The sequence below is a fragment of the Apium graveolens genome, chromosome 8 (genome assembly GCF_009905375.1).
Source record: "Apium graveolens cultivar Ventura chromosome 8, ASM990537v1, whole genome shotgun sequence".
In the NCBI taxonomy this organism is placed as follows: Eukaryota; Viridiplantae; Streptophyta; class Magnoliopsida; order Apiales; family Apiaceae; genus Apium; species Apium graveolens.
Genome location: NC_133654.1, coordinates 78,817,687 through 78,889,775, shown reverse-complemented (window position 1 = coordinate 78,889,775; position 72,089 = coordinate 78,817,687). Strand labels below are relative to the sequence as shown.

General features: G+C 37.3%; 1 protein-coding gene across 1 annotated transcript; it reads right to left on the bottom strand.

Moving 5' to 3' along the window:
- Nucleotides 1-50,369: 50,369 nt before the first annotated feature.
- Nucleotides 50,370-57,037, bottom strand: LOC141679708 (uncharacterized). The gene is made up of 2 exons (XM_074486132.1): nucleotides 56,329-57,037; nucleotides 50,370-50,548 (listed from the first exon to the last, which is right to left on the bottom strand). The coding sequence occupies exons 1-2, from the start codon at nucleotides 57,035-57,037 to the stop codon at nucleotides 50,370-50,372; spliced, it is 888 nt and encodes a 295-aa protein (XP_074342233.1).
- Between the last annotated feature and the right edge of the window lie 15,052 nt (nucleotides 57,038-72,089).

The following is a 72,089-nucleotide window of genomic DNA, read 5'->3' as shown; positions in this document are numbered from 1 at the left end:
GAAACACCACATGCTTTATGAGAGTGATTAACAGCAGGCAATTTATGCATGGTAGACATGGCATTTTTGTTATCCAACTCATGTGTGTCTGAGTTAGTCTCAGTTGCTTTCACAACTTTGACTGGAACTTTCGACACACTTGACTTGGAAACAACCTTCTCATTAGCAAGATCTTCAGCACGTATTTCTTCTTGAATAACAGAAGAGGTCGCATCAAATGGTTCAGCAATTGATGCTTTATAGAGGGGTTCATCAACACCCTTAAGCACATGTGGTACTTCCCTCCCTTTAGCACAGACATGAGGAGGAGAGTTTATGCCTAATTCTCCAATAGCAACATTGTAATCATAACCTATTCCAGATGTTTGATTAACAGCTTGCTTACTGTAGAACTCTTTAGCCTTCGAACAAGAATTGAAGTAGGCTCTAACCTTAGTCTCAAGACCGGTGATCTTGTCTTTGAGAATAGTTTCGAGTTTTCTATAACAGTCAACTCTATTCTCTAGAAAAGATACCTGTTCTTTTAATTTGTCTTGATTAATATGCACAAGTCTTAATTCATTGACCTCTTTCTCAAGGTCTGTGATCTTTAAACTTAACAGTTCATTATCACGACGTGCACAATCTAAGTTACCTCTTAGATGATAAACCATTTCAGCATCAGAAAGTTTTACCTCTATTCTTGACGATGAAGCTTTTCCATCAATAGCCATAAGAGCAAGATTTCCTTCATCTTCATCTTCACTGTCAGTATCATCCCAGCTTCTTCCCTTTGCCAGATAAGCCCTTTCAGAGTTCTTTCTTACTTGCTTTGGCTTCCTACATTCTGTGGCAAAGTGTCCCAACTCATTGCAGTTATAGCATCTAATGGTGCTTCGATCAACCATCCCTGTTTTGTACCCACCACTGCTGGTGTTAGAGGATGAAGATCCACCTTTCTGGAATTTGTTGTAGTTGGACTTGTACTTAAGCTTGGGATTCCTCCTGAATCTGACATGGGAGAATCTCTTGACAATTTGGGCCATTGATTCATCTTCCAATTGCTCCAGCTCTTCCAAGGAATAAAAATCATCACTTGATTGATTTGTAGTAGGAGGATCATATTCTGCTACTAACTCATTTTCCTCACCCTTGGAAAACTGTACCATTCTTTCTAACTGTTGAGATTGTTGTTGTTGTTGACCTTCAGCTACAAGTGCAGTAGATGTGCTGACCATTCTATCCTTCCCGTAGACTTCCTTCTGTTGAATCTGCTCCAACTCATAGGTTTTTAACACTCCATAGAGCCTGTCCAAAGAAATCTCACTCAGATCTCTAGCTTCTCTAATGGCAGTGATTCTATGTTCAAGATGAGCTGGCAGTGTTAAAAGGAACTTTTTGTTGACCTCCCTGATTGAATAATACTTTCCATTGATGTTCAGGTTGTTGATCAACGCATTGTACCTCTCAAACACTTCAGTAATTCCTTCTCCTGGATTTGATTTGAAATGTTCATATTCAGAGGTTAGGATTTCCAACTTGTTCTCCCTAACTTCCTCTGTGCCTTCATTAATCACCTCAATAGTTTCCCACATGTGTTTCGAATTTTTACAGTTCATCACATGTCTGTTCATCAAGGGATCAAGGGAATCAATTAATATTAATTGAAGGCTGGCATCCAAGGAGGCTTCTTCCTTCTCAGCAGGAGTAAAATCTTCAGGCTCTTTTGGATAGGTTCTAGCTTCAGTAGTCACCACACCATCTATTATTACCTCCGGTTCAATAACCATCGGAGTTTTTATACCCTTCTTTAACAAGTTTGAATATTTGGGATTTGCAACTTGTAAAAATAATAGCATCTTCTTCTTCCACATGATATAATTCTCTTTATCAAATTGTGGAATTTTAACGGTTCCAACTTTATGTGAAGTCATTATGAATTTTTGAATAAATAAAAATTCAAGGAGTTGAAAAATCACAAAAGTCTAGGATCTTGATTTGTTCATAAATCAGAAGGCTCTGATACCAATTGTTGGGTCACAATGTGTTTGTAGAAGGGGGGGTTGAATACAAACAGCACCGAATAATCGAATTAAATGCGGAATAAAAAATGTGAAACAAAATTCAAGTTAAATAAAAATATTATTAAACTTGAAAGGTGTTACAACAACTGTATCGATTACAAGGTATTAATCTCAAATCAATTATCACAAATCTAGAATAAATTCGACATGAACTTTTTCTATTTTTGCAATAATTAGAATCAAATGCTAAACGCGATTTGAGATTAAGTTCTAGGGATTTTGATCCGCTAGATTGTTACACAAGAACAAGATAAATAATTCAAGTTGATTGGATTTAACTTTGCAATCTAGAAATTTGATCTTGAAGTTTGCAGAGAAAATGAAATATTGTTCTGCTTCTTTTTCTTTTGTTCTTGGGTGTTGACTTCTGTTTGATGTGTATTGGATTGATTATTGAACTGCTGCTTGTCTGCTTCTTTTTAATCAACAGAATAGAATTGAATTGGCAAGACAATCCTGAGCTCAGCAAGACAATCGGTAGGACAATGGATTGAACTAGCAAGACAATCTGAATGAACTAGCATGATAATCAGAATGAACTAGCAAGACAATCTTCCTCCTAGTGTAACTTTCGGTGAGACTATTGAAAATGGCCTAGCATGACAATCGGTATGACAATCCTGATTGTCATGCTAGTTCATTTTCAATTGTCTTGCTGATTTAATGCAGATTTTAATCCAATTTAAATTCTGAAAATTCCTAAAATTAATTCAGAATTAATTAATCAACTAATTCAATTAATAAATAAATTATTCTTCGCAGATATAATTTATTTTCTTAATTAAATTAGATGACTTAATTAATTAATAGAGAATTAATTCTAGTCTTCAACAGCACCCATCCTTCTGCAGATCTTCTGAAAATCACTGAAAATTATGAATCAATTCCACCACTTCAATGTTGACACTCGATGTACTGTCTGGTTCATGAGTGACTAACTTCCGTGACGTTTCTTCATGTCTTGACTTTGACACTTTGATTTTCTTCAGATTAAATCCTTGTAATTAATGATACTCTGACGAGATCTCTGTCACTTGATTAAATCCACGATCTTGATTTATATCACTGAGGCATGATCAAATTCTTGAACTTCTTCCAGTGAATTAACTCCTCAAGTCTGTAGATGAACCTTGTTTCTGAATCCTTTGACAGATATTACTTTGCGAGATCTCTCTGACGGTCGATCCACTATTTACTTATTACATTCTTATTTGAGTTGAGTTGAATCCTCGAATATACAAATAGGTCTATGACATATGACTTACACAATGCTAAGAAAGTATCATCGGGTTGCCAGACACATAGTGGAGTACGAGCATGTGGATATGCAACCAGATCTGACTTACGTGGAGAAACCAGTAAAGATTATGGATAAGAAGGAGCAGGTGCTTCGGAACAAAGTGATCAAGCTAGTTAGAGTGCTATGGCAGAATTATAATGTAGAAGAATCAACTTGGGAACTAGAGAGCGCAATGCTAGAAAAGTACCCCCATTTGTTTTCTATTTGATTCCGGGACGGAATCCTTTTAAGGAGGGGAGACTGTAATAACCCCAAAATTTTGAACTTTTTTTGTAACCCTTATGAATAGTGTTTTTGCTGATATTGCTGAATAAGAAAACTTTTCATGTCACACTATGTAGGGGTTCTTTTATTATTATTCTGAGATCGTATTAGTACTCTATATGATAAATAAGTGTATGTAAAGATCGTCAGAATCCAAATTCGAACACTTTGATTTTTCCCGAAAATCCACCAGATACCGAAAGAATTGAGTATAAGATAACAGGATAAAAATGATTTAAATTCAAGGATTATAAGAGAGGATCATAAAAGGAATATAATGTATTGAGAAAGGTTAAGGAAACCCAAGTAATAAGATCCCGGGTATGATCCCTCAAACAATAAACGAAAACGAAAGTTAAGCGAACCGTATAACAGATCAGCGGTCATTAGCCAAGTAATTAGAAGCTAATCAAACAGGTTAGTGAGGATGATGTCATCAAACCAATAAGAAGAGGACAAGTGTGGGAGGATGACATAACAAGGTGACATAAGCATGACAAAAAGGAAGGGTGTTGTTGGTTGATTCTTGGCCATGCAAAAGTTACCATGGTTAAAAGTAATAAATCAAAACAAAACAACATCAACCAAGCCAACCAACAATTCATTTCACCAAAACACAAAGTTGACTTCTCTTTTCTTCAAAGAAAGCTCTCGGCCTCTTTTCCATTTTAAGAAGAAAAAAACCCAAATCTAAGATCCAAGCCTTGTTAATTAGTGAGGTAATTATCTAATACTCCTTATGCATAGATATAGCTATCCTATAAGTTTGAGCTTCTAATTCATTCACAATCTCTTCCTAAAAATCATGGAAGAAGAGGGTGAATAGTGTTTTTCAAGAACTTAAATTTTTGTTCTTGAGTTTTTGTTTAGATTAAGCTTGGATAAGGACTTTTAAGGGTGATTCCAAGCTAATTATTTGATTCTCCACTCTCCAAGGAAGGTATAACCCCTCCAAACCCTAACTTTACTTTGAGCATTAGGTTTAGTTATGTTGTTATGGTTCATGAGAAGCATGATTCTTGTAGACTTAGAGTGTGGTTGGTTTTGTAATGAGTTGGAGTTGTAATTCTTGGATTATTGATTAATGAACTTAAGTATAGTTTTAATTCATGTTTAAGAATAATATAAATTGGAGAACTTGAGGTGTTGGGGCTTTTGTAGTATGGTATGGATGGATTTTGGTTGTATGAATGAATTGTGGTTGATTGGTGGTTGGTTTGGAGTAGAATAAAAATTGGTAATCGCGTAAACATAGCCGTCGTAATGTCCAATTTACTTTAGACTGTTTTTGCTCTTAACATCAGGACCCGAGAACTCCCTGTTAGATTTTGACCATTGCCATGATTAGATAGTTCATTTTACGAGCTTCGTTTTGATATGTGGTTCGTTTGAATCCGATGTACGGTTTAGGAGAAACGACCGTTATAAGTAACGGCGTTTCGCGAACGAACCATTACCCCTTGCCTTACTTTGAAACATAGGTTAAAGATTTTAAAGGACTAATTGGAGTATGAATCATTTATGTAATGTGTATTAGGCAGTTGGTAAAACACTCGTGAAAGAATCGCCTTAAAACCCTTAATGGTTAATTTATTAAAAATAGTGGAGCCGAGGGTACTCGAGCGACTTAAGGGAATCGTTGAGCGCAAAACGAGTGTTAGAGTCTAATTGGTTAAAGTATAGATTCATAAGCGACTTTGGTTTAATTTCAACTTATATGTTATTTATAGGTTACCAGACTCGTCCCAAGCCATTTGTCACCCCCAGTTGCTCAGGCAAGTTTTCTACCCATTATACTGTTGTTGTGATGTATACATATGTATATGCATTATCTTATGATAGATGCATGATGGTTAATTAACAAATTCTTGCGATATATTGGAGCATGCGATATGGTATATATGCATGCCTATTTCGTAATCTTGATACATTTATCTGTTGATTCAGTTGCATAATACCTATGCTAGAGATAAGCAGTATTTGCGTATACCCTTAGTATAGGGGACCCCAAGGTGAACATTTTTCTAAACCGGGAGTCGATGTTCCTGAGTATAATATATATATTTATTTATATATATATATAGATATAGTTTTCAAAACTATTAATCAAATAAGGTTTATTCGATAACTTTATTCTATTCAATGAATATTATTTTGAATATTCATTCGAGGACTTATGACTCCGCTTATTTATTTAATGAATATTATCTTGAATATTCATTCGAGGACTTATGACTCCGCTTATTTTATTTAATGAATATTATTTTGAATATTCATTCGAGGACTTATGACTCCGCTTCTTTTATTAAATAATATTCTTTATTTTATTAAAGAATAATGTTTCGATAATCAAACTTATTTTCGATTATTCAAATAAAGATCGTACTTTCGTATAAGTATATCTTTGGTTATTTATTATTCATTTCAAGTATGAGTTTTAAAACTTTTACTTCAATTATTTTTATAAGGATTATCCTTATGGGAATATTATTTAAATAATAATATTCAGATATTTTCTAATATATCGGGACTGATTTATTTTATTAAATCAGCATTACTCCAAATATTCTTAAAAATATTTTCGAGTCTTCAAAATAATTTTTAAAAGTTAGAGCGGATCCCAAAACTCATTTTTTTATTTAAGATCTTCCTTTCAAGGGGATTTAAATACTCGCTCAAAACCTGAGGGATTCGGCTCTGTGGTGTATTTTATATTCGCAACGTGGTTGCTGTTTTGAGATAACAATTTGATTGCTTGCCCAATGTTCGGGAAGTAAGTCCATCTGATTGAGTCGGCATAAGCGACAGGCTGGGGTACGGTCTATGAAGGTGTAAGAGGCTTGGTGACAGTCCATCCACACGTGAGTGGCCGGGTAACGGTCTAGCGCGAGGTCCGAATGCGGCCAGGGTGATGACCGGCGAGGAATTCATCCATCTTGAAAGGAATATGTCCTAAGTCCAATCATGTATTAGGATTTAGGAATAACTTTTTATATAATCTGTTTTTGATTTCATTGATTTTAATAAAAGACTTGTTTTGTTTTTATTACGGGCTCTATCTATTTAAGTGTTTAAATAAGATATACCATAGTTTAGAGTAAAGTTTTTTATGGATTATGATGAGATCATAATAGTGAGACCTAAAAAGATGATAACTCTAAACTTAAATAGTTCCTGGTCATAGGATTACTAATTGGTAATTAATAATCCGCAAAGATCGGTACATACTATGCTTGCTTCATTATGAAGGATGTCTGTTCTCATAGACATTTGTGTGGTGACACTATAGCTAGTATGTAGGTGCTTATTATAGAATAAGTTCACTGAACATGACTCGCGCAGCTGAATAACTGATGGAGTTCACTCACGTGTCAGCAGTTGTTCACATAGTGATAGTTGTACAAGTATCCTTAGACTTGAGGTCATCATAGTCATCTTGTGTACACTGAACTATGCTTTGGTTTAGTTCTTAGTCTCCAGGGACAATTATTAGGGCTCTTCTGGGTATAGGAATTTGTACACGAAGATAGTGTATGATCAATAAAGGATCTACCCCTTCCAGTGAAGGAAGCGAATGTTCAAGGCTGATCCACTTATGCTAGTTCAGAAATCTCTGGCCAGAGTAAATGAAATTAGAAAGGAGTTTCTAATTTGCATAGAACTACGCATAGTAAATGGTAAGCAAAGTGATTGAACTAGATAGGCTTGACACGAGATCCATGCCTTGTATTTAATCGGGACATTGTAGGGTAGAAGGAGTTTATTGTACGGTAACTATTCACTGAATAGGTTCTTGGTATTCTAAGCAGTGAATTCATATTATCCGGATAGTCGCGATATGCTGAGAAGTATCCCTCACGATGTAGAATAAATGTGATTAATTAATTAATCATATTTAATAAATTAGAGAATTTATATAAATAATGATAAAATAGTTTTATTATTATTTATTTCTACTACCGGCTTAATATTGAACTTACAGGGTCACACCATAAAAAGAGAATGATTTAATGGTGGAGGAATTAATTAATAATGGCTAATAATTATTTATTTATGAAATAAATAATTAATTGGCAAATTTAATAATTGATTAAATGAGATTTAATTGATTATAAATTAATTAAGAAAAGTTCTTAATATTATTAATTAAGGATTTAATTTTTGGAAATTAAATCAAGAGAGAGAATTATTTCTAAAGTGTTTAGAAAAAGGATTAATAATTAAAAGGTGTTTTAATTATTAATGAGAATAATAAATGGGATAATAATAATATTATTTATGGAAAAATTTCAGCTGAAAATTTTGCCTATAAATACACTATTATAGACCCTATTTTATTCTAACCCACATCGAAACCCGAAAACCCAAAAAGTTTGGAAAACCCAATTCTCTCCACCTCCTTCCTCCTCCTTAACATCGTTTTCTTGGTGGATACCAGTGGAGTGTTTCACAGTTGAGGAGCAACTGCTAAGGATCTCTGATCGTTGTCTCCGAATTATTTTAAAAGGTTAGATTCGATCCCTCGAATTTTTATTCACGATTTATATGCTTTTATTTGGATTTTATATGTGTAAAAGTGTTTTTCCATGTCCCCGCTGCGTTTAAAAATCCAACAATGGTATCAGAGCGTAGGTTGTATGCATATAGATCTGTGGTAAAAATTTCAGAATTTTATGTGCTTGTATGAATTAATTATGATTTTTACAAGTTATATTATGGATTAATTTTGTCTGATGAGAAATCGTTTCTCATAATAATTTTGATTGTTGATCTGGGTTCTACAAGTGTTGTAGATCGTCTGGGTATTTTTTTCATAATTTTATGATGTATAGATTTTTTATTATGAATTTTTAAAGTTATTTCAATTAAATTCGTAATTAAATAATCATATATATATATAAATTGCATGTATGTATATATATTTGTACTGTCTGTGTTGTATTCTGTCTTCTGCTGCACGGATAGAATAGCTACAGGTACAGGTCAGTTGTCAGGCACGGCAACCGAGAAAAGAATCTGTCAGGCGGCTGTAAAAAAAAAATAGGGGTATAACGCATTCCAGGAATGCGTTACACATCTGTGACGCATTCACGGAATGCGTTACACCCTTTAATGGCTTAAAAGGGGTGTAACGCATCACCGGAATGCGTTACAGTTCCTGTAACGCGTTCCTGTAATGCGTTACAGCCCCTCTGTTGATTTTAAAATTGATTTTCTGGGAGTTTCGTAACTCCGTTTTGGGCGTGCAATATACCGTTGGATTCGTTTTTCCGAGACGGATCTAATGGAGTGATCAATTTTAGTTTATATAAAAGTTTTGAACTGTTTATATTTCCATGAAGTGTTTTAAAGCTGTTTTTGACTGTTTTTAATTGCTTTTAAATGCTTCATGTGATACATAGAGATGTATAATTCTTAGACTAATATGCTAGATGATATAACATGCCTACCTTGATGTTTATTCATGTTGATATATGTGATATATGCTTAGTTTATCATGCGATGATAGATTTTGGTGAACTTAAATGAACATAAGGCGTTTGTTAGACAACCTAGTATAGTGAAATTGTTTCATAACCTTAAGAATAATATTATGAATACAATCATGAGATTCTTGTGTTTATGAAACACGTAATTGAATATGAATTTTTGATATGAGAGAAAGGATGATTCTGTCAACAACAGATTTCTATCTGTAAGAAAGGGTTATTAAGTGACGCCTCTTGACAATGCTCCACCCGATCTGGGAATCATCTGATTATTGATTATTGATTTGAAATATTTAATTTAAAAGGAAGAATTTCTTTATAATATGATTATGATTGTAACATAATATAATCCCTCTAAAATTAAATAATATCAAGTAGTAATTGGCCAATGATACAACGGCCTTGTGTCGGTCATAGCCTTCCAACATGATAGAAAGTAGTTCTTATTTTTGAATCGTTGTCATTTCGTGCCACAGCCGAGGGCTTTGATTTCGAAATAAGAAATACTTGTCTATTACATAGAGATGTGTACATTGAATAAGAATCTAAAGGTCGTTACGTGCCACAGCCGTGGGCCTTTGGGGACTGATTCAATTGTACAGAATGTTGGGTTAGACTTGACTTAGAATATTGAGTTTGTCGTGCCACAGTGTTAGGAATATGTGTATTAGTTTGATGATAAGTTAAGCAAAACACTTAAGTAGAAATCTAGTGTTTGTAGCCTCAACGGATAAGACCATCTTGGCTATCCGTTGAAGGAGTAGCTTTACTTAGCAATAAGTTTAGTATTGTAGCACATTTCACTCTCTGGTATCAAGCTGTAATTCTTAGATGTTGTTAGGAAATAATCAGTCATGTTGACTACTAATGGATGTACAAATAGGAGGGCTAATTGTAAATATTTCATGCCTTGTAATTTTGTATAAGTGAAGAAGTGTCAACGGATATTGAAGACCTTCAACGGATAAGAAACAATGCTTCAACGGATAATATCCATCAATGGATAAGTGCTTCAACGGATAAAGACTTCAACTGATAATGCATCAACGGATAAAGCTTCAACGGATAAAGCCTCAACGGATAAGGCATCAACGGATGAAAGCTTCAACGGATGCTTAGTTCATTAGCAGTTGATAGTGACAATTCACAAGCTGACAGAGGCACATGGATTGACAGAGACATACAGGAATGTGGAAGCCTCTAGGAGGAATCAAGAAAATGCAGCATTTCCATTCTGATGCAAACAAGGAAGTATTCAAAGATTTACAGATTACTCTAGATTGCATTGGATAGAGAAATGAAGAAGAAACATGTGAAGAATCTTTTCAATTATATTTTACAGTTTGTCTTCACTTGTAAACTTGGTGATATATATAAACCAAGTAGCAGCTAGTAATTAGATATGAATTTTCCTTGAGCTGTTTAGAAATATCAAAAGAGAAAATCATCTAGTTTGTACTAGGAAGCAGCTGTGATTTAATTCTTTGAATCACAGATTTTTCTGAAATAACACATCTCTGGTGGAACAACAAATCCACCAGAAAAGTTTTTTTTAAGTTCTTTGTGTTCATTACATTTGTGTTTGAATATATATATCTGTCTGCATCAGCTTCAAGCAATTCACACACATTTGATCACTCAAACACTTAGCCTTAAAAACTGCTAAAAACTTGAAAAAGTTTTGAGATTTACATTCAACCCCCCTTCTGTAAATCTCATTGTTAGTCCACTGGGAATAACAATTGGTATCAGAGCAAGCTCTTAACATACAAAGAGTTTAAAGATCTATTCTGCTAACATCATGAGTGCACAGAAGAATCCTCCTGCTAACATCATGAATAGGAAGGATATTGGTGTAAAGATCCCAGTCCTGGAAAAAGATAATTATCATCACTAGAAAATGAAGATGCATTTACATCTTCTTTCTCAAGATAAAAGCTACATCAACTGTATTGAAAATGGTCCTCACATCCCTCACAAAGTAGCCACAGCTGCTACTGCAACAGTTGCTGTTGGACAGTCCATTCCCAAGCCAAAAGCAGAATGGACTATTGAAGACAAGGAAGAAATCCGCAAGGATAAGAGAGCCATGAACATTTTGTTTAATGGCTTAGATCAAGATATGTTTGACAATGTCATCAATAGCCAAACGGCAAAGGAAGTTTGGGATACTGTACAAATCATCTGTGAAGGTACTGAGCAGGTCAGAGAAAATAAGATACAACTTCTTATTCAACAGTATGAATATTTTCACTTTGAAGAAGGTGAATCACTAAATGATACCTTCAACAGGTTTCAGAAACTGTTGAATGGATTGAAGCTGTATGGTAGAGTGTACCAAGTCAAGGATTCTAACTTAAAATTTCTTAGGTCTCTGCCAAAGGAGTGGAAGCCCATGACTGTCTCTTTGAGAAATTCTCAAGATTATAAGAATTTCACACTTGAAAGATTATATGGAATTCTGAAGACTTATGAACTTGAAATGGAGCAGGATGAGCTGTTGGAAAAGGGAAAGAGAAAAGGAGGAACAGTTGCTCTTGTAGCTGACAGTGAGAAGATGGAAGCCAGGAATGAGGAGAAGACAATGCCAAGTCTCAAAATTGGTACAAGCAAATCAGAATCAAGCAAGGGTAAAGAGCAAGTTGCTGAGGATGAAGACAATTCCAGTCAGGATGAATCTGATGATATTGAAGAACATTTGGCCTTTCTGTCCAGGAGGTTTGCAAAAATGAAGTTAAAAAAAAACACAAAGTTCACTAAGCCAAACAAAAACATGGTGGACAAATCAAAGTTCAAATGTTACAACTGTGGCATTAGTGGACACTTTGCAAGTGAGTGTAGGAAGCCAAATTCTGAGAAAAAGAAATTTGAGCAAGTTGATTACAAAAAGAAGTATTTTGATTTGCTCAAACAAAAGGAAAGAGCTTTTCTCACTCAAGATGATTGGGCAGCAGATGGGGTAAATGAAGATGATGATGTGGAATATATCAACCTAGCCCTGATGGCTAATTCTAATGAAAATGAAACTAGTTCATCAAGCAACCAGGTAATTACTACTGATCTCTCTCAGCTTTCTAAACATGAATGCAATGAAGCCATAAATGATATGACCAATGAATTATATCATTTGTGTGTTTCCCTTAAATCACTAGCAAAAGAAAATACTAGGATCAAGGAGAATAATGTGTTTTTAAGTGATAGGAATGTTGTGTTAGAGGATCAGGTAATTGAGCTTGAAAAGATGAAACTTAAATGCTTGACTGTTGAGAGTGAACTAGCAGAAGCTGTTAAGAAAGTAGAAATTCTTTCTACACAGTTAGAAAGTGAGCAAGAGGTAATCAAGGCCTGGAAAATATCTAGGGATGTTAGTGTTCAGATTGCAAAGGTTCAGGGAATTGAATCATTCTGTGAGGATGCCTGGAAGAAAAACAAAAAGGAGTTAGAATTAATTGATGGATTGTCAACGGATGTGGAATCAACGAATGATGAAAGTTATCCGTTGAAGGAAGAAAAGGAGCATCCGTTGAAGGCTCATCAATTAAAACAGGCAAGTTCTTTTAAAACTAAAAGTCTTAATAAAAAGAATGATTCAACTCTCAAGAACTTTATCAAAGAAGGAGCTAGTACATCCAGAGATGTCAGTAAAGTGAATGTAGGACACATGACTTTAGATCAGCTAAAAGATAGGCTCAAGTTGGTTGAGGATAAGAAGGAAACTAAAAGAAAATCTAAAAGAAATGGGAAGGTAGGGATTAATAAACATAACAATTACACACCTGATAGGTATGCTCCTACAAAAAGATGTGTGCATTGTAAAAGTGTTAATCACCTATCTGATAATTGCAAATCTGTCAAAAATGCTCCCATGCCTTCAAATCCCTCCATGCCTAAAATGTCTATGTCACCTCTGCATGCTATGCCTGTTATGTCTCACCAGAATCCCCATGCACATTTTGCAAACATTCCATATATTAACAATCCTTATTTTACTACATTTAGTATGCCTCAAATGCCATACAATATGCCTATGTGGAATAACATGTTTGCACAACCTATGCCTTATCAAATTCAAACAAATGTGTTAAATGATTCTGTGGCTAACCCTACACTTCAACCAACCACATCTGAGACCAAAGGTGACCCAAAGTTACCTAAGTCAAAAGATGCAGGAGGAATGAAGTCTAGGAAAAAGACTAACAAGGCTGGACCCAAGGAAACTTGGGTACCAAAATCAACTTGATTGATTTTGTTGTGTGCAGGGACAAAGAAGAAATCTATGGTACTTGGACAGTGGTTGTTCAAGACACATGACAGGAGATTTCACCCTGCTCATAGAGTTTAAGGAAAGAGCCGGCCCTAGCATAACCTTTGGAGATGACAGCAAAGGATTCACTGTGGGATATGGCTTGATTTCAAAAGAAAATGTCATCATTGATGAAGTTGCATTGGTTGATGGTCTCAAACACAATTTATTGAGCATCAGTCAACTATGTGACAGAGGGAATACTGTTTCCTTCAATTCTGAAGCCTGTATTGTCACAAGTAAAAAGGACAATAAAGTGGTTCTAACTGGAGTTAGAAAAGGGAATGTGTACTTAGCTGATTTCAACTCTACAGATGCAGAATCCATAACTTGTCTTCTCAGCAAAGCAAGTCCAGTTGAAAGTTGGCTATGGCACAAGAAGCTGTCCCATTTGAATTTCAAGACAATGAATGATCTAGTCAAAAAGGACTTAGTTAGAGGAATGCCTCTAGTGGAATTCACAAGGGATGGGCTGTGTGATGCTTGTCAGAAAGGAAAGCAAAAGAAAGTATCATTTAGTAAGAAGCTTGAATCTGCAATTGATGAACCACTACAACTTCTACACATGGATCTTTTTGGACCAGTCAATGTATTGTCAATTTCAAGGAAAAGATACTGCCTAGTGATTGTAGATGATTTTTCAAAGTTTTCATGGGTTTATTTTCTTAAATCAAAGGATGAAGCTAGTGAAATCATCATCAATCATATCAAGCAAGTCAACAATCATCCTGATTTCAAAGTAAGGAATATTAGGAGTGACAATGGAACTGAGTTCAAGAATTCAACCATGAAGTTGTTCTGTGAAGAAAGTGGGATCATGCATGAGTTCTCAGCTCCAAGAACTCCACAACAAAATGGTGTGGTGGAAAGGAAGAACAGATCACTAATTGAAGCTGCAAGGACAATGCTTGAAGAGTTAAAACTCCCAACTTATTTTTGGGCTGAGGCTGTCAACTGTGCATGTTACACTCAGAATATTTCTCTAATCAATCAGGCAAAATGCATGACTCCCTATCAATTATTCAAGAGAAGAAAACCAACTTTAAACTTTCTACATGTCTTTGGTTGCAAATGCTACATCTTAAGGAATCAATCTGATCACAAAGGGAAGCTTGATGCAAAGGCTGATGAAGGAATATTTGTTGGTTATTCTGCTGGAAAATCATATAGGGTCTACAATCTAAGAACCAACATTGTCATGGAATCTGTACATGTTGTGTTTGATGATAAAAAGATTGATGGACTAACAGATGAGGGACATCATGAAGGACTCAAATTTGACAACTTTGAGATATACTGTGATGATAGTGAAAGTGAGAATGATGAAGAAGGCATCTCAAGAAGAATTCAGAATCTGCCTTTGGATAATGCACAGAATGCTGCATCCGTTGAAAGTCATAATTCAGCTTCCGTTGAAAGAAGCATTGCGGCATCCGTTGAAAGACAAAGTGCATCATCCGTTGAAGTTCATAATGAAGCATCCGTTGATCGCAGTCTGTCAACGGATAATCAATTCACTTCATCAGTTGATAGAGCTCCCAATTCCTTTCAAAGGATCAGCAACTCAGGGGGAGTTTCAACAAATCAACATTCTATCTCACATCATGACAATACTGAGGCAACCTCATCTAGGGCTAATCTACCACCTCAAAGGAAATGGACCAAGAATCACCCTTTTGAACTGATCATTGGTGATGCTACATCAAAAGTACAAACTAGAAGGGCTACTCAAGATGAATGTCTGTATAGTAGCTTTCTATCACAGGAGGAACCTAAGAGAGTGGAAGAAGCTCTATTGGATCCAGATTGGATTTTAGCAATGCAAGAGGAGCTAAACCAATTTGAGAGGAACAAAGTATGGAAGCTGGTACCCAAGCCAAAGAACAAGAGTTCTATTGACACAAAATGGGTATTCAGAAACAAGATGGATGAAAATGGCATTGTCATAAGGAATAAAGCCAGATTGGTTGCTAAAGGCTATTCTCAACAAGAGGGAATAGATTTTGATGAAACATTTGCTCCAGTTGCCAGACTTGAAGCCATCAGAATCTTTCTAGCCTATGCAGCTAATGCCAATTTCAAAGTCTATCAGATGGATGTCAAGAGTGCATTTCTAAATGGGGAATTGGAGGAAGAAGTTTATGTAAGCCAACCTCCAGGTTTTGAAGATCAAAATTTTCCAGACCATGTGTATTATCTGTTGAAAGCACTCTATGGACTAAAGCAAGCACCTAGAGCCTGGTATGAGACTTTGTCAAAGTTCCTTCTAGATAATCATTTCACAAGAGGTACTGTTGACAAAACTCTCTTCTTTAGAAATGTTAATGGCTCTAAGATACTTGTACAAATTTATGTAGATGATATTATATTTGGATCTACAGATGATAAGCTTTGTAAAAAGTTTGCTAAATTAATGCAAAGTAAATATGAAATGAGCATGATGGGAGAGCTAACTTACTTTCTTGGTTTACAAGTTAAACAAGTTAGTGGTGGAATTTTCATTAGTCAAACTAAATATATTTATGATCTTTTAAAGAAGTTTGACTTAATGGATTGCTCACCTGCAAAAACTCCCATGGCCACTGCCACTAAGCTTGAATTAAACAAGGCTGAAAAGTCTGTGGATATTACAAGTTATAGAGGCATGGTTGGCTCACTTTTATATTTAACTGCTAGTAGACCTGATATAATGTTTTCTACATGTCTCTGTGCTAGATTTCAAGCTGACCCTAAAGAATCTCACTTAGTGGCTATTAAAAGAATTTTCAGATATCTCAAGGGGACTCCAAATCTAGGAATTTGGTACCCTAGAGAGTCTGGTTTTGATCTAATTGGCTACTCAGATGCAGATTATGCAGGTTGCAAAATAGACAGGAAAAGCACAACAGGCACCTGTCAATTTCTAGGGAACAAGCTTGTATCATGGTTCAGCAAGAAGCAGAATTCTGTTTCCACATCAACAGCTGAAGCTGAGTACATTGCTGCTGGTAGTTGCTGTGCACATATACTATGGATGAGGAATCAACTATTTGACTATGGTCTGACTGTTGACAAAATTCCAATATTCTGTGACAACACAAGTGCCATTGCCATTACTGAAAATCCAGTGCAGCACTCAAGAACCAAGCACATTGATATCAAGTACCACTTCATTAGGGAACATGTGATGAAAGGTACAGTGGAACTTCATTTTGTTCCAAGTGAAAAGCAGATTGCAGACATATTTACCAAGCCACTTGATGAATCAACATTCACAAGATTAGTAAGTGAGTTAGGTATGCTTAATTATTCATAATCTATGTCATCTATATAATCTGTCTTGAAGCCTGAAATGAAATTTGCTGCAAGAACAAAGTTGGCTTTAATTAAGACTTATCCTATCAACGGATATTCTCTATCCGTTGAAAGCCAAAATTGTTCTATCAACGGATATTCATTATCCGTTGAAAGACAAATACATTTCTGGTAATTTTATCCTTCAACGGATAAAATGGCGTTGTTCATCAACGGATAACTATTTCCCTTATCCGTTGAAGTGTCACGTCAGTTACTATAAGTGAGTCACAGCCGTTGATTCTTTTACTCAACCGTTGATACAGATATACAGTGTTGTATGTAATTGTATTTAAGGTAGTTTTCAGAATTTCTACAGTTTTCTTTGTTCTTGAACGACTGTAACTTACTTAAAAGTATCATTTAATCATTTTATTTACGTTTTAATTCAAGAAAGTATAAAAGCCCAATTGAACTCTTATTCTCACTTTACGCTTTCTTGCAATTCTTATTCTCTTTCTCTCTAAATTTTCAAGTTTTTCTCTGCAACCTCTACTCACAACAATGGCACCAGTAGTCAAAATTATGTCTCAAACAGGATTTCTTTATGAAAAGAATAATTTCATAGCCTTGGTTGAAAAGAATGAAGCCCATTCTGATTATCACAAGATGATGGACTTCATCAAAAACTGCAAACTAAGCTATGCAATGCTGGAAGCCCCAACCATCTACTGTGAGGTGATTGAGGAGCTTTGGACAACTGCAGAGTTCAACTCCACAGATATGACTATTGCCTTCTCTCTCAAAGGTAAGGACTATTGCATTAATTGTGATGATTTACAATCTTGCTTTAAGTTGCCTGAGAATAATGCCATGACACCACACACTGATAAAGATGTCTCTGCTATGCTAGATTCCATAGGCTATGCTTTTGATTCTGCTAGTTTAGGTAGTATTAGAAGGAAAGGCCTTAGGAAAGAATGGAGTTTTCTTGGAGATGCCTTTATTAAGGTTTTCTCTGGGAAGATTATCAATTTTGATGCTATCACTTCATCTCTTGTTAATATGCTCTACATGCTAGTTTCTGATAGGTACTTTAATTTTAGCAACTGTGTTATGCTAGAATTAGGTTCCAGATTAGGTAACAAAGCTAATAGACCACATAACATCTACTATGCTAGATTCTTTATGTTATTGGCTAACCATGTTGCTGAAGGTTTGGTTATATCCAATGAGAATAATAAACTCAAATGCTGGGCACAAGAGAAAAGGGTCCTTGCAGACCTTTTGAGAATGAACCTCAACAGCCAGGTGCCATTGGTATACTTGCCAATCATGAATGCACCACAGGTAAGTGAGGCAAATACTTCTATAACTCCTACTACTTCCAACCCCACTGTTTCTTTGCCTTCTAGTGTGGCTATGGAACCTGTGTCTTTGTCCAAATAGGCTCCTACCAAAGCCACCAAATCTAAAGTTTCCAAAGTCAAGTCAAAGAAACCTACCTCTGTTGTTTCTCAAAAGACAACAGTTGTAACAACTACCATAAACCCTGAAGGGAGTGAACAGGGTGTGAGTGGTGAGGGGAGGGGTGAACATCAAAAAGCCCCCCAGGATAAGGTGGGAGAGGTGAGTGGTACCCAAACCAGCCAAGCCACAGTCTCTCAAAAGACTGTGGTGGTTCAAAAGGAGTCCAGCACATCCCTAGTTGCATCCTCCCAAAAGGATGTAACTATTGAAAATAGTCCCCAACCAGGGACACAGAACAAAAGAGGGAGGGACACTGAAGCCACACATTCACCATTTAAAGCCTTTTCAAGGAAGAAGAAGGCCAAAACCCTAGTTTCCATACAAGGGACACACACAGCACGGATACATCCACCAGTATCTGTGTCTTCTCAAATTCGGCTTGATGTGATTCCAGCAAATGTGGAATCACAGCCCCATTCTCTCAATATAGAAACACACCATTCATCAAACTCTCCAACACCCTCTCTGGATGTGGATATGATATTCACATCAATTCCTGATTCTCCCTCATTAAAACTCAGGGAGGAGCCCCACTCAAAACCTGATGATCATCATCTTTTAGATGATTTGTTGGATCATCAACCAATTCTTTCAGATGTAGTTAAAGAATCTGTGTTACCTCACTTAAAATCAATCCACACAGATTCAACAATTATGTCACTTTCTATATCTACATCTTTTCCTTCCTCAACGGATATCTCTCATCCGTTGACAAGTGGTTGTTCTTCAACGGATAAGCTTAACAGCAGTTATCCGTTGATACCATCAGTTTCTACTTCAACGGATACTCCCTATCCGTTGATGGTCTCTACACACTTAACAGAAACAATTCCAACTCTAGAGGACATGGCAACTGTACAATCACTTTTAGGTTTGACTTTTGAGTGAGAGGCTGGGTTGCTCCCAGGCAAAAGGAGAGGTTGAGAGTCACCAAATGCATGCTATTTCTTCCAGCATGGCAAAAGTGAGTGAGAGGAGTGCCACCTTAGAAGGTGAAGGTGAGGGTGTGAGGGTGTGTGTGAGCCAGGGGGAGCCCCTGATGCAAGAACAGAGAGAAATTGAGAGAAAGGCAGGTACAGAAGCTATAAGGGTGGATCCAGCCATTGCTAGTGAGTTAATGAAAGTGGATGATGCAGATAAGGAAAGACAATTTCAGCAACATTACAAAGCTGTCATTGATAACATTTCCTTGGATGCTGACACTTTTACTCACCCTGTTTCAGCCTATCAATTATTGGCTGCTGTAATAACCCCAATTTTTGAGAAATTTTGAAACCCTTATGAATAGTGTTTTTGCTGAACGAGAAAACTTTTCATGCCACGCTATGTAGGGGTTCTGTTATTGATCTTATGGGATATTATTAGTACTCTATGAAGTATATAAGTGTATGTAAAGATCGTCAGAATCCAATTCCGAACACTTTGGTTTTTCCCGGAAATCCACAAGATACGGAGAGAATTGAGTATAAGGTAACAGGATAAAAAGGATTTAAATTAAAGGATTATAATAGAGGATCATAAAAAGGAATATAATGTATTGAGAAAGGTTAAGGGAACCTAAGTAATAAGATCCCGGGTATGATCCTTCAAACGATAAACGAGAACGAAAGTTAAGCGAACCGTATAACAGATCAGCGGTCATTAGGCAAACGATTAGGAAGTTAATCAAAGGGATTAGTGGGAATGATGTCATCCAACCAATAGAAAGAGGACAAGGAAGTGAGGATGACATCATGAGGATGACATAAGCATGACATGGGAAGGAAGGAGGTGTGGTGGCTTTGTAACCACACAAATCCAAGGGCAAGAAGGTAATTGACTAAAGCAAGCACAAAAACCAATCAACCAAGCCAAGTAAAATCATTTTCATCAAAAATCAAAAGCAACCAAGGCTTTGTTCTTCATTGCTCACGGCTTTTCACTATTCAAAAGGCAAGAGAAATTCAAAATCCAAGATCCAAGCTTCCTAAATTGGTAAGATAATTCCCTAATCATCTTCATGCTTAGTTAGGACTATATCATGAGTTTAAGCCATTAATTCCTTCTCAATCTTCTTCATTTAATCAAAGAAGAAGACAATGAATAGTGTTTTCAAGTTTTTAACTTGAACTTTTTCTTGTTTTCTTGAAGATCCAAGCATTCTTAAGACTTCTCAAAGCTTCTTAAGGCTTCCTAGCTCCACCCACCACTTCAAGGAAGGTATACCATCTCCAAACCCTAGATTCCTATATATTATAAGATGATTTTGATTAGTGGGTTGATATTGTAGCTTGTTGTTATGATTTAGAGTTTGGGATTTGGAATGGTAGTGAAATGGAATGGTAATTGTTGTGGTTTTGATTTAAAGGAACTTAAGTATGATTAAAGTTAAGTTTAGGCATAAGTATGAATGATTAAATTGAATTGGTTGGGGTTGTTATGATGTGATGAGGATGGATGTTGGTTGTATGTTGGATTTGAGGTTGGTTTGTGGTTGGTGTTGAATGGTTAAAATTGGGAAATCGCGTAAACATAGCCGTCGTAACGTCCGATTTTCTTTGGACTGTTTTTGTGCATAGCATTAGGACTCGAGAACCCCCTGCTAGATTATGACCACTGCCATGTTTAGATAGCTCATGTTACGAGCTTCGTTTTGATATGTAGTTCGTTCGATTCCGATGCACGGTTTAGGAGAAACGACCGTTTCAAGTAACGGCGTTTCGCGAACGAAACTTTTTCCCTCGCCTTACTTTGAAATGTAGGTTAAAGACCAAAAAGGGTTAATTAATGTATGAAACATTTATGGTAAGTGTGTTAGGCAGTTGGTAAGACATTCGCGAAGGAATCGCTTTAAAACTCGTAAAGGTTAAATTATTAAAAATGGTGGAGCCGAGGGTACCCGAGTGACTTAAGCAAATCAGTGAGCGCAAAACAAGCGTTAGAGTCTAAGTTAGTTAAAGTATAGATTTACAAGTGATTTTGGTTTAATTCCAACTTACTTGTTGTTTATAGGTTATCAGACTCGTCCCGAGCCTTTCTCACCCCCAAGTCGCTCAGGCAAGTATTCTATCCGTTATACTGTTGTTGTGATGAATATATGTATTTGCATTATCTTGCGATAGATGCATGTTGGATAATTAGCAAATGATGCGATATATTGTAGCATGTGATATGGTATATATGCATGCCTGTTTCATATTCTTGGAATATATATCTGTTGGTTCAGTTGATAATACCTATGCTAGAGGATAGCGGTAACTTGCATATACCCTTAGTATAGGGACCCAAAGGTGAAAATATTTTCTAAAACCGGGAGTCGAGGATCCCGAGTAATTTTGTATATATGGATATGGATATATATATATATATATATATGGTTATAGTTTCCAAACTATTAATCGAATAAGGTTTATTCGATAACTTTATTTTATTAATGAATATTATCTTGAATATTCATTCGAGGACTTATGACTCCTTTATATTATTTATTGAATATTACTTGGATATTCATTTGAGGATGTATGACTCCTTTATTTTATTTAATGAATATTATTTATAATATTCATTCGAGGTATTATGACTCGGCTTATTATTTAATGAATATTATTTCGAATATTCATTTGAGGGCTTATTACTCAGCTTATTTTATTTATTGAATATTATTTGAATATTCATTTGAGGATCTATGACTCCGAGTATTTGATGAGGTATATTCTTTATTTTATTAAAGAATAAGGTGTCAATAATCAAACTTATTTTTGATTATTCAACTAAAGATAATACTTTCATATAAGTATATCTTTGATTATTTAGTACTCATTTCAAGTATAAGTTTTAATACTTCTACTTCAATTATTTTTATAAAGATTATTCTTTATGGGAATATTATTTAAATATTAATATTCAGTCATTTTCTAAATATTCTGGGGACTGATTTACTTCATTAAATCAGTTTTACTCCAAACACTCTTTAAAGTGTTTTCGAGTCTTTAAAATGATTTTCAAAAGTTAGAGCGGATCCCAAAACTATTTTTATATTTAAGATCTTCCTTTTAAAAAGGGGATTTAAATACTCGCTCAAAACATGGGGGATCCGGCTCGGTGATGTGTTTTATATTCGCAACAAGGTTGCTGTCTTGGTAAAAGAGTTTTTGATTACTTACCCAATATTCGGGAAGTAAAATTCTTGGAACCAGTTAATCCATTAACAGGCATCGCCTGGGAAATATCGGTGAGTTTTCCTTTCCAACTAGATACGACTTCTTGGTGGAGCCGTATCAACAAGTTTCTACTTGGGGAAAGGGGGAAACGAGCTTTACGTTTCAGAGTCATGGATTTCATCTGAACTAGGAGTGGCGTAAGTGGTCGAGTAGCGCCGGCCCAGCCTTATTATATTGGCCCAAATGGCCTGGAAGTTCCGCTAAGGCGGTCCATTCCTTAGGAGTTCAGTGTTCGGTTGACAAGTAAATCCGACAGGTTCTCCTCTACATGTAGAAAATGGTGGGGTTGTACTACTACGACTGATCATCGTAAGTGGTCTTCCTGGCGCGGTAAACTCCCGTAATGAGTTCATCATCCATTTGGATAATTCTGCAACACTACCCGTAGCATTTCGATCGAAAGGCTACTAATAGGTGGTTGCCGAAGCATTGACAGGGTCAAACATTTTTATTGGTGTATCCATTGAATGAAGTATCTCGTAACTTCATCTCTTTTCAAAATATTTCAAAGATCAAATATTTTCAAGTTTTATTTGTGGTCTCATCTATGGGATGACCTCGTGAATTTTATTATACTTTGAACAGTGGTAGTTCAAGTAGCTTTATAAATGATATAAGTATAGTGAAGTATTTGGTAACTTCATCCCTTGTTTTAAAACTTATATCCAGTAAGTAATTACCTTACTCACGATAAAGATTCTAGTAAGTATCCATTTAGATACTTATATTATTGTTATCACTATGTATTATCTTGCGAGCTGTAAGGCTCACTCTTGCTTTATTTCTTCCTCACACAACAACAGTTAGGAAGGATGGCCAGACTCCAGCAGACCCAGCGCAAGCGCGTGGGAAGCGTCCCTCGTCTTCCCGATGATGTCGTAGCTGCTATAGCTGCAGAGGTAGATCTATTGTAGATCAGACCATCTACTTTTGAGAATCAATTATGTATAATTATAACTTGTGGCAGATAATGGCAATTAACTGTAAATTTATCAAGTAATCGTTTTGGGTTGTAATAACTTTTAAATTGTGGATTCAAAGACTTGTACTTATTTGAATTTCATCTCTGAGACTATAACGGGTTGTGGTGTGTGTTAGTGTGGGGTCACAGCATAAGGTTGTTTATTATTAATTAAGTGAAGTGTTATTGTGGAAAGAAAGACCGTAACGACCCGGATCCCCGACCCCGGATCTGGGGGTGTTACAGAAATGGTATCAGAGCTAAGCGTTATAAACCTCAGAGATGATGGGACGTTAAGATAATAAGTTCACTAAGATAATAAGAACTCTTGCCAAGTTCATAGTCGGACTACCTAACGTAGTACTGACAGTTAAAACCCTTATGGGAACCCTTATAAATGTAGCGATAGAAGCGTAGTTCGTTATCGTAGATTGTAGCGGGACTCCGAACCCTGAGGTTGAGGAGCAACAGCGCGATGATGTTTATTACTAATTGGAGATCGGATTGTGGATCCGATAGAGTGTCCTAATGCAGGACCAGATGATGTTGATATTGAGAATGTAGCGGTTGAGGATGTTATCCTAGAAGGGAAAGTTGCTGAGAAGGATCCCATGGAGGATCCTGACAAGAATGAATAAAAGACCACTGATGAATTGATGACCATGGTTAGGTCGACTACCAGAGGTAGGATTGGTCGGTCACTACCAGAGGTTCGTTCAAGTTTGTAAAGATAGTAGCCCCTTTAACGCGGCTTACTCATAAGACTGAGAAGTTCGAATAGGCAGAGAAATGCGAGAACAGCTTTTAAGAACTGAAGCAAAGGTTGGTGACGGCCCCTATGTTGGCGTTGCCGGAGGGAAAAAGGAGATTTTGTGATTTGTAAGTGACACTTCGCATAAGGAATTAGGGTGCTTCTTATATAGCACAGCAAGATAATCGCGTCTGCGTCAAGACAATTAAGGGAATTTAAAATTCGATATCCCCACCCATGAGCTTGGGCTCGTGGCAATAGTTTTACCCTAAAGATTGGAGGCACTACTTGTATGGAGAGAAGTGCGAGAATTACCTAAGCCATAAGTGCTCTAGTACATTCTTACGTAGAAAGAGCTCAACATACGCCAGAGGAGGCGGTTAGAGCTAATCAAGAATTATGATTGGCAGATTCTTTATCATTCGGGGTAAGCCAATATGGTGGCTGATGCCATTAGTAAAAAGGAGAGACTCAAGATGATAATGTCTTTGGGAGAGTTGATAAGAGATTTTGAGAAAATGGAAATAGTAGTGAAGGTAACCGGAGCCGGTACCGAAAAGCTGTTTGAGATTGCAATAGAGACCGAATTATTAAAAGAGCATATTGTGCCAGAAAAAGGTGATGAATGAAGGCAGAGAGCCAACAAATAAATATGAGATTAATACTGAGAAAGAGGATAAGGGAATAATGAGGTATTCCTATAGAATTTGGGTTCCGAAAGTTCAAGAGCTTAAGGATGAGAACTTAGATGAGAGCCATAGTTTGAGGAATAGGATTTAGGGCAAACCCAGAGTGTGATAGTCAGGGAGGTTGCCATCAAGAAAGAAAGAACCCATAACATGATAGAGTGGAAAACAAGGTTTTTAATGTATAAGATAACCCCGATTATGGGAGAAGGTTGAAACATTTCATACTAAGGAAACAGAAAGTCGAGTAAGGAAAGGAGACCCGAGACGGTACTCCTATATGGCAATTTATGGACCTGTCTAGACAGAACTTAGTCAATTATCCCCAACCACCACCCTGAGGGGACAATGCGGCAGGAAATTCTTTCATGACCTTTAAATCGTTAAGCTCTCAGAGTTCCAAGGAACAGGTTGACCTAGTCAAGGCAAGAGCCAGGCTAAAGGAAATATAGGAATCATTTGAGATTCTAAATGATTGACGAATCACAAAAGACTGTTTTTGTCACTTACCCTCCCAAGAGAGAGACCACCCGCTGGTGAAAGGCCAAGGAAGGCACGGAGCAAGAGATTATAATAAACTGATTAAAGTTCAGCCAATTATTTTCGGGAAAGTAATTCCCAAGGTTATGGAATAGTGTAAAAGCTTTAGAGCCAGAACAAAGGCAGACGAGTATGATGAATTATGAATCTAAGTTGTAAAAGTTATCAAGATTCGTTCTGAAGACACGAATCCAGAATGACAGGATGTTTGAAATCAATGCTTATGTTGTGTTGGTTCATGAAATAACGATAAGAGAAAGGAATATAAAGGCAATAGAGTTTGAGGTATGATAAGGGAGTTGGGTATGAGGAAACCCTAAAGACTCGTAGCAATAGACATAGAAAAGTATGTAATCGTCAGGATGAGGGTGATTCACCATGAGTTAAAGTTGATGGTTGAAGGCATACGAGTTTTGTACATTTTATCCCCTTTAAGTTGGGAAGATTCAAGGAAACCTTTAGATAGTTCGAAGGATAAATAATAAGACGCGGATAGACTAAGGAGACAAGAAAGTAAGAAAGTAGGAAAATTGGATGAAGGAAGTGACCTTCAATAATGTGAAATGTAAGACCGGTGGCTCGATACTCAGAAAGGGAGACGTCAGGTATGAGAGGTATCCCAACATTGTGGTGACTGTTGAGATAAACAACAAAAGTAAATAAGGAATTATTAAGAAGAAGTTCACGTTGAACATGACCAATATCTTCCAGAACATCCATGTTATCATTACCAAATCAGGAAAGAAAAGCGGATGACCATTGTTATCTTTTGGAGGCCATATGGATTGACCTCAATTGGAATAAGGATGCTATTATGAAGTTAGGTATAGACTATCGAGGAGGGAATGATGAAGAAGATAATCTATCAAGGATATATGACTTGGTTTATCCATAGATGGATGCATGTACCTTTTCAAAGGTGGAATTAAGGATAGAACATCGGTAACTTAAAATGAATCCTAGGGGAATGCATAAAGGTTGGCATTTCACCCTTAATAGGGATAGTATGAAATTTGACAATATGAATTGGAAAGGATTAAGGTAATAACAACCTTTAAAGAATCAGTGGAGAATTTTTTTTTTCAAAAGTATATAGACAATGATTCTAGTATTAGTATATGGTATTTTGATATGCCCTGTATCTAGGGAATACAGGAGGAACGATTCAAGGATAACCTTAGAGGTTTTACAAGGAGAAAGGTAATATTCAAAATTCTCAAGAATAGAAATGTGGATAAAGGAAATATGACGTAATTATAATGTTGCCAAGTGGGGCACGTGTTAAACCACGAGAAAGTATGGATCGAACCAGTAATGGTCGAAATTATTCAGGGCAATTAGGACTTAAGATAAAAGATGTTCAAATTATGATTGAGAGTCAGTCATGACAGTGATTAACCTCTAAAGACTGAGGCAATAACTTATGGAAAAATGGTGATTTTTTTTTTACTCATCAGATTTTAAGGAAAGCATTTTCACATAAGCTGTGATTAAAATAAGGTAGAAAATTTATTTGGAGATGGTTAAAATGACATTGACTGTAAGGAAAATTTTACTATCAGGGAAGGCCAAAGAGGTGGCCGACACTTTAAAGGTAAGTGGATAATTATAGGCGCGTGTGCCAAAAGAATACAGTGATGATGGTTAAAAATGTGAAGGTTGAATTATGGTTTGGAAGATTGACATTCCTTCTGATGACTGTGCAATACCCAACCGTAATAGTAGTTGGTAAAGGTTTAATTTGTGTAATCGCCATGAACGGGCTATCTATCTTAGAAGGTCCTATCTTGAGATAAGCCAGAACCATGTTTCAAAAAGGACTAGATGAACCTTTGAGTTAAGTCTTCTATTTAAGGCATATGATTAAGAATGGTATTAACCTGCTATCGTTGCTTTGATTGAAACTCTTCTGCAATTTTATCTGCTTCATGTCATGAAAGTACGTCAGAGTTTGGAGTGTTCTTCATGAATTGTGATTGGTGGTTATGTTAACTCCTTAGGAGAATTAGATACGAGATGTATGGACTCCGTATGGTTAGCTATTAAGATTTCATGGAAAGTGAATGATGACAGTGGGTCAGTGGTGGACCATAGTAAGGCAGCAATGATTCTGCGAGTAGTGAGCTGATTATAACCGTGAGAGTTGTATTGGAATGGATGTTGAGATTGAATACCACTAATCGGGTAGTGGTAGTGTATAAGTTATCATTGATAGACTAATTAAGTAGAGTATCTACCTATTGAATATTTATTCTTTCTTATCAATAGAGAGCCGTATTATTATACGAGGAAGGTTGCGATGCGAGCATAGAATCCTAGTAACGGTGATATATAGAATGAGATCCCAGATTCGATTTTCGATGTCGAGGGAGTTTCAAAGGTGATTGTGTATAAGCTCGAGGAAGAGCATGGGTCCATAGAATGATGGACGGGATAGAGAAAATATTTAGGCACGTGAAATGCGATGCTATAATACTTGATGTTGATATAAATACATATATGTTTTGTTCTCCTATGACAAACCTCTATAGTTTAGAGGTAGGTTCCAAGCCAGATATTTTGTGGCTGTATATTTTTTTCATATATACAATTCTCTTCAATTCGTTCTTTTCTCTTCTTTTCATTTCATGTAAGCTGAGAAGAACAACCCTTCCAGAAGGGGAGGTATTGCCGAATGACTATCTATCTTTGTGATAGAAGCCTAGTAGGATACCATCTATTGTTTAGTTGCTTGTCAAGTACTAAAGGCTGGCCACCTTCTGTACTAACTATGCGATATAACAAGTGTTCATGATCATAGTGATCTCTCAACAAATTCCTTTACTTCTATTTGATTGATCAAATTTTGGAAAATAGAAACAACTGAAAAAGGAGTAATAAAGTGGTGGTAGTATGCGGAATGGAAACACATTCGTGATACTAAGGTTGACGTGGTTATTAAAAGGTTATAGAACGCTAACGAGCAAAAGTATAACCAGTATAATATTAGGAACCGAAGGTGATTGCGATAACGAACTGGAAAAGAATGGGTATTAAGAAGCAAAAGCTATAATGCTAGAAGCTATAATGAGAGTTTGTGCAATAGACTTGAAAGAAATTGGAATGATCACATAACGCGGATTGAGTTATCTTACGATAATAGATCATATGTCATTATCGAGATGTCGCCTTATGAGATCCTTGAGGGAAGACAATGTCGATCTCCCTTATGTTAGGATGAAGTTGTAGAGCGCAAGATGCTCGGACCCGCAGTAGTCCAAAGGACCAAGGATATGATAGATCTAATCAGAGGACGGCTGGTAGTAGCCCAAGATGGACATGATAAGTATGTTGATTTGACACGAAAGGATAAAGAGTATGAAATAGGGGACCTAGTAATGATATAGGTATCCCTTGGAAAGGATTGATGAGGTTCGGAAAGAAAGGAAAGCTAAGTCTACAATTCGTTGGACCCTTGGATATATTAAGACGTTTGGGAAGTTAGCATATGAGCTAGCCCTAACCCCGAACATGTAGCAGGTCGTAACGTGTTTCACGTATCAATGTTAAGGAAGTGTAATTCAGATGCCAGATAAATAGAGGCATATGAGCGCATAGATATGCAACCCGACATAACCTATATGGAGCAACCAGGAAGGGTTATAGAGTAAAAAGGAACAAGTGCTTAGGAGAAGGATTATCAAACTAGGCAGAGTTTGGTGGTAGAACCACAATGTGGGAAAATTGACTCGAGAGTTAGAAAGTGTAATGCTAAGAAAGTATCCCCATTTGTTTTCTATCTGATTCCGGGACGGAATCCTTTTAAGGAGGGGAGACTGTAATAACCCCAATTTTTGAGAAATTTTGAAACCCTTATGAATAGTGTTTTTGCTGAACGAGAAAACTTTTCATGCCACGCTATGTAGGGGTTCTGTTATTGATCTTATGGGATATTATTAGTACTCTATGAAGTATATAAGTGTATGTAAAGATCGTCAGAATCCAATTCCGAACACTTTGGTTTTTCCCGGAAATCCACAAGATACGGAGAGAATTGAGTATAAGGTAACAGGATAAAAAGGATTTAAATTAAAGGATTATAATAGAGGATCATAAAAAGGAATATAATGTATTGAGAAAGGTTAAGGGAACCTAAGTAATAAGATCCCGGGTATGATCCTTCAAACGATAAACGAGAACGAAAGTTAAGCGAACCGTATAACAGATCAGCGGTCATTAGGCAAACGATTAGGAAGTTAATCAAAGGGATTAGTGGGAATGATGTCATCCAACCAATAGAAAGAGGACAAGGAAGTGAGGATGACATCATGAGGATGACATAAGCATGACATGGGAAGGAAGGAGGTGTGGTGGCTTTGTAACCACACAAATCCAAGGGCAAGAAGGTAATTGACTAAAGCAAGCACAAAAACCAATCAACCAAGCCAAGTAAAATCATTTTCATCAAAAATCAAAAGCAACCAAGGCTTTGTTCTTCATTGCTCACGGCTTTTCACTATTCAAAAGGCAAGAGAAATTCAAAATCCAAGATCCAAGCTTCCTAAATTGGTAAGATAATTCCCTAATCATCTTCATGCTTAGTTAGGACTATATCATGAGTTTAAGCCATTAATTCCTTCTCAATCTTCTTCATTTAATCAAAGAAGAAGACAATGAATAGTGTTTTCAAGTTTTTAACTTGAACTTTTTCTTGTTTTCTTGAAGATCCAAGCATTCTTAAGACTTCTCAAAGCTTCTTAAGGCTTCCTAGCTCCACCCACCACTTCAAGGAAGGTATACCATCTCCAAACCCTAGATTCCTATATATTATAAGATGATTTTGATTAGTGGGTTGATATTGTAGCTTGTTGTTATGATTTAGAGTTTGGGATTTGGAATGGTAGTGAAATGGAATGGTAATTGTTGTGGTTTTGATTTAAAGGAACTTAAGTATGATTAAAGTTAAGTTTAGGCATAAGTATGAATGATTAAATTGAATTGGTTGGGGTTGTTATGATGTGATGAGGATGGATGTTGGTTGTATGTTGGATTTGAGGTTGGTTTGTGGTTGGTGTTGAATGGTTAAAATTGGGAAATCGCGTAAACATAGCCGTCGTAACGTCCGATTTTCTTTGGACTGTTTTTGTGCATAGCATTAGGACTCGAGAACCCCCTGCTAGATGATGACCACTGCCATGTTTAGATAGTTCATGTTACGAGCTTCGTTTTGATATGTAGTTCGTTCGATTCCGATGCACGGTTTAGGAGAAACGACCGTTTCAAGTAACGGCGTTTCGCGAACGAAACTTTTTCCCTCGCCTTACTTTGAAATGTAGGTTAAAGACCAAAAAGGGTTAATTAATGTATGAAACATTTATGGTAAGTGTGTTAGGCAGTTGGTAAGACATTCGCGAAGGAATCGCTTTAAAACTCGTAAAGGTTAAATTATTAAAAATGGTGGAGCCGAGGGTACCCGAGTGACTTAAGCAAATCAGTGAGCGCAAAACAAGCGTTAGAGTCTAAGTTAGTTAAAGTATAGATTTACAAGTGATTTTGGTTTAATTCCAACTTACTTGTTGTTTATAGGTTATCAGACTCGTCCCGAGCCTTTCTCACCCCCAAGTCGCTCAGGCAAGTATTCTATCCGTTATACTGTTGTTGTGATGAATATATGTATTTGCATTATCTTGCGATAGATGCATGTTGGATAATTAGCAAATGATGCGATATATTGTAGCATGTGATATGGTATATATGCATGCCTGTTTCATATTCTTGGAATATATATCTGTTGGTTCAGTTGATAATACCTATGCTAGAGGATAGCGGTAACTTGCATATACCCTTAGTATAGGGACCCAAAGGTGAAAATATTTTCTAAAACCGGGAGTCGAGGATCCCGAGTAATTTTGTATATATGGATATGGATATATATATATATATATATATATGGTTATAGTTTCCAAACTATTAATCGAATAAGGTTTATTCGATAACTTTATTTTATTAATGAATATTATCTTGAATATTCATTCGAGGACTTATGACTCCTTTATATTATTTATTGAATATTACTTGGATATTCATTTGAGGATGTATGACTCCTTTATTTTATTTAATGAATATTATTTATAATATTCATTCGAGGTATTATGACTCGGCTTATTATTTAATGAATATTATTTCGAATATTCATTTGAGGGCTTATTACTCAGCTTATTTTATTTATTGAATATTATTTGAATATTCATTTGAGGATCTATGACTCCGAGTATTTGATGAGGTATATTCTTTATTTTATTAAAGAATAAGGTGTCAATAATCAAACTTATTTTCGATTATTCAACTAAAGATAATACTTTCATATAAGTATATCTTTGATTATTTAGTACTCATTTCAAGTATAAGTTTTAATACTTCTACTTCAATTATTTTTATAAAGATTATTCTTTATGGGAATATTATTTAAATATTAATATTCAGTCATTTTCTAAATATTCTGGGGACTGATTTACTTCATTAAATCAGTTTTACTCCAAACACTCTTTAAAGTGTTTTCGAGTCTTTAAAATGATTTTCAAAAGTTAGAGCGGATCCCAAAACTATTTTTATATTTAAGATCTTCCTTTTAAAAAGGGGATTTAAATACTCGCTCAAAACATGGGGGATCCGGCTCGGTGATGTGTTTTATATTCGCAACAAGGTTGCTGTCTTGGTAAAAGAGTTTTTGATTACTTACCCAATATTCGGGAAGTAAAATTCTTGGAACCAGTTAATCCATTAGCAGGCATCGCCTGGGAAATATCGGTGAGTTTTCCTTTCCAACTAGATACGACTTCTTGGTGGAGCCGTATCAACAAGTTTCTACTTGGGGAAAGGGGGAAACGAGCTTTACGTTTCAGAGTCATGGATTTCATCTGAACTAGGAGTGGCGTAAGTGGTCGAGTAGCGCCGGCCCAGCCTTATTATATTGGCCCAAATGGCTTGGAAGTTCCGCTAAGGCGGTCCATTCCTTAGGAGTTCAGTGTTCGGTTGACAAGTAAATCCGACAGGTTCTCCTCTACATGTAGAAAATGGTGGGGTTGTACTACTACGACTGATCATCGTAAGTGGTCTTCCTGGCGCGGTAAACTCCCGTAATGAGTTCATCATCCATTTGGATAATTCTGCAACACTACCCGTAGCATTTCGATCGAAAGGCTACTAATAGGTGGTTGCCGAAGCATTGACAGGGTCAAACATTTTTATTGGTGTATCCATTGAATGAAGTATCTCGTAACTTCATCTCTTTTCAAAATATTTCAAAGATCAAATATTTTCAAGTTTTATTTGTGGTCTCATCTATGGGATGACCTCGTGAATTTTATTATACTTTGAACAGTGGTAGTTCAAGTAGCTTTATAAATGATATAAGTATAGTGAAGTATTTGGTAACTTCATCCCTTGTTTTAAAACTTATATCCAGTAAGTAATTACCTTACTCACGATAAAGATTCTAGTAAGTATCCATTTAGATACTTATATTATTGTTATCACTATGTATTATCTTGCGAGCTGTAAGGCTCACTCTTGCTTTATTTCTTCCTCACACAACAACAGTTAGGAAGGATGGCCAGACTCCAGCAGACCCAGCGCAAGCGCGTGGGAAGCGTCCCTCGTCTTCCCGATGATGTCGTAGCTGCTATAGCTGCAGAGGTAGATCTATTGTAGATCAGACCATCTACTTTTGAGAATCAATTATGTATAATTATAAGTTGTGGCAGATAATGGCAATTAACTGTAAATTTATCAAGTAATCGTTTTGGGTTGTAATAACTTTTAAATTGTGGATTCAAAGACTTGTACTTATTTGAATTTCATCTCTGAGACTATAACGGGTTGTGGTGTGTGTTAGTGTGGGGTCACAGCATAAGGTTGTTTATTATTAATTAAGTGAAGTGTTATTGTGGAAAGAAAGACCGTAACGACCCGGATCCCCGACCCCGGATCTGGGGGTGTTACAGCTGCACAGGGCAATGTGGAGGCAGAACAGACACTACACATTGTACACACTTCAGAATCTCTTCTCAGAGACAAAGTTGCTATCAACAGGCTGCCTTCTGAAGCTGGTGAGCCATCTGAAGAATTTGGAGTAAATTCTAATGATGATGACTCTAATTCTTTGAATGAGAGCATGAACTTAGGGGGAGTAGCAGGCCCAAGTTCTGTTCCTAATCTTCCTACATGGGCATGGGCAAAACCATCAACACCAGGAGAGTTTGGTGTCACTTTGGTCAGACAAGTCATGACAATTCAGCAGGCCCTTCAGGAGACTCAGGATGCTGGTACCAAGGCAATTCTTCAAGCTCATCTGGACTCTCTGCATCTCTTGCAGTTGCAACATTACCAGCAAAATCGAAGTGTGGATGAGCTCAAGCTGGACATTGCTGATCTGAAATCCTACTATGCTGAGAAATTGGATTCACTTATACCCTATGGTACTATGCAAGATTTGTTGGGGAGACTGAGGAAAGCATCTGATGCTGACAAGAGGCTGGCCAGACTGGAAGATAGGGTTCAAATCATTGAAGACTCTATGGTCACCATTCTTCAGAATCAACAAACTCAAACAAATCTACTCATGCAGCTGGCACAAGCACAAGGCTTGACCCCTACCCTTGATGATAACAAAAAGGGGGAGAATAAAAGGGAAGGGGAAGGAGAGCCATCTACAACAGTTCAGATTTCTCAAGTGCTAGTTCCTGTCATCACAACTTCTCCAACTATTCAAGTCAAAGGAAAGCTAGATGGAATTGATCTAATCCAGATAGCAGCAGCTGAATTGCAAGTCAAAGAGCAAAGGAAGAAGATTGATGAAAAGATGCAACTAATATTTGGTTCTACAACTTCTCAATCACAATCTGTGAAGCATAGCACAAAAGTGGAATCAATTATTATGGAACTCAAGCCAGTAGGGAGGCATAAGGATGGAGAAACTTCTTCCAAAGATCTGCAACCTATGGTTCTCTAGCCCAACAACAGATCCAATAAGGACTCTACAAAGAATCCTCTAAAAGAGGTGGATTTTCCTCTTCCAAAAGCTGATGAGGACAAGCTTTTAGGTAGAAGTATTGCATATCTCAAAGAGACCATGGATGAGGCTGTAAGGAGAAACATGGCTATTATCTTCAGAGAGGGAAAGAGCATATGTGTGATGCAAGGACATCCCAAATTCTCAATAGCCAAGAGGGAAGAAACCAAAAGGTTGAAGGAAGAAGCCAAACAGCTAAAGTCAAGTCAGGCTGAAGAACAAAAAGAAATTGAAGACAAAGGTGAAGATGAAGCTATGGGGGGCATGGTTGGTACTGAGATGGAGGAAAGAAGTAAGGAAGAATGGCAGAAAGGGAAAAGAAAGAAGGTCAATATAAAGAGAAAGAAGGTAGATAAGACTGAAGAAACCCAATCAATATCCAAACCACTACCCTCTATTCCTGAACCAATTGTACCTGACCCCTTCATGAATATTCATGGTGAAACAATCATTCCCAAGGAGGAACCAATTGATCGGGACACCATCAAATTGCCCACCTTCCTAACCTCTTCTCCACCATCAAAGAAGCAGAAAAGAAGAATCAAATCAACACCCTCTAAAGCCTCAATCAAATTCACACAGAAGCCTAAGCCTAAACCTCAAACCTCTAAAGATGATTATGTTCACATCTGTGACATAAAAGAATTTTCAAACATTGAACTCTATCTGGATGAGCTGGAGGATGTAAGGGGAATAGCTGCCTACAGACAGCTACCTGAGAGACTAGTGTTCAAATACAAAGGAGCTGGGGAAAGAACATGGCCTCTTCACAGAATTCTGAATGAAGGCTACTCTACCTTGATTAGAGTCTACTCAGCCATACAGAAGGATTCTGGCTTAACAAGGACTGCCAAGACTGAGATTCTCAACAAGATTGCCAACATAAGGAAAACTTGGAGGGAGCCAAATGCCTTGCCTAGAACTTTACTCATTCAAGAAAGAGGAATTACAATTCATAAATCACCTCATTGGTTGATGGAGTTCAGAGACAACAAAGGAGTCAGAAGATTTTTCAGAATTGAAGATCAGCTAAAGATTGCCAGTAATGAAACTCTCAAGGATATGCAATCTAAGTTAGATATCAAAGAAGAAGATGAAGCTGAATTCTACAGACAACTTTAACTTCAAATAGAGGAGAATGACAGGAGGCTAGGAAATAAAACCAGGGATCAAAGGAAAAGAAAGTAATTTGCTCAGGCTAAAGGAGCACCCTTGGAAACAATGTAATTCTTCAATTCCATCTCAGCATATACATTTTTGTAGCACTTTTGAATTTCTACTTTGGTACAGTTTATATATTTGTTAAGTGTTTTGTTATCATCAAGCTAAACCCAAATTTATGCCTACAGTTCTAGTAGACATAAATAGGGGGAGATTGTTAGGAACATGTGTATTAGTTTGATGATAAGTTAAGCAAAACACTTAAGTAGAAATCTAGTGTTTGTAGCCTCAACGGATAAGACCATCTTGGCTATCTTGGCTATCCGTTGAAGGAGTAGCTTTACTTAGCAATAAGTTTAGTATTGTAGCACATTTCACTCTCTGGTATCAAGCTATAATTCTTAGATGTTGTTAGGAAATAATCAGTCATGTTGTCTACTAATGGATGTACAAATAGGAGGGCTAATTGTAAATATTTCATGCCTTGTAATTTTGTATAAGTGAAGAAGTGTCAACGGATATTGAAGACCTTCAACGGATAAGAAACAATGCTTCAACGGATAATATCCATCAACGGATAAGTGCTTCAACGGATAAAGACCAACTGATAATGCATCAACAGATAAAGCTTCAACGGATAAAGCCTCAACGGATAAGGCATCAACGGATGAAAGCTTCAACGGATGCTTAGTTCATTAGCAGTTGATAGTGACAATTCACAAGCTGACAGAGGCACATGGATTGACAGAGACATACTGGAATGTGGAAGCCTCTAGGAGAAATTAAGAAAATGCAGCATTTCCATTCTGATGCAAACAAGGAAGTATTCAAAGATTTACAGATTACTCTAGATTGCATTGGATAGAGAAATGAAGAAGAAACATGTGAAGAATCTTTTCAATTGTATTTTACAGTTTGTCTTCACTTGTAAACTTGGTGATATATATAAACCAAGTAGCAGCTAGTAATTAGATATGAATTTTCCTTGAGCTGTCTAGAAATATCAAAAGAGAAAATCATCTAGTTTGTACTAGGAAGCAGCTGTGATTTAATTCTTTGAATCACAGATTTTTCTGAAATAACACATCTCTGGTGGAATAACAAATCTACCAGAAAAGTTTTTTTTAAGTTCTTTATGTTCATTACATTTGTGTTTGAATATATATCTGTCTACATCAGCTTCAAGCAATTCACACACATTTGATCACTCAAACACTTAGCCTTAGAAACTGCTCAAAACTTGAAAAAGTTTTGAGATTTACATTCAACCCCCCTTCTGTAAATCTCATTGTTAGTCCACTGGGAATAACACACAGCCGTGACTCAATTATTCAAGAGGCTAAAGTTTGATTAGGGAATAACATTAGATGTAATTGATAAGAGTTGTCTGTCTATTGAACATTACATGGCGTTTCGTGCCACAGCCGAGGTTGTGTGATGGAATGTAGGATCCCTATTCCCACTAGCATTATGAATGCTTAATTTTTCACGTAGGGGGTTGAATAAATTTAGATAAACTAGTGGGAGCCACTTATGAATAAAGACCCGATTCATATAGTGTTTTGAAATGAAATCGAATATTTGCTAAGTGTTCTTATGTGTTTATCATTTACAGATTTACTTTGTACGTTATGTCTTCTGCACTATCACTCAGGAGCATACTAGATGCTCACAAATTGACTGGTCCTAATTATGCTGACTGGCTTCGAAACTTGAGAATTGTTCTCAGGATTGAGAAGCTGGAATACGTGATTGACTCACCTAAGCCTACTGAACCTGCTAGCGATGCGCATAATGATGAACATGTTGTGTATCTTAAGTGGATAGATGATGCAAATGTTGCTCAATGCATCATGCTAGCTTCCATGAACATTGAGCTACAGAAGCAACATGAGCATATGGATGCTCACACTATCCTCATGCATCTACAAGAGTTGTATGATGTGGCGGGGAGGACAGCTCGATATGAGATATCGAAGGAGCTGTTCGGTTGTAGGATGTCTGAGGGATCATCTGTGAATGACCATGTACTTAAGATGATCAATTTGATTGAACGTCTTGGACAACTTGGTTTTGTCATGGATGGGGAGCTGAGCCAAGACCTGGTCTTGCAATCGCTTCCGAGTTCGTTCTCGCAGTTTGTTGTGAACTTTCACATGAATAAGTTGGATGTCAGTCTGCCTGAACTCCACAACATGTTGAAGACTGCGGAATCGAATTTTCCCCCTAAGAAGAGTTCTGTTCTTCTAATTGGTGAAGGTTCCAATCCTAAAAAAGGAAGAGGAACCCTTCCAAGAAGAAGAAAGTAGGTGAGAAAATGCCGGTTCCACCAAAAGCTGAAGACCCCAAGAGCAAAGTTATTTGCTTTCACTGTAACAAGGTGGGGCACTGGAAGAGGAACTGCAAGGTTTACCTTGCAGAATTGAAGAAGAAGAAGGGTAGTGAGACTACCGCTTCTAATTAAGGTATGTTCATGATAGAAATGAATATGTCATTAAATCAAATTTCTACTCGGGTATTAGATACCGCCCGTGGTTCTCAAATCTGCAATTTGTTGCAGGGACCAAGGAGAAGTAGGACTCTTGAGGAAGAGGAGGTGATTCTACTGATGGAAATGGAGCAAGAGTTGCTGCTGAAGATGTAGAATCATTTCATTTACATAGGCCTACGGGCAAGACTATTGTTTGAAATAATTGTTATTTTGTTCCCTCGATTGTGAGGAATATTATTCCCATGTTAGACTTGGCTGGATTTTCATTTATTATTGAGAATAATTAATGTTCTATTCTTAGAGATAATATTCTTTATGGACGTGGTGCTTTAAATAATGGTCTGTATATATGTGACATAATTTACTTCAGATTGAACAAACTAATAAAAGAAAAGGGATGATGAAAATCTCACTTTATTGTGGCACTGCAGTCTCCATTTAGTGGACATGGAAAGAGGACTGCAAATTTGCTAGGAATGGTACACACAGATGTATGTGGACCAATGTCTAAGCAAGCCATGGGTGGATTTTCATACTTCATTACTTTCATAGATGATAGATCTAGATTCGGATATGTGTTTGATGAAACACAAGTCTGAGGCCTTTGAAAAGTTCAAAGAGTATAAGTATGAAGTGGAGAAACAACCAAACATAGTATTATAACTCTTCAATCAGATCGAGGTGGTGAATACTTGAATGGAGAGTTTCTGGATTATCTCAAAGTAAATGGTATAGTCTCCCAGTGGACTCCTCCAGATTGGTATCTGAAAGGAGAAATCGAACTTTGTTAGACATAGTTCGGTCCATGATGAGCTATACAAATCTTCCAGTATTCCTATGGGGTTATGCATTGGAAACCTCAGCATATTAACTGAATAAGGTGGTTTCCAAAATCTGTTCCTCAAACTTCGTATGAGATATGGAAAGAAAGGAAACCGAGTCTTAAACACGTTAAGATTTGGGGATGTCCAACTTATGTCAAGTAAGTTGACCCAGATAAGCTGGAATATCGATCCGTAAAATATAGTTTTGTGGGATATCCTAAAGAGATTTTAGGGTATTACTTTTACACCGATCATCGGGTGTTTGTCTCCAGACATGCTACCTTCTTGGAAAAGGAGTTTATCCTTGAAGGAAACAGTGGGAGCAAAATTGAACTTGATGAAGTTCAAGAAGCACAAACTACTACAGATCGAGTGGAAACACCTGTTCTGACTGAACAACCTTTTGTGGAACAGCCCATTCATAGATCAGGGAGAGTGTCTCGCCAACCTGAGAGGTATTATGGCCTTGTCATTGAGAATAACAATGAGTTGTCGATCATTGATGATGACGACCCTGTAACCTATAATGAGGCTATGAGTAGTGTTGACTCAGAGAAATGGCATAGTGCCATAAAATCCGGAATGGAATCTATGTATACGGTATACAAAAGATAGATTATAGCAGATGGCCAGGTGGTGACCTATAAGGCCAGGCTTTTGGGAAAAGGATTCAAACAAAGGCAATGGATTGACTTTGATGAAACCTTTTACCTGTAGCCCTGTTATAATCAGTTCGGATTTTGCTTGCGATTGCTGCTTACTACGACTATGAGATCTGGCAAATAGCCAGATGGTTTTCTTTCCAAGAGAAATGAAAACCTAGTGTGTAAGCTACTGTGAACCATATGTGGTTTAAATGCAAGCTTCTTGTATATGGAACATACGTTTTGATGAGACAATCAAAGAGTTTGATTTTATCAAAAACGAAGATGAACCATGCGTCTACAAAAGGGTTAGTGGGAGCGCGGTAACATTTCTTATATTGTATTGAAATAGAGTTGACACACATAACAACATAGCAGACCCACTCACAAGGCTACTTTCTGAAAGTCACTTTGATCGTCATAAAGACAAGATGAGTATTAGATACCAGAGTGATTGGCTTTAGTACAAGTGGGAGATTGAAAGGAATATGTCCTAAGTCCAATCATGTATTAGGATTTAGGAATAACTTTTTATATAATCTGTTTTTGATTTCATTGATTTTAATAAAAGACTTGTTTTGTTTTTATTACGGGCTCTATCTATTTAAGTGTTTAAATAAGATATACCATAGTTTAGAGTAAAGCTTTTTATGGATTATGATGAGATCATAATAGTGAGACCTAAAAAGATGATAACTCTAAACTTAAATAGTTCCTGGTCATAGGATTACTAACTGGTAATTAATAATCCGCAAAGATCGGTACATACTATGCTTGCTTCATTATGAAGGATGTCTGTTCTCATAGACATTTGTGTGGTGACACTATAGCTAGTATGTAGGTGCTTATTATAGAATAAGTTCACTGAACATGACTCGCACAGCTGAACAATTGATGAAGTTCACTCACGTGTCAGCAGTTGTTCACATAGTGATAGTTGTACAAGTATCCTTAGACTTGAGGTCATCATAGTCATCTTGTGTACACTGAACTATGCTTTGGTTTAGTTCTTAGTCTCCAGGGACAATTATTAGGGCTCTTCTGGGTATAGGAATTTGTACACGAAGATAGTGTATGATCAATAAAGGATCTACCCCTTCCAGTGAAGGAAGCGAATGTTCAAGGCTGATCCACTTATGCTAGTTCAGGAATCTCTGGCCAGAGTAAATGAAATTAGAAAGGAGTTTCTAATTTGCATAGAACTACGCATAGTAAATGGTAAGCAAAGTGATTGAATTAGATAGGTTTGACACGAGATCCATGCCTTGTATTTAATCGGGACATTGTAGGGTAGAAGGAGTTTATTGTACGGTAACTATTCACTGAATAGGTTCTTGGTATTCTAAGCAGTGAATTCATATTATCCAGATAGTCGCGATATGCTGAGAAGTATCCCTCACGATGTAGAATAAATGTGATTAATTAATTAATCATATTTAATAAATTAGAGAATTTATATAAATAATGATAAAATAGTTTTATTATTATTTATTTCTACTACCGGCTTAATATTGAACCTACAGGGTCACACCATAAAAAGAGAATGATTTAATGGTGGAGGAATTAATTAATAATGGCTAATAATTATTTATTTATGAAATAAATAATTAATTGGCAAATTTAATAATTGATTAAATGAGATTTAATTGATTATAAATTAATTAAGAAAAGTTCTTAATATTATTAATTAAGGATTTAATTTTTGGAAATTAAATCAAGAGAGAGAATTATTTCTAAAGTGTTTAGAAAAAGGATTAATAATTAAAAGGTGTTTTAATTATTAATGAGAATAATAAATGGGATAATAATAATATTATTTATGGAAAAATTTCAGCTAAAAATTTTGCCTATAAATACACTATTATAGACCCTATTTTATTCTAACCCACATCGAAATTCGAAAACCCAAAAAGTTTGGAAAACCCAATTCTCTCCACCTCCTTCCTCCTCCTTAACATCGTTTTCTTGGTGGATACCGGTGGAGTGCTTCACACCTGAGGAGCAACTGCTAAGGATCTCTGATCGTTGTCTCCGAATTATTTTAAAAGGTTAGATTCGATCCCTCGATTTTTTATTCACGATTTATATGCTTTTATTTGGATTTTATATGTGTAAAAGTGTTTTTCCATGCCCCCGCTGCGTTTAAAAATCCAACACATCTACAGTAGAAAAGGTTACTTATTGGTATCTTTGCCTGATCAGCAAGATATCGGGTTTATGCTACAATTCTTTTCCTTTCCAAAAATTCATTGGATGTTACAAACTCTGTTCATACTTTACATGACAGAGGTTTTCAGGATATGTATAAGAGATATATGTGTGGACATATATATCGGGACTTAATGAAGTATCTCATAACTTCATTTCATTCAATAATATTTCAAAAATTTAATCTATTCAAATCTTATCTTGTAGTCTCATCTATGTGATGAACTGTTGAAAACTCATTATACTTTGAACAGTGGTAGTTCAAGTAGTTTTATAAATGATATAAGTATAGTGAAGTATTTGGTAACTTCATCCCTTGTTTTTGCTTATATCCAGTAAGTAATTATCTTACACTGGATAAAGGATTTTAGTAAGTTATCCGTTTAGATACTTGCATTATTGTTTACACTATATATTATCTTGCGAGCTGTAATGCTCACTCTTGCTTTATTTCTTCATCACACAACAACAGTTAGGAAAGATGGCCAGACTCAAGCAGACCCAGCGCAAGAGCGTGGGAAGCGCCCCGCGCCTTCCCGTTGAGATCATAGCTGCTATAGCTACAGAGGTAGATCTATTTATAGATCAGACCTTCTACTTTTGGGAATCAATTATATATAATTATAACTTGTGGCAGATAATGGCAATTAATTGTAAACTTATCAAGTAATCATTTTGGGTTGTAATAACTTTTAAATTATGGATTCAAAGACTTGTACTTATTTCAATTTCATCTCTGAGACTATAACGGGTTACAATGTGTGTTAGTGTGGGGTCACAGCATGAGGTTATTTATTATTAATTCAGTTAAGTGATATTATGGAAAGAAAGACTGTGACGACCCGGATCCCCGACCCCGGATCTGGGGGTGTTACAATAAGGCTTATTGGGCATTGAAGAAGTTAAACCTTGATCTAGATGTAGCTGGGAAGAAGCGAATGCTTCAGTTAAATGAACTTAATGAATTTTGACTTCAAGCGTACGAAAACAATAAAATGTACAAGGAAAAGGTAAAAAGGTGGCATGACAGGAAGCTATCGCCTAAGTCATTCATGCCGGGGCAACAAGTTCTTCTATTCAACTCTCGTGTCCGACTTTTTCCCGGAAAGTTAAAATCAAGGTGGTCTGGACCATTTATCGTCAAAACTGTGTTTCCACATGGAGCGATGGAGCTTTTTGAGAATGATCCGGGCCAAGCATTCAAAGTAAATGGTCAGAGGTTGAAGCACTATTATGGGGATACAGCAAACCATGAAGTGGTTAGTGCCGTTTTATTGACAACTTGATCGCATTACTCTACGTCAAGCTAATGACGTAAAATAAGCGCTTCTTGGGAGGCAACCCAAGATATGAGACCAAAGTACACCCTAGAATTTAGTACTTTATCTAAAAACCCAAAAAAATCAGAAAAATGTTGGCAGAAAAATATTTTTCCAGAAGCCTTGCAGGCGCCCGCCTGCTAGGATCAGGCGACCGCGCGCTAGCAGGCGCCCGCCTGCTAGTGCCAGGCGACCGCCTACACCCTTGAATTTTGAAAAATCGTTTTCGGCCTAAAAAAACAAAAAAGAAAAACAAAAATCACAGCACCCATTAGCCCATTAACCCACGATTTCTTCCCCAATATCAACCACAATCCCCACTCCTAATCAAATTCAACCCCTAATCTTGTTATTTATATACATACAACCTCTCCATACACATCCCATATACTTTCAACTCTACAAAATATCTCCTACACACCAAACATAACTCTCCAACTCTTATTCTCAGTTTTCATGGCCCCAAAGAGATCACGAACTGTGGGTAACAACAACACCAACCCGACCGCTACTGATTCTTAGAGAAATACTGCTGCGAGGCCCCGATTGTTGGATGGGGCTGCTGAAGAAGAGTACACTAAGCTTCTGACTAAGCCTATTATGAGGGAGAGGGGGTTCTTTCCATCAGGGAGGGATGGTGATTTGCTACCGATGATTGCTGAGAAGGCATGGATTACATTCTGCGAGTCACCTGAGGCGGTTCCGATGAGTATCGTTCGCGGGTTCTATGCAAACGCCAAGGCCGACAAGAATATGTTTTCTGTTGTTCGTGGGCTTACTGTTGATTATCAGCGCGAGGCGATTCACCGGGTAATTGGACAGCGACAAAGGAAACCACAAGAGGAGCATTGGAATGAAAAGTCCCCAGAGGACTTTGATATGGACTTGATTATTGCTACTCTCTGTCAGCCGGGCACAGTCTGGAAATTTAAAAGGGGAACCAACGAGTATCATAATTTCCATGTTGTCGCGATGAACATGTATGCTCGTGCTTGGAATGCATTTATGTGTGCTAATATTCTTCCTTCTGTGCATGCACATGAGGTTACAGTAGAGAGGGCGAGGTTGTTATGGGGAATTCTGAATGATGAGTATTATGTGGACCTTGGTGAGTACATCTACCATGGGATTTTGAAGTTTTTGAGGGGGAAATTGCAGTACTCTATCTTGTATGCCTCTATTGTCACAAAGCTTTGCAAGGCATGTGGAGTCCAGTGGCCTTCTTATGAGCAGCTGCAGATACCGACCGCTCCTATTGATTCATCAACGTTGAATGTGATGCAAGAGTGAACGGGTGGAGAGCCCGAGTCACATGGTTTGGGATATCACCTTTCGGGAGGAGTTCCTGTAGCTGGTGCTACCATGGCTAGCTCCAGTCAGGCTCAGGGAGAGGCGGGTTCTTCGAGAGCTCAGGGAGGAGATGATTCGGGATTGGCTGATGTCCAGTACAGGAGGCTTTCCAGGAGGATGGATGCGATGTATGAGTCGCAGAGTTAGTTTGCACAGGAGCTCACCCAAGCACTTGGGACTGTATTTAGAGGCCTTGGAGCTGACATCCAGTGGCCCGTTTTTGGTGAGGATTCTGCTTATCCACCTCCTGACACCCCACCCTCTGAGGGTGATGATGATGATGATTCATCTGAGTAGGTATACCCTGTGTTCCTTTCTATTACCTTCACTGGGGACAGTGAAGATTTTAAGTTTGGGGGTGGTAGTTAAGGAACATATTTGTGTGTGTGTCATGTAGTTGCATATTCATGATAGATTAGTCATATAGTTGCATATTTTTGCCATATAGTTTTTTTATAGAGTTTATTTATTTATTTTATTTTATAGCTTTAATTATCATGTCATATAACTCATGCATATACCATGATCCCTTTGTGTTGCTTTACCGATTAATATGTGATATTGATGCGAGTGTAGTGATAGCGTTAGAGTGATGTTGAATCTTGTTATGTTGACATGCATGCTAGAAACACTTGTAATTTCACTAAGTCTTAGAGTATGCTTAAGGACTAGATTGTTGTCATGGTTTGATGGTTTTTGAGATTAATCTATTGCTTATGCTTAGAATGCATGTTAGGCTCTTAATGATAAAAGACATGAAAAGATAAAAATTGGAGATAAAAATTGAAATTCATTGCTAGTTGTGGCTAGGCATCAAATGGCTAGTAGCCGGCTCGTATTGTATACGAGTAGTCTAGGGTTGAGCAAGATGGAGCGAAATGCACTTGCTCAGAAATTGAAAAAAAAAAGAAAAAAAAGAGGTAAAAAAGAAAGAAAAAAGTATGTGTTTATGCACAATTGATCACGAGTGGGCTCTTAGGTATTCGAGTTATTAAGTTCTTAGGGGACTTTGTGCCTAGTGACCTAAGGCTTTTATAGTCTGGGATCCGCTAACCTAACGCTCGCTAAATGGGTACCATTGCATAAATCTTTTGTGGACCTCACTCATTACATGATCAAATAAGCATTTATTTACGTGTCGAATAAAAGCATGATTCTGTAATAAACTCCAATAATCTTGAAGTGTTATAAGTCATTTTGTGTCTAGAATATATTCTTCGTATAAGCTTGTGATTGCCTTGAGGATAATTAAGTTATGGTGATTGATCTAGTTCCGAAGCATATCTGTTAAGCATTCGCACATACCACGTTTCTAGTTGTATGTTAGCTTGTGAGATTTAATTGATCTTTAGTCACCTAATTGCATTTGTTGATACGTCATATGTTGGTTGGTTTAGTTATCGCGATGGGGATCGCTGCATTCATATAGTTTGCATTCATGCATATTTTATTCTGAGTTTGAGTCTGTGACGCTTGAGGACAAGCATCAATTTAAGTTTGGGGGTATGATAAGTGGCATTTTATACCACTTAGAGTGTCTCATAACGGCTTGAATTGGTGTCTTGAACTCGAGTATTTTGTGTATTTGACGCGTTTTCGAGTATTTTTGCATTTCAGGGTATAACTTGCTTAGATAGGTGGATTTCCTCAAAATAAGCTTGAGGAAGTGCTTGGGATCAGTCTAGAGATGATGAGCGAAGAAATCAGCAAAAATAGAAGCAAATCAAGGATTTTTCCAGAAAGGTTGTAGGCGCCCGCCTGATGGGAGTAGGCGACCGCCTGCTAGCAGGCGCCCGCGTGGAGGATGCAGGCGGCCGCCTGGGTGCGGATTTTCAGAATCTGGATTTTATAATTCTATTACAATTGGGCTTCTGTTGACGCTGGTTCTTCTGGGTTATTATATAAACCTTATGGGAAGATATTATCTTTATCGAGAGCGAAGGCAAGAAGATTGAGAAGACCATTTTAGCACGCAATGAAGAAGAGGAAGCATACGTTTATCTTGTGATTCTTTTAATTCATTATAACAGTGGATGCTAGTTTTCTTTATGCTTTGAACCTTAATACTCTTGTGACGTACTTCATTATTTATTAAGTATTTTTAATCTTTATATCGTTGTGTTTTTATCATGCTCTCATATAAACCCATGGTGATGATGATTTCTATTATGGGCTAATCGTGATCATGGAATCCTAGCGGATTTACTATGGATTTCTTTAGTTAATTGTTTAATACCGTGGTATGTGGTGATTGTATGATATCTAGCATATATTGTGCTTATTCGTCTTCTGTTCGTCGCGAACATGTAAGATAGCCTGTTAATCTCTTGTGAAGCGACAATGCATCTTGAGATTTAGAACTTGCCATGTTAGCATAAGTTCATGTATTGTATGCATGATTAGTGGGTAACTCTAACCGTTTTACTTTCCCTGTATAATCATAATGAATAACTTGCGCTTAAATCATTATGTTGTCAAATTCTGTAGACATATAGGGTCTCAACATAATTGATGCCTATTCAACTTCTGTCTTAATTGTGGATGCTTGGTAGAATGGTATTCGTACAACGAAAGTTGGCATTTATCAGTTTCGTGTTGTTCGATTAATATCATCACCATTACATGATAAGGTTAATGACAATGACTATTGAATGAAGTAGTAATGAAGTCATGATCTCATGTGTGTTTAATATTGTTAATTCAAGTGTTTAATTCTCGTAGTTAATATTAGTTAATCAACCTTAATTGTTATTATCTTGACATTGAAGAATAATCATACATTGGTGAGTAAGTGTTAATTAGATATAATTAATCAGAGTCTTTGTGGGAACGAACTAGAAATCATTCTATATTACTTGCGAACACGTATACTTGCGTGATTTATTTAGCGCATACTTTGTGCCTAACATGAAGCTCAAAGGTTCATTTAGTCCTTTCGTAATATGGTCCTGACTTATTCTCTAGATAGGACCTTCTAAGATAGATAGCCCGCTCACGACGATTACATGAATTAAATCTTTTCGAAACTACTATTAAGATTGAGTATCGCACAATCATCATAAGGAATATCAATCTTTCATACTATAATACAACCTTCATGGCTTTAACCATCATCACTGTATTCCTCTGGCATGAGCGCCTATTATTGCTTTCTTACACTTAGAGTGTCGACCACCTCATTGGCCTTTCCTGATAGTAATAGTTCCATATAATGAATGTCTTTGAATGATCTCCAACTAAATTTTCTACCTCATTTCCAATCACTGCTTGTGTGAAAATGCTCTTCCTTACGCTTTGGTGAGAAAAAAAATCAACATTTTTCCAAAAGTTATTACCTCGGTCTTTAGAGGTTAACATTATCATGACTGACTCTCGATCATACTTAGTATGTCTTTTATCTTGGGTCCTTCTTGTTTTCACCAATCTCGACCTCCATTGGGTCGATCTATACTTTCTTATTGTCCAACACGTGCCCACCTGGCATTATTATAATTACGTCATATTTTCTTTATCAAAATTTCTATTCTTAAGAACTTTGAAAATTACCTTTCTCCTTGTAAAACCTCTAAGGTTATCCTTGAATCGTTCCTCCTGTATTCCCTAGATACAGGGTATATCAAAATACCATTTACTAATACTAGAACCATTGTCTAGTACTTCTGAAAAATTTCTCCACTAATCCTTAAAGGTTGTTGTGACCTTAATCCTTTCCCATTTCATACTGTCAAAACTCATACTGTCCCTATTAAGAGTGAAATGCCAACCTTTATGCATTCCCCTAGGGTTCATCTCAAGTTATCAAGGTTCTATCCTTAATTACACCTTTAAATAGGTACTTGCATCCTTACATAGATAAATTAAGTCATATATCCCTGATAAGGGTTTCTTCTTCAATCATTCCCACCTCGATAATCTATACCTAATTTTACAATAGCATCCTTATTCAAACTGAGGTCAGTCCATATGGCCTCCAAAAGATAACAACAGTTATCCGCTTTTCTTTCCTGATTTAGTAATCATAACAGGAATGTTCTGGAAGATATTGGGTGTGTTCAACGTGAATTTTTATTAATAAATCCTCATTCACAACTATTATTTATCTCAACAGTTTTCTCAATATGGGGATATCTCTTATACCTGGTGTTTCACAGGTGTTATATACACTTCAAATTCTTGAAGGTCACTTCCTTCATCTAATTTCATAATTTCTTACTTTTTTTGTCTCCTCAGTCTATCCGCGTCTTATTATCTATCCTTTGAACTATCTCAAGGTTTCCTCGAATCCTCCCAACTTAAAGAGGATAAAATATATGTATCAATTATGCCTACAAACTTCGACTTTACCTCATGGTCAATCACCAGCACCCTGATGATTAACCACTTCTTTTATCTTTATTGATAGGGTTCCTTAGGATTTCCACATTCCTAACTCCCTTATCGTTCCTCAACTTTATTTCCTTTATATTCCTCTATACGCTTTCCCCTTTTAGTGTTTTAATTTCGTTTCTCTTACAACCATTTTATGAACCAACACAACATAAGCATTGATTTCAAATATCCCATCATTCTGGATTCGTGCCCTTCAAATGAACCTTGATGACTTTCATAACATAGATTCATTATTCATCATACTTGTCCGCCTCTGGTCTGGTTTTAAAACTTCTACATTATTTCTCTATCTTCCTTAGCCTTCCACCAGCGGGTCGCCTCTCTCTTAGGAAGGTAAGTGGCAAAACAGTCTTGTGCGCTTCGTCAATCATTTAGAATCTCGAATGATTCTTCTATTTCCTTTAGCCCGACTCTTGCCTTGACTGGGTCAGCTTGTTCCTTGGAAATCTGAGAGCTTAGCGACTTAAAGGTCCTGGAAAAAAATTCCCACCGTATCATTTCCTCATGATGGTGGTTGGGGATAAAAGTATAAGTTTTATTTAGGCAGGTCCATGAATTTCCCCATAGGAGTACCATCCTGGTTCACCCTATCTTGCTCGACTTCTATTTTCTTAGTATGAAATATTTCATCCTTCTCCCATAATTGGGGTTATCTTATACGTTAAAATCCTTGTTTTCCACTTTATTATATTATGGGTTCCTTCTTTCTTGATGGCGAACTCCCTGACTATCACATTCAGGGTTTGCCCTAAATCTTATTCCTCGAACTATGGATTTCATCTAAGATCCAGTCCTTAAGCTCTTAAATGTTTGGAACCCAAATTCTGTAGGAATACCTCGTTATTCCCTTATCATCTTTCTCGGTATTAATCTCTTCTCTAGTCATTGGCTCTCTGCCTTCATTCATCACTTTTTCTTGGCATAATATGATCTTTTCCCATATATCAGGCTGCATTATAACCTCAAATAGCATTTCAGTACTGGCTCCAGTTACCTTCACTTCTATTTCCATTTTCTCGAAATCTTTTATCTACTCTCCCGAAGACATTATCATCTCGAGTCTCTCCTTTCTACCAAGGGCGTCAGCCACCACATTGGCTTTACCTGGCTGATAAATAATCTCATAATCATAATCCTTGATTAGCTCTAACCACCTCCTCTGGCACATGTTGAGCTCTTTCTGCGTAAAAATATACTTGAGCTCTTGGGGTTTGCGTAAACCTCGCACTTCTCTCCATACAAGTAGTGTCTCCAATATTTAGGGTAAAACTATTGTCGTGAGCTCAAGATCATGGGGGGATATCAAATTTTATATTCCCTTAATTGTTTTGACGCGTACATGATTACCTCACCGTGTTGCATAAGCACGCACCCTAATCCCTTGTTGTGCGAAGCATCACTATAAATCACAAAATCTCTTTTTTTCCCTCTGGCAACGCCAACGCAGGGGCCGTCACCAATCTTTTCCTCAGTTCTTGGAAGCTGTTCTCGCATTCATCTGTCCATTCGAACTTCTCAGTCTTATGAGTAAGCCGCGTTAAACGGCCTGTGATCTTTGCAAAATTTTGAACGAACCTACGGTAGTAACTGGCAATTCCTATCTCTTGTAGTCGCCCTGACTACGGTCATCAATTCCTCAGCGATTAAATTTTTACTCTTGTCAGGATCCTCCTCAGCAACAATCTCTCCTGGGACAACCTCCTCAACGGTTACATCCTCAACATGAGCCTTATCCAGTCCCTCGTTAGGACACTCTATCGGATCCACCATATGATCTCCAATAAGTAATAAAACATAATCGCACTGTTACTCCTCAACCTCAGGGTTCAGAGTCCCGCTACCATATACGATAACGAACTACGCTTCTATCACGATACTTATAAGGGTTCCCATAAGGGTTTTAACTGTCAGTACTACGTTAGGTAGTCCGACTATGAACTTGGCAAGAGTTCTTATTAACTTAGTGAACTTATCATTTTAACGACGCATCATCTTTGAGGTTTATAACGCTTAGCTCTGATACCATTTCTGTAACACCCCCAAATCCGGGGTCGGAGATCCGGGTTGTCACGAGTTCCATTTCCCTTAATAACACTTAATCTTAATAAACAACCAACTACTGGGTACTATAACCCCACAATATATACACATACCACAAGTTATAGTCTCAGAGATGAATACCAAAAATAACACAAGTCATTTTATTCCACAATTATAAGTCATTACACCTCAAAAGGGTTTCTGAATAAATTTACATATTCTTTTCCATTATTACAATTCATAAATATACATAAGTCTGGTACATCAACAGTTGAAACCCTAGCCTATTGGTAGATCCTACCTCAGCTACAGCGGCATCAACACCTACAGGAAACTGCGGAACGTTTCCTATCCACTTGCGAATTGGGAGCTTGGTCCTGTTCATCTTGTCTATCTGTTGTTGTGTGATGAAAGAAGAAAGCAAGGGTGAGCAACAAGCCCACCGAAATAATATGTATAATAATTAACAATATATGAGCATTCTCATAGTACTCATGAAAGTCTTGGTCAAGAAGAAATGAACCAAGTTTGATATCTTAACGCGACCAAGTCACAAAATATTCAGTATATATGTATATATATTTTTCAAAATCTTGGAAGTCCTCTTCCATGCATAATATACACAGAGTTCGAGTTTATATCTGTATAAAAATATCGTTGCAAGGTGATCTCATATATCTAACCTTGTCTCAACGTTTTTCTGAAAATCTTTGTCATGCATAAGATAATCATTTACTAGATATAAGTTTAAAAGATGAAGTTACAAGATACTCCAATATACTTATATCTTTTCCGAATACTGCTTGAACTACCACCGTTGAAGGTATAATCTGTTTCAAAAGTTCATCACATAGATGAGACTACAAGATAAAACTTGAATAGATTCAATCTTTGAAATATCATTTAAAGAAATGAAGTTACTAGATACTTCATTAATTCTTGATATATATACACCTATATATATATATATTTCATACATTCCTTGAAACCCTCTGTTATGAAAAGTATAAACAGAGTTATAATACCTAATGAATTTGGAAAGAAGAAAATTTTGGCATAAACCCGATATCTTGTTGATCAGGTAAAGATACCCATTAAGTATGTTGGGAACCACGGACTTAGGGTATTACTACGTTTTACGATAAAGATTACGAAAAGAGGATTACCTTGTTAATGGTTGATTCCACGCTCTTCTATTGTATTCCCAAATTCCCTTGAGCGAAGTGTGGCCCCCGTCTTCTCAAGTTATCCTCTCTTCTTGCTCCTTGGTGGCTACAATATGTTTTCACACAATTGCCAAGCAAGAAGAGAATAAGAATATATATAGGCTACAATAGGGACCATGGATAATTAGGTTGGGCCTTCTAATTACATCTTGAGCCTAGCCCAATGTAATTAAATATTAATTCAATCCACTAAAGAATTAATATTTGCACTACCTTTCCTAATACCGTAATTTAATTAATTCGGTTCCAATATTATTTGCTTATTAAATTCCCCATGTTTAAAATATCATATGTCCATTAATTAAATAAATTACTGATAATTTATTTAATTAATATCTTTTATCCTTGATCATCCACTCAACCTTTATTTAATTATGCCAGAATAAATTCCACCTGCAGGGTTTCACATAATTAAATCTTTTTGGGCTTTCAAGGGGACATCATTAACCCGAATATTATCAGGACATGGATTCCTTCAATAAATAATATCCACCATGTATATAATTCCATCACCCAAAATATAATGATATAATTCAAAAGAATTATTTCACATATAAATCAAAGCATGTAAATAATATACACGTGTCAATTACTATTTCCGGATTAAGAACCTAAGCATTAATAATAACATATAATCTTAGTTCTCCTTCTTAATCAGTATTAAGGGAACAATTCTAAATTTGATCCTGTTAATATACACAAAGTATACTAGTATTATTTATTAGTCAATATAAACTAATCTAAATAATACTACAGCCATACCAGTGGATTGTCCAACACCACCTGTGCTGTGAACCTTATTATATTATATAACCGTATTTAACAATCTAATATTCTGTATCCCATTTGATACTAGATTGTTCACAATATATAATATTAGACAACATGTAAACATTCAAATGATTCTCAAATAAACTGGCCAGAAATAAATGTACATACTTCAAATAAATATTTTCAGTATACACTAACAATCTCCCACTTATACTCAAAATATTCTATGTGTACATCAGTGTTTATTTAATCCACTATTACATAAAAATCTATGTGTCCATCCATCTGACTCCTATCGCTTCCACATGCTTGTCAAAAACCTTGGTTGGCAAGCTCTTTGTGAAAGGATCTGCTCGGTTGTCTTCTGATGATATGTGAGCCACAACTATATCCCCTCGCTTTACGATTCCTCGTATGAGATGATACTTACGTTCAATATGTTTAGCTGTTTTGTGGTCTCGCGGTTCCTTTGAATTTGCCACAGCACCAGTGTTATCACAATACACCGTTAAGCTCCTAGGCAAATTAGGTACCACATCTAAGTCCAAAAGGAAGTTCCTGAACCATACAGCCTCCTTGGCAGCCTCAGAGGCTGCCACGTACTCGGCCTCCATGGTGGAGTCTGCAATGCATTTCTGCTTTACACTCCTCCATATAACGGCTCCACCTCCCAAAGTAAAAACATATCCCGAGGTTGATTTCCTCTTATCCCTATCTGATTGGAAATCTGAATCAGTATATCCCAAAGGAAATAGATCTGAGGCCTTGTAAATTAGCATATACTCCTTAGTCCTTCTCAGGTACTTGAGTATAGTTTTTACTGCACTCCAATGTTCCTGACCTGGGTTCGACTGATATCTACTAACCATGCCTACAGCAAAGCAGATGTCAGGCCTCGTACATAACATAGCATACATTAAGCTTCCACATGCTGAAGCATAAGGAACTGCTTTCATGCTCTCTATATCCTTAAGTGTCGAAGGACACTGCTTCTTAGATAGAGCAACTCCATGCTTAAAAGGTAGAAAACCTTTCTTGGAGTTCTGCATGTTAAAACGAGCTAATACTTCATCAATGTAGGGCTCTTGAGATAAATCCAACATCCTTTTCTTGCGATCCCTTATAACTTTGATCCCACGGATGTATGCCGCTTCACCTAAGTCCTTCATGTCAAATTGTTTGAACAACCATGCCTTTATTGATGAAAACATCTCAACATTGTTTCCAATGAGTAATATATCATCTACATATAGTACTAGAAAAACCACTGCATTACCTTCACTTCTCTTATACACGCACGATTCGCTTGGACTTTGATCAAATCCATATGACTGGACTGCCTGATCAAAATGAATATTCCAGTCTCTAGAAGCTTGTTTAAGTCCATAAATAGACCTCTTAAGCTTACATACCAGATGCTCTTGGTCTTCCTTAATGAATCCTTTTGGTTGCTGCATATAGATGGTTTCTTCAAGACTTCCATTAAGAAAAGCTGTCTTGACATCCATTTGCCAAATCTCATAATCGAGATGAGCTGCTATAGATAAAAGAATACGGATTGACTTAAGCATGACTACCGGTGAAAATGTTTCCTCATAATCGATACCTTCTTTCTGAGTATACCCTTTCGCAACAAGTCTTGCTTTCCAGGCTTTCACCTTTTTATCTAATCCCCTCTTTTTCTTGTAGATCCACTTACATCCAATAGGTTTTATACCTTTGGGTGGTTCCACGAGCTCCCAGACCTGATTAGAATACATTGATTATATCTCAGATTCCATCGCCTTTTGCCAAAGATCTGCATCTTTGTCTTGTACTGCCTCTTCGTAGGGGATCATCATCATGTTCACCAGGGACCAAGTCTGAAGACTCTCCCAAAAACATGAATCTATCAGGCTGTTGAACAACCCTCCCACTACGACGAGGCACTGGTGCGGTATTAGTGACAGGTTGTACATTATGTTGTGGTTGTTCTACTTGTACTACAGCTTTATGGGTATTATTTGTCCCTCCCACTAGTTCCTCTAAAACGACACTACTCATGGGTTTGTGATTCATTATATAGTCCTCCTCCAAGAATCTTGCATTGGTGCTAACAATGACATCCCGATTCTTCGGACTATAAAATAAATATCCTTTCATTCCCATGGGGTAGCCTATAAACAACCTTACTTCTGTACGAGATTCTAACTTAGTCGCGTTCTTGTTCAGCACATGTGCTGGACAACCCCATATTCGAATATGTCTTAGACTCGGTTTATCCCCGGTCCACAATTCTAAGGGGGTTTTAGGAACCGACTTAGAAGGTACTAAGTTCAGAAGATAAGCTGTTGTCTATAAGGCATGTCCCCAAAACGACTTGGGTAAATCCGAATAACTCATCATCGATCTAACACTCTCTAAAAGAGTCCGGTTCCTTCTCTCTGCTACACCGTTCTGCTGGGGTGTGCCTGGTGCAGTTAACTGGGATTCTATCCCATTTTCTGATAAATATTCCCTAAATTCTCCAAGCAAGTATTTTCCACCACGATCTGATCGTAGTGACTTGATACTTTTATTAAGTCGCTTCTCCGTTTTAGCTTTGTACTCTTTGAACTTATCAAAGCACTCAGACTTACGGTGCAACAAATAAACGTACCCATATCTAGAATAATCATCAATAAAAGTGACGAAATATTCATAACCACCTCTTGCTTGGATATTCATGGGTCCACATAAATCAGAGTGAACCAATTCTAACAGTTGTTTGGCTCTATTCCCTTTTGCCTTGAAAGGCCTATTAGTCATTTTACCTTCCAAGCAGGATTCACAAACTGGAAATGGCTCCACTGCCAATGAGCTTAAAGGCCCGTCTACTACCAGTCTTTGAATCCACCTCAAGTTAATATGACCTAATCTCAAGTGCCAAAGATATGTTTAGTTCAAACTAGAAGGTTCCTTTCTTTTAGTAGAGTTAGAAGATGTGTTGTTCAATTCCCTAAATTGCAGTTGCAGTGCAGGTTGACTAGGATTAATTATATACAAATTGTCTTGCAATGTACCAGAACATATAATTCGTTTATTCATCATAATAGAAACATTACGATCCAAACAAATATTATAACCATCCAAAGCAAGTTTAGAAACTGAAATTAAATTCCTTCTAAAAGAAGGTACATAAAGACAATTGTTCAAAACCAAAATCCTATCAGAACCAAAAGATAAATGAATAACTCCTACTGCAACTACTGCTACTTTCGTAGCATCTCCCATGAACACGTATATCTCACCATCTCTAAGTATTCTGGATAGTTGGAACCCCTGCATAGAATTACAAACATGATCAGTGGCTCATGTATCTACACACCAAGTGTTTGTAGATATAGCCGCTATAAATGTTTCTGTAACTAGAGAAAGAGACATACCAGTATTGTTTGTCTTCTTAGGAAGAGGACAATCCTGTTTCCAGTGACCTGACTATTTGCATCTGAAGCACTTTCCCTTAGGCTTTTTCACACCACCCTGAACTCCCACTGCCTTCACAGCTTTCTGTGTCTGAGCCTTTTTCTTCTTCTTAATACCTTTCGGCTTAGAGGAAGAACCTTTCTCAGCCACATTCACTTGAACACTCTGCCGAAATAATCCTTCAGTTGCCTGAAGTTCTGTCAGCAGTTCCGCGAGACTATACTGCCTCTTGTTCATGTTGTAATTCAAGCGGAACTGCTTAAAACTCTTGGACAAGCTCATAAGGATAATGTCAATCTGGGTTTCCCCGTCAAGTTCAGCACCAAGGATCTCTATCTCATTCAGATGAGACATCATCTTGAGAACATGATCCCTTACAGGTGTGCCTTCAGCCATCTGAGTGTTCATTAAAGCCTTCATGGCTACTTGCCTAGCAGCCCTATTCTGATCTCCAAAAAGTTCCTTGAGATTAAAGAGCATATCCGAAGCAGTGGCCATAGATTGATGCTGATGCTGCAAAACACCCGACATTGCTGCCAGAATGTAACATCGCGACATTTCATCAGCCTTAATCCACCGTTTATAATACTCTTTCTCATCTTCAGGAGCATCAACAGCAGGCTGTTCAGGCTTGGGTTCATAAGTGCAAAACTTGTACTCCTCAGCAGTCAACACAATGTCCAAATTTCGTTTCCATTCAATATAGTTAGGTCCGGTAAGTTTGTTATCCTTAAGTATGGTGAATAGTGGATTAAAACCCATTTTATCCTGAGAATCATGCATAAAAACATCACATAAATAAGGGTGCATTAATTATTAAGATCTATTGATTCCTCTAACAATTATTAAAATTTAATGCACTAACATATAAACACCATAAGCTTCTGGTACGCCACGATGTGTGACATGTATACCACCTAATTTTGTTTAAATGTTACTTCGGTCCTATTACTAAACAATATGCCACGTTGGGGTGGACTATATTATTTTTCATAGCTAAGTGTATACCATCATCAAATCTTAAATTATTTGAAATCTATAGAACTTGGTACGCCACGATGGGTGGCGTGTATACCTTCCAATATTTGTAATTTTGCCTTGAATAGAATACTTCAATTCAATATTCATCAATGGTTTGATTTCCAGGTAGTGGAGGAGTCACATCGGTCTCGCTTAAAACCCACAGCCTTAAAAGTTCGATGAACCCGGTTTTGACAAAATCGCCCCAAATCAGTAATAAAGAAAATCCGTATTTATTCCTTTCAAAATTTATTAATTTAAGAAGTTTGTTCTAGTAATTTCTATAACATTCTAGACACCATAAATTACATGCCACGATGGGTGACGTATATATAATTTATATTCGTCTTTATGTTAAATTACCTACAATCAATAATGGAGACCATGGGATTTAATTTCATATTAATTCCCTCTCCCACTTAGAATTTTTTTATTAAAATTGAGGAATTTTAAAATTAAATGGGGCCCTATGTTGTTATAATTATGTCTAATCATGCATTCAAAATACACACATAATTTTAGCAACATATAACATTTAATTAAAGCAATAAATAAAATTTATGTCCATGTCGTCCTAATTAAGTTAAACATGCAATTTTAAAAGAATTACACACATAATTAACGACACAAATAATCAATAAATTAAAGCAATAATTAAAATTTAATGGAAAAAATTAAAATAAATTTTCCACTATTATGGCCCTTGAAAAAAAAATCCAGCTCTCAAAAAAAATCTGCCCCATGCGCGCCCCGACGCCCCCAGCAGCCCCTGCAGCCCCAGCAGTCCCAGCTGCCGTAGCAGCCCCAGCAGTCCCAGCTGCCGCAGCGGCCCCAGCAGCCCCAGCTGCCGCAGCGGCCGCAGCGCGCGCGCCTGTTGCTTTTCTGTGAGTTTTGTTTTGATTTTGTTTGATCCAAACATCAACAGCAACCCCTTGTAATCGCACAGCGGAACAAAAAACTACCGGAATTGATTTCCGATCGCACATAACTATTACAAAATACCCGAAACAATTACAAAAAAAATAGATCTAATACAAAACTAATTTTGTAAAATCTATTCTAACACGATCAACCCTCGTGTAAATTACAACCACGATTAAACCACGTGGAAACCAAAACAAAAATTAACCACGATTAAACCACGTGGGATCCAAACACATAATTAAAATATACATGGCCATAATAGTGGATTAACAACCTGCATCAAAACCAATACAAGCAAAACACTATATACACGCATATATAATTACGACATGGACATTATATCATAAAACGTAGAACCCATTACCAGGATCTTGATACCAATTGTTGGGAACCACGAACTTAGGGTGTTACTACGTTTTACGATAAAGATTACGAAAAGAGGATTACCTTGTTAATGGTTGATTCCACGCTCTTCTATTGTATTCCCAAATTCCCTTGAGCGAAGTGTGGCCTCCGTCTTCTCAAGTTATCCTCTCTTCTTGCTCCTTGGTGGCTACAATATGTTTTCACACAATTGCCAAGCAAGAAGAGAATAAGAATATATATAGGCTATAATAGGGACCATGGATAATTAGGTTGGGCCTTCTAATTACATCTTGAGCCTAGCCCAATGTAATTAAATATTAATTCAATCCACTAAAGAATTAATATTTGCACTACCTTTCCTAATACCGTAATTTAATTAATTCGGTTCCAATATTATTTGCTTATTAAATTCCCCATGTTTAAAATATCATATGTCCATTAATTAAATAAATTACTGATAATTTATTTAATTAATATCTTTTATCCTTGATCATCCACTCAACCTTTATTTAATTATGCCAGAATAAATTTCACCTGCAGGGTTTCACATAATTAAATCTTTTTGAGCTTTCAAGGGGACATCATTAACCCGAATATTATCAGGATATGGATTCCTTCAATAAATAATATTCACCATGTATATAATTCCATCACCCAAAATATAATGATATAATTCAAAAGAATTATTTCATATATAAATCAAAGCATGTAAATAATATACACGTGTCAATTACTATTTCCGGATTAAGAACCTAAGCATTAATAATAACATAGAATCTTAGTTCTCCTTCTTAATCAGTATTAAGGGAACAATTCTAAATTTGATCCTGTTCAATATACATAAAGTATACTAGTATTATTTATTAGTCAATATAAACTAATCTAAATAATACTACAGCCATACCAGTGGATTGTCCAACACCACATGTGTTGTGAACCTTATTATATTATATAACCGTATTTAACAATCTAATATTCTGTATCCCATTTGATACTAGATTATTCACAATATATAATATTAGACAACATGTAAACATTCAAATGATTCTCAAATAAACTGGCCAGAAATAAATGTACATACTTCAAATAAATATTTTCAGTATACACTAACAAAGTAACCTTTTCTATTGTAGATGGATAAATTCCTCGCCGATCATCACCCTGGCCGCAATAGGACCTCGCGCTAGACCGTTACCCGACCACTCACGCGTGGATGGAATGTCACCCAACCTCTTACACCTTCATAGACCGTACCCCGGCCTGTCGCTTATGCTGATTCAATTAGATGGACTTACTTCTCGAACATTGGGCAAGTAATCAAATTGTTTTCTCAAACCAGTAACCTCGTTGCGAATATAAAATACACCACAGAGTCGGATCCCTCAGATTTTTGAGCGAGTATTCAAGTCCCCTTCGAAAGGAAGATCTTAAATTTGAAAACGAGTTTTGGGATCCGCTCTAACTTTTTAAAATAATTTTGAAGTCTCGAAAACATTATTAAGAATGTTTAGAGTAATGCTGATTTAATAAAATAAATCAGTCTCGATATGTTGGAAAATATCTGAATATTATTATTTAAATAATATTCTCATAAAGGATAATCTTTATAAAAATAAATGAAGTAGAAGTTTTAAAACTCATACTTGAAACGAATAATAAATAACAAAAGATATACTTATATGAAAGTACGATCCTTATTTGAATAATCGAAAATAAGTTTGATTATTATTCAAAACCATCAAATATACATTATTGGATTAATAGTTATAAAAATATATATATTTAAATATACATATATTATACTCGGGATCATCGACTCCCGGTTTAAAAAAATGTTCACCTTTGGGTCCCCTATACTAAGAGTACACGCAACTACTGCTTATCTCTAGTATAGATATTATGCAGTTTATAAGCATTTGAATTGATAATAGAATATCAATATTCCACAACATACATATATATACCATATCAACATGCTCCAATATATCGAAAGATTTTCTAATAATAGTCATGCACTTATCTCAAGATAATGCATCAATATATTTACATCACAACAACAGTATAACGGGTAGAAAACTTGCCTGAGCATTCCGGGGTAGACTTAAGCTTAGAGTGGGTCCGGTAACCTATGAACAACAACATAAACCAGAATTAAACCATGGTCGCTTAAGAAACTAGACTTTAACCAATTGGACCCTAACATTCGCTTTTGCGCTTAACGATTCACATAAGTCGCTCGAGTACCCTCGGCTCCACCATTTTTAATAAATTAACTGTTACGAATTTTAAGGCAACGCTTTCGTGAATACTTTACCAAATAACCCATTAACCTTACATAATTGTTTCATACTCCAATTAGTCATTTAAGGACCTTAACCAAGGTTTCAAAGTAAGGCGAGGAGTAATGGTTCGTTCGTGAAACGCCGTTACTTAAAACGGTCATTTCTCCTAAACCGTACATCGAATTCAAGCGAACCACATACCAAAACGAAGCTTATGACACGATCTAGCTAAAAATTTCAAGGTTACAGATTTGTTAGCTAGATTTCTGTACCGAACACTAAAACAAGCAGTTGAATGAAAACGGGCATCACGACGGCTATGCTTACGCGATTACCAAATTTTATTACAAGACCACAACCATACCAAACCAACCCAACAATCAACATACTACATTATAACATTACAAACATCCCCTCAACTTCATCATACACCAAAACAAGTTCCTCACAATCATCCATTTACATAATAACTTTTAACTTCCATTTAAAGTTCATAACTACTCTAAAATCATACAAACATCCAAGAACTCTTAAAGAACAAGTTTAAAACTCATGGTATGGCTTAAACACAAAGAGGGGAAGAGGTTATACCTTCCTTGGAGAGTGGGTAATGCTTAAAAAACCTTAGATCCTTAACTAGCCTTACAATGATTAAAACCTCAAAATAAAATCAAGAACACAAAGTTAATTCTTGAAACACTATTCCCCTGAACTGTAAAACGTTAAAAACGGGTATGGAAATCAAGAAGGTGAGGATAATGGTTACCCTAATTGTGTAGAGATTCTCGAGGGCTTCAATTTGATAGGTAGAACGCGCAAAACGGCCAAGGGAAACTCAAGATACAAGCATTTTATCTTCCTCCATTTTTATTTCTTTCTCCTCTCGGGTTTCTTGAAAAAAGATGGGGGGAGAGCTTGCTAAAAAGGGGGAAGAGAGTATTTTGACTTGTCTTGGTTGATTTTGTGGTGAGAAATGAAATGTCGTTGATCTTTGTGTGGTTAATGGTTTGATTAAGTGAGTGGATGATAATTAAGCTTGGTGTCACAATGATGGCCTCATTTCTTTTTCCACTTGTCCATGTTTGGTGGTGGAAGCATCCTTGGCTTACTCCTTGCCTATGTGTTTGATTTATAGCCTTGATATTTGCACTAATCTCTCTTGTATTTCTTAATCGCTTAATGGTTATACGATTCGCTTATCGTTCGTTCTCGTTGGTCGTTCGAGGAAATGTATCCGTGATTTTATTACTTGGGTTCCCCTAACCTTTATCAATATTTTATATTCCTTTTATGATCCTCTCTTATAATCCTTGAATTTAAATCCTTTTAATCATGTTACCTTATACTCAATTCTTTCGGTATCTGGTGGATTTTCGGGAAAAATCAAAGTTTTCGAATCCGAATTATGACGACCTTTACCTACACTCATTTACTTTATGGAATACTAATATGATCTTAGAATTTCCATAACAGTACTCCTATATAGCGTGGTCTGATAATTTTTCTTAATCAGCATCATCAGCAAAAGTTACTATTCATTAGTGTTTCAAAAATTCCAAAAATTGGGGTTATTACAGGTTCCCCATTCTCGGGTCTTGGTGTCCCTGGATTTGCCTTCATCAACAAACTTTTGAAAGAGTCCATTTCTTTAACTTGTAAGAACCCAAGCAACCAAACTCTCTCATAAATATGAATGTTGTTTATTTAAGCCACGTTTGTGTGAGCTTTGTTTTGGTCATTATTTATACATTGCCTTTGTGTTCTAAGACCCAGCTACACTTATTCTACCATCTTGTTAACTAGTCCCAGAAAATTATTTGAACTAGTCCTAGAAAGTTGTTTGTTATTGTTCTGGATATTTTTGGTCGTTTCCAAAACAACAACCTTAGATCGATATTGTTAGTTTAAAGTCCCGGTCAGTTGTTTTTAGTACGTTTGAAATAATGATAAGAGCGGGAAAAAGCACTACTGGGAGACCCTCTGCTAGTACCCAGGTCCAGGACCCGGACCACTACCAGGCACAGGATCCGGGAGCTGAACGAGACACCCTCCAGGAGCAACCATTGCCACACACCCCCGTTCTGGAGAGAGTGGTGAACCCCCGGAACGCTAGGAGCCTTATTGAGCTAAATCAATACAAGTATACCAATATTCCGGCGGTTGACAAACACATGGCCAACCTCACCAGCAATGAACTAGCAGAAGCAATCCAAATCTATAGGCAAGAGCAAGCCCGGATCCAGGAGGAAGCCGAAATAGTGGAGGAACCGGAGGAGTCCGGGGACTCCCATCAATCCCGGAGATCTGTCTTTGACCGCATTGGAGCTAAAGGGAAGAAGTACTAAAAGGATCAGGGCAATAAGAAAGAAACAGAAGCCGCCAAATAGAAGAGGTTGGAAGAGATGAGGGAACAAATCACAAAGGAAGAAGAAGTAAAGCTCGAACTAAAGATCCAAAAGAGAATGCAGTAAGAAGAAGAGAAGCTACTGGCCAAGTCCAGGATCAAGAGGACCCGGAGGGAGCCCACCCCCGAGTTCATTTCTGATGATGATAAGGAGAAGGAGAAGGATCTTAAGGATATGATCTATGAACTACAAAGGAAAATGGACAAAGACTCTGGAATGGAAATTAGAGAATCTCTGACACCATTTTGCCACTCATTGGAGGCTATTCCCCGACAGAGGGACCTAAAGCACTAACTTTGATTCTTTTGATGGTTTGGGAGACCCAGAAGAACATTTGAATTATTTCGAGCAGATTGCACAAATATACTATTACAATGACTTGACAAAATCCAGGTTTTTCGTGTCAACTCTCAAGGGGGCCCGAAAGGTGGTTTAGCCGGATACCCTCTCGAAGCATCCACAGCTGAAAGGAGTTCCATAGAGACTTTCTCAGGAGGTTTCGAGCAAACAAGACACATGAGATGCACATGTGTCACCTGGAAATCATCCGGCAACATGATAATGAATCTCTCTCAGCCTATATGAGGCGTTTCCAGGAAGCAATCAACAAGATCTCAAACATTGACGAGCGGGAGGCTCTGAGCATCTTGAGGAAAAATTTAGACCCGGAGCATATTGAAAGATACATTGTAGAACTGATCAACAAGGACCCCAGAGTCTGGCGACATCTTACTCTATGGCTGCCAGATTCATCAAAGAAACTGATGTCCTCCAAGCTATGAGGATGACCCAGAATGGGGGATCTAGGAGCAAGTATTCTGGTGACCGACCGAAAGGGGGTTACCATCAGGACAAAAAATTCAAGCAAAGCCGGCAGAATCAGGAGAGACATACTATTCCAATATTCCAAAGGACCGGTCCTAGGACCGAGCCCAAAAGTGACCCGGGACCAGCCAAGCAGTTTCGGGAGCTAAAGCAGGAGCCGGACTGGACACCCCTAAACAGGACCCGGGAAGAAATCTTGAAGGAAATAAAAGACAAGCCATTTTATTACTCCCCAAATCCAATACAGAATCCCCCAGAGAGCAGGCCTTATAATAGGAAGTGCGACTATCATGAAACACAGGGCCACAAGACCGATAACTGCTTATCACTCAAGTAGTTCATCGAGGAGAAAGTCAAGAAAGGGAACCTGAACAAGTACCTAGTCCAGGACAACAACCAAAGAAGGGAAGGGTCAAAGAAATGAAAGAATATAGTGAATATGGTCCAGGAGGATCTCACTCCCCACCACGGAGCCCGGACTCTGGAGAAGAGGTACTCTCCATCCAATCATTCCCGGAGATGGTGATATCTTTCAGCAGCAAGGACTATGAATGAGTCAATCCTAAACACAATAAAGCCTTGGCCGTGACTTTGGATATCTTTGACAATGAAGTACGGAGAATGCTAATAGACAACGGCTCCTCGGTCAATATTCTCTACAAGCATACTGTGGATCGAATGCAGCTAGGGAGCGTTCGCTCAAATGACTGCTAGGAAGACCCACTCTACTGGTTTGGTAAAAATTTAGTCCCAATTCAATGAACCCTATACTTACCCGTCCTGTTTGGAACTGCTCCCAACCAAGTAACCTATGTCATAAAATTCTATGTCATCAACACTCCTTCATCCTACAATGGCATAATCGGTCGATTAGCTTTAACCAGGATGCGAGCAATAACTTCAATCTCCCATCTCAAGATCAAGTTCCCAACCCCAACTGGAGTCGGCGAAGTGAAAGGAGATTACAAAGTTGCTGAGAGATGCTACTGTCAGGCCTTGATAATGGAAGAAAATCACCAGGATAATGAAATAAAGGCCATAGTTATTCGTAAACAGCAAAGTGTCAAAAAGCACTGCCCTCGTTCAAGGGAAGAAACAGGTAGAGAAGTACAAGTCATTGAATCCAATACGGATCCAAAAGCAACCAAACCAAGTTCGGAAGAACTGAAAAACAACCAAGTCATGGTAGTTATTGAAGCAAATCCAGTCCAAGACCATGCCAATCCTACCATACAAGCAACCAATAGAGGAGAATCAGCACAGGCACATACTTACTTAAAGAAGAACTCTGAAGCCCGGATACATTAGATGGTCTTGACCCAGGACCAAGTAAAAATTGAGGCTGTGGTAGAAATAGAAGAAATTTAGATTGATAAAAGCAGTCCTACCAGGAGGGTGAAAGTTAGGTCCGGACTCGCATTAGCCTTTAGAGAAGAACTGGTATCCTTGCTCCAGGAGTACAATGATGTGTTTTCCTGTAGTTCAAGAGATATGCCCGGATTGTATGAGTCCATAACAATGCACAGCTTGGACGTCAACCCGAACAGAAAGCCGGTTAAGTAAAAGGGAAGGAACTTCTCCCCGGAGAGGTAAAGGGTAATAGATGAAGAAGTAGAGAAGTTGCTCAAAGAAGGGTTTATCCGAGAAATCAAATAGCCAGAGTGGTTAGAAAATGTTGTCATGGTGAAGAATTCAAACGGTAAATGGAGAATGTGTGTGGACTACACCGACTTGAATGATGCATGCCCGAAGGACCCCTACCTATTGCCAAACATTGACCAGCTGATAGATGCAACATCCGGACACATCATGCTAAGTTTCGTGGATGCCTTCTCCGGGTACAACCAGATCAAGATGAACCCGAAAGACATACCAAAGACAACATTCATAACTCACAGAGCAGTCTACGCTTATGTGATGTTGATCCACCTACCAAAGAGCAATGAATAATATATTCAAGTCCCAGATCAGAAGAAACTTGGAGTCCTACGTTGACGACATGATTGCAAAATCAACAACCATCCTAGAACACATGAAAGATCTGAGAATTTTTTTTGATAACCTAAGGAAGTATGAACTCAAGCTGAATCCGGAGAAATATACCTTTGGAGATGGGGCAGGCAAGTTCCTGGGATTCATGATTAGAAATCGCGGGATTGAAGACAATTCGGAGAATATAAAGGAAATCCAGGAGATAAAGGCTCCCAGGACCCAGAGGGAGGTTCAGAAACTAGCAGGGTCACTAGCAGCATTTAGAAGGTTTGTCTCCAAACTAGCAAAAAGGTGCTTACCCTTCTTTGATCTACTCAAAGGAGCCAACAACAAGAAAGAGGTTAATTGGACTCCGGAATTCCAAAAAGCATTTGAAGAAATAAAGACTTATCTCTCTCAACCACCAGTCCTAACTAAGCCCCAACCAGGAGAGCCTCTCTACCTATACTTATTAGCCGGAGCCTTGGCAGTTGGGGCAGCCTTAATCCGGGAAGAGAATGGAAGATAACAACTAGTTAACTATGTGACCCAAGTACTCAAGGATATGGAGACCAGGTACCCGAGTTTGGAAAAGTTTGCCTTCGCCTTGGTCACGACATCAAGAAAACTCAAACACTACTTCCAAGAAAGAGAGATCAGGGTAGTCACAAACTAGCCATTGAGAAAAATAATTGACAAACCAGATATCTTGGGAAGGCTTGTTAATTGGGTTGTTGAGTTAAGTCAATTCAATCTAAGTTTCATTCTCAGGACTTCCATCAAAGCTCAAGCACTTGCTGATTTATAATTGAATGTAACTTTCCGGAGGAAGAACCACAACCTATGAGCATAGACCAGGAGAGCAATCAAGTAACAAACCTGGGAGCATGGACCTTGAAAGTAGACGGATCATCAACAAGCGAAAGATCGGGAGCCGAACTCATTCTAAAGAGCCCCGAGGGCTTCGAGATAAAAACAGCTATATCCTTCGGCTTCCCGGCAATGAACAACCAGGTGGAATGTGAGGCATTGATTGCAGGACTGAAGCTCTCCAGGACCCTTAGGATCCAAGACCTAAACATCTGCAACAACTCACAAATAGTGGTCAAGCAAACAAACGGAGAATATATAGCAAAGGACCAAGTATCAAGCCCTGGTTCAAAGCTATTTGGCATCAATCCCAAAACACCAAGTCCTGCAAATATGTCGAGGAGTAAATGAAGAGGCCGATACCCTGTCCAAGCTAGTACGGAACTCATCAGATCTAGATTGCTCAGTTTACTTTGAAGAATTACAAAAACCATCTATTGAAGCTGAAGAAGTCCTGGGAATTGAAAATAACCAAAACTGGATGACTCCTTTCATCAACTACTTGGAAAAGGGAAAGCTCTCAGAAGACAAAGGGAAGGCTCAAAGACTAAAAGTCAAAGCAGCCAAGTTCTTTCTTGAAGAATGACTACTATACCGCCAGACCTTCTCATCCCCTATTTTGAAATGCGTCAGCCCGATATAAGCTAATTATTATTTGATGGAAGTACATAAAGGGATATGCGGAGATCACATGTTTGCAAAAGCCCTGGCTCACAAGATCATAAGACAAGGCTACTACTGGCCAACCATTCATTAAGATGCAATTGAGTTCTTCAAGAAGTGCAAAAAATGCCAACACTTCAGCAATGTGTCCCGAATAAACCCAGTCCTACCTTTCTCAGTCCCATCCTCAATCCTCTTTGCTGTCTGGGGCATAGATATCATGGGACCATTTCCCCGGGCTAGAGGAGATCTCAGGTACTTGGTGGTTTCAATTGATTACATAACTAAATGGGTGGAAGCAAAAGCGATGACGACAATCAACCAGCAAGACTACATAAAGTTCATGGAAATAACATTCTAATGAGGATAGGGATAACAAGAGTCCTAGTATCAGACAATGGGCTATAGTTCGTCGGATCAAAATTCGAGTCCTGCCTCCAAGAGCGCGGGATCAAGCACAAAAAGTTATCAGTAGAATATCCCCAAGGAAATGGTCAATTAAAAGTCATAAACAGAATTCTGCTCAGAGGCATTGAGAAGAGACTTAGAGAAAGCAAGAGAAAATGGCCAGAAGAATTGCCAAGTGTATTGTAGTCCTATTGGACAAGCCCCCGGACAAGCACATGAGAAACTCCCTTCAAACTAGCCTATGGTACGGAAGCAATGCTACCTATCGAAGTGGGATCCCCTTCTCAGAGAAATAAACTTCGACGAAATAGCTAACGATGAAGGACTCAGAACAAATATGGAGCTATTGATGAAGTTCGGAACCAATCTGTATCAAGGATGGAGAAATATAAGGAGAAAACAAAATAACACTTCAGCAAGAAGTCCAGGGTTAAAACTTTCATGTTGGAGACTTGGTACTTCAGGACACAAAAGCCTCGGATCCTAACAACGCTGGAAATCTAATGCCCAAATGGGAAGGCCCGTACAAGGTGAAAGAAGTCATAAGACCAGGAACTTACAAGCTAACGAATATGGATGACTCCGAAGTTTCCAACACATGGCATGGACTCAGGCTAAGAAAGGTCTACCAGTAGCAAGGAAAAAAGCAACCCCGGCAACCAAAAACTTGCATCCTATGACAAGCAACCACTTTATCACTCAATATCTTGTATGAAAAATTTCAAATCAATGAAAATCAATTCTGATTTTTACATAACAATTTTTTTTACAAGCAGCCACAGTCCGGAGTAATCATCCGTCTGGACTAGCATATCATCTGTTACTAGAGAATATTTTTCCAAAGCAACTTCAGTCCGGGGTCATCCTTGAACCTGGACTAGCCTCCTATCTTTACTTAGAAATATTTTTTTAAGTAAAAGCAGCCTCAGTCCGGGGTTATCCTTGAACCCCGACTAGCCTCATATCTTTACTTTAAATTAGTTTTCTAAATAAAAGCAACCTCAGTCCGGGATCACCCTGAACCCATACCAGCCTCCTATCTTTACTTAGAATTAGTTTACTAAGTAAAAGAAACCTCAGTCTGGAGTCATCCTTAAACCTAGACTAGCCTCCTATCTTTACTTAGAATTAGTTTCCTAAGTAAAAGCAACCTCATCCTGAGGTCATCCTTGAACCCGGACTAGCCTCCTATCTTTACTTAGAATTAGTTTTCTAAGCAAAAATAACCTCAGTCTGGGGTCATCCTTGAACCCCGACTAGCCTCCTATTTTTACTTAGAATAATTTCTCTAAGTAAAACCAACCTCAGTCCGGGGTCAACCTTGAACCCATAATAGCCTCTTATTTTTACTTAGAATTATTTTTCTAAGCAAAAGCAAAAGCAGCAACTAGTCACTTAGAAAATTTTCTAGGGCAGGATAAAACTTGCAAACATGAACTAAAGCAAAATTACGAGAAAAGCAACCAAAGCAAATTAAACACCCCGAATAAAAGAAGCACGGGCAGAAGTACAATCACAGCATCAAAGTTTACAAGGAAAAATAACCAAGTCGATTACAAACATTTCAACACAATAAGTACTAGATTAAGAGTCCGGAGAAGTGGGGAGAAGAAAGCTCGGGAACGGAGAGTCAAACGGCTCCGGCTCACCGAGTCCAACCTCTATGTCCTGTTTAGCCTTGATCAACTCTCGGCAAAAGCTTCCAAAATCAACCCCCGGATCTGTTTTAATATGTCTCTCAGCCACAACCCAGCAGCGGGCAACCTCCGGAGCACCGGCGCGAGCAATAGCCTTGTCATACTCCGCATATATCTTATAGGCATCAATGATTTCATCTTCTGGCTTCACCGCAAACAACTAATTCCGGAGCTCGACAAGTTCAGACTTCAGTTCTGCGGACTCCTTCTCAGCTGTCTCAGCCCGGAAAGTGACATCAACCAAATTCTGATTCAATCCGGAAATAGTAGTATCCTTGGAAGAAAGAGAGGACTTAAGATTCCCAAATTCCTTGTCCTTATCGTCAAGAAGCACTAGGAGATGCTTCAGCTCCGAGTAGGAGATGGAAGTCGCCCCGGCCATAGAAGCTCCCAGCTATAGACAAACCAAAACAAGAGAAATCAAAATCAAGAAAAGGAAAAAAGCTAAGGCAAAAAGAAAGAAGCGTGAATATAATACCTGACCCCAAAGTCGAGTACAATCCTTCATAACTGCATCAAACCCAGCATTGTTCATCTCGCGCCAATCATCATGCGACGGAATCTCCAACATAAATCGGGCTACTTTCTCCTCCAGCTTTAGACCGCTCTTCCCAGAATCAACTCGCTCAACACCCTTCCCCTCTTCTTGAGCTTCGATAACCCCCGGACTTGTACAACCTGTTGAGCAAGATTGAGGCTGTATGTATAACTTAACAATACTGGTTTGGATAACTTAACATAGAACAAGGACTTTGAAATAATCTATGTTCTACTAGAATCAATATAGACTATTTATTGGGCATATACACTATGGTCCTGGTAGCTACAGTGAAGAAGACATCAACAGTGATCCGCATGAAGTTCATTAACATATTCAGGCATCGAAAGAATAAGGTTGAATTCATTCGAAGCAGTTATCAGAATCAGTGTGACGACCTCAAGGATTCTTAGTGAAGTTGTTTATATTTGGTAGAAGACTTGACAATGATTTGAGAAGATATAGTACGAATGCCTGAGAGCGAAACTAGTCACCTGTGAACCGGACCATTACACTAGGTATCAATGATTCATTAAAGGAAACTGAGTACTATCATTAGAACGATTGTTAAGTGAGGATCCGTATTCAAAAATACAGGTTTTATGATTCATAAGAAGACTCAAGAGAGAATACTTGAAGACAAGACAACTTTGGGATTGTAGTGCTCTACAGAAACCAAGTCAAAGTGATCACTACCTTGTGGTAGGAGTCACCGTGATCAGAATATTGAATGTTAGAAGTAATATCTCGGTAATACACTTCAATACTTATTTACAGGAAATGATCTTGACTTGGTACGAGCCTCAGGGATTAAATAGGAGCATAAATAAAATTCTAAGTGCATGTATGGACCCCTTGTTCATAAGTTAGCATGCATGGGAATGATTCTAAGTCGAAAACAACCCCTTAGCCTTACTAGAGAGTATTTGTCGCAAGTTAGAAAGGAGCAGGAGAGAGAAATACATGCATGTGTTTCCAAGGACCCACATAACCAATTTCATTGCCTTACATGCACGCATGGTAGCAAGTTAGAAGCCACACAAGGGGGTGAGGTCGCAAGTAATCCTAGACTAGGTAATTGGGTCGCAAGTTAGCAAGTTTAGCAGAAAAATCAAAGGCAAAACTCCATCATTGGTGTCATGGTCGCAAGTTAGGAGTGTATAACGACCGAGAAATTACGCTTGTATTATATCATAATAAAGATAAATTATGTGTATTATTATGTGATTAAATGTGTTGAGTCATTAAACCCTAATTGCTATGTGTTACGTGTTGTCTGTTTTGATCCGGACGTGTTTTGGATATTTATTGAATGTTTTATCGCAAGTTATATATTTTATATCAAAACCCGTACAGCTCAAACAGTGTTTCAAAAGCCCGTATTTCAAACAAAATCATTGGCCCTATTTTGCCAAAAACAACCTATACTGTATCGCTATTTTGAACCCCTAGACGTTTTACAAATTTACCTTTTTCGCGAAAAACGACTTTTCCGGACCCCTTCGGGTACCAAAAACCCCACAAAAATCACATTTTTATTTTTATAGGATCATGAAATTATCATACATCATTTTTCTTTACATTTTTGTAATATTCACAATTTTTGGGAATTTTTAGCATTTATTTTGTATTTATTGGATATTTAAAAATTCATAATTAATACCCAAAAATTATAAAAATTGGGGCCAAATATTTTTATTAGGAGTGTAATTAGCCCCTTAATTTTATTTGGGGGTATTATTTTGCATAAATATAAATAGCTAATTATTAGTAATTAATTAGTTAATTAATAATAAAAAAAATCTGGAAAAATCAAGAAAATCCCCAATTCTCTGAAATTAGGGT

Coding starts and splice junctions, on each gene's coding strand:
- LOC141679708 (XM_074486132.1), bottom strand. CDS start 57,037: ATGGGTTTTAATCCACTATTCACCATACTTAAGGATAACAAACTTACC. Junction 50,549..56,328: donor GGCAGTGGGAGTTCAGGGTG/GTGTGAAAAAGC, acceptor TGGATCCGATAG/AGTGTCCTAACGAGGGACTG.